Source organism: Anastrepha obliqua, chromosome 2, assembly GCF_027943255.1.
Source record: "Anastrepha obliqua isolate idAnaObli1 chromosome 2, idAnaObli1_1.0, whole genome shotgun sequence".
NCBI lineage: Eukaryota > Metazoa > Arthropoda > Insecta > Diptera > Tephritidae > Anastrepha > Anastrepha obliqua.
In genome coordinates, this window is record NC_072893.1 from 11646066 (window position 1) to 11718154 (window position 72089).

Sequence of the window (72089 nt, forward strand, 5' to 3'; positions counted from 1 at the left end):
AAAGATTCTTTCTATGAGCGCCTGGAACGTTCCTATGAGCGCTGCCCCCGCCACGACATAAAAATCGTACTTGGCGACTTCAACGCCAGGGTGGGCAAGGAGGGAATTTTTGGTCCCACAGTCGGAAAATTCAGCCTGCACAACGAAACATCCGGTAACGGACAGAGGCTGATCGACTTCGCCGGGGCCCGAAACATGGTAGTCTGCAGCACCAGATTCCAGCATAAGAAAATACACCAAGCTACCTGGCTGTCTCCTGATCGAAAAACGTGAAACCAGATCGATCATGTTGTGATAGATGGAAGACACGCTTCTAGTGTATTAGATGTACGTACGATCCGAGGAATCAACATCGACTCGGATCATTACCTTGTTGCAGCCAAACTGCGCACCCGCCTCTGTGCAGCAAAAAACGTGCATCTACCTACGCAAAGAATGTTCGACATCGAAAAGCTGCAATCACAACAGACAGCCAGAAGATTCGCCACTCGACTCTCACTCCTGCTCTCCGAAAGCACTGCCCAACAAATCGGCATACGCGAGCAATGGAGCAACATTTCTCGTTCCCTACGTACCGCCGCCGAAGAAGAAATCGGATTCCGGCGAGCCCGAAAAAACAATTGGTACGACGAGGAGTGTCATGCTGCCGCAGAAAGAAAAGATGCCGCCTATAGAGCCACGCTGCGATCGGGCGCAACGCGAGCCATGTGGGATCGCTACAGAGAGCTGAAAAAGGAAGACAGACGTATTAGCCGACAGAAGAAACGAGAGGCCGAAATACGTGAGTGCGAGGAGCTTGAGATGCTGGCCAATAGGAACAACGCCCGAAAATTCTACCAGAAAGTTCGGCGGCTTACAGAAGGTTTTAAGACCGGGGCGTTTTCCTGTAAGAACAAAGACGGCGATCTGGTGACTGACGTACAGAGCAATCTTAAATTATGGAGGGAACACTTCTCGAACCTGTTAAACAGTGACAGCTGCGCATGTCATAGAGAATGTGAAGATCCCGATACCCCAATCGATGACGACGGAATTGTAGTTCCGTTGCCCGATCATGACGAGGTGAGAATAGCGATAACGCGCCTAAAGAACAACAAAGCCGCGGGCGCCGACGGACTCCCGGCTGAGCTATTCAAACATGGCGGCGAGGAGCTGGTAAGGTGCATGCATCAGCTCCTATGCAAAATATGGTCGGATGAAAGCATGCCTGCCGATTGGAATTTAAGTGTGCTCTGCCCAATCCATAAGAAGGGCGATCCTGCAATTTGTGCCAATTACCGCGGGATTAGTCTTCTAAATATCGCCTATAAGGTTCTAGCGAGCGTATTGTGTGAAAGGCTGAAGCCCACCGTCAACCAACTGATTGGACCTTATCAGTGTGGCTTCAGACCTGGAAAGTCTACCATCGACCAAATATTCACAATACGCCAAATCTTGGAAAAGACCCACGAAAGGAGAATCGACACACACCATCTTTTCGTCGACTTCAAAGCTGCATTCGACAGTACGGAAAGGAGTTACCTGTATGCCGCTATGTCTGAATTTGGTATCCCCGCAAAACTAATACGGCTATGTAAGATGACGTTGCTCAACACCAGCAGCGCCGTCAGAATTGGGAAGGACCTCTCCGAGCCGTTTGATACCAAACGAGGTTTCAGACAGGGTGACTCGCTGTCGTGTGACTTCTTTAACCTGATGTTGGAGAGCATCGTACGAGCCGCAGAACTTAATCGCTCAGGCACAATATTTTATAAGAGCGTACAATTGTTGGCGTATGCCGATGATATCGATATCGTCGGCCTTAACAACCGCGCTATTAGTTCTGCCTTCTCCAAACTGGATAAAGAGGCAAAGCGAATGGGTCTGGTGGTGAACGAGGACAAAACGAAGTACCTCCTATCTTCAAACAAACAGTCAGCGCACTCGCATATCGGCACCCACGTCACTGTAGACAGTTATAATTTTGAGGTTGTAAAAGACTTCGTGTATTTGGGAACCAGCATTAACACCTATAACAATGTCAGCCTTGAAATCCAACGTAGAATCTCTCTTGCCAACAAGTGCTACTTTGGACTAAGTAGGCAACTCAGCAGTAAAGTCCTCTCTCGACGAACAAAACTAACATTCTACAAGACTCTCATCATGCCCGTCCTGACGTATGGCGCAGAAGCTTGGACGATGACAACATCCGATGAAGCGACGCTTGGAGTGTTTGAGAGAAAGATTCTGCGTAAGAGTTTTGGACCTTTGCACGTTGGCAACGGCGAATTTCGAAGACGATGGAACGATGAGCTGTATGAGCTTTACGACGACATAGACATAGCGCAGCGAATAAAGATCCAGCGGCTTCGTTGGCTGGGTCATGTCGTCCGAATGGATACAAACGCTCCGGCTTTGAAAGTATTCGATGCGGTACCAGCTGGTGGTAGCAGAGGAAGAGGAAGGCCTCCTCTGCGTTGGAAAGATCAGGTGGAGAAGGACTTGGCTTCACTTGGTGTGTCCAATTGGCGCCGGTTAGCACGAGAAAGAAACGACTGGCGCGCTTTATTAAGCTCGGCCAAAATCGGGTAAGCGGTTATCGCGCCAATTAAGAAGAAGAAGAAGTATCCACGGTTCTTAGATGAGAGCTATGTCAAGTCCACCGGCAGCCAAGCGGACGGAAAGGTGCGCGGACGCAAGTTTAGAGTGGTGGAGATTAATTTGGATCAGCTTCATGGGAATCCGTTTTATCTCTACCATCGTGACCTCGACATCCTCCTCCGATATCTCCCCACCTTCAATGTCAGCCTCTCCGAGTCGGTTGAGCATTGGCTGCTGGGCAACCCCTCTGCAGTATCGCTGCGCAAGCTGGCCTTGTCACTCTCCTCACCTGATTCGAATGATTGCGTCAACAAACCCGAACCTCACAACGTTGTTTTTCTGCGCCAGTGAGGCGAGCGATTCTTCATTGAGAATGAGCCTGCCTTCTACTGGCTCTTCTATTCTACCTACCTTCCAATTATGAATGGGAGGTAGCAAGATTTGAACATCTCCTCAATTTTATTTGGCTCTGCCGGCTTGGCTCTGCAGACCGTTGTCTTGTAAGAGTAGCACCCGCCGGTTTTCCCAAGTCGGATATTACACTCCTTGCCCACTCTAACGATTTAGCCTGGTCTTCGGTTAGCTGTTCTGTTGCCACCTCTCCTAGTCTAAATAAGACCCTAATCGCCGCCTTCTTCTCGTAATAGTTTTGCTTGGCGGGACGGACATGTTTAGTCGGTCCCCCCGTCCTACGCCTGTTAACTGCCTAGAGGTACTAGGCCCTTCTATGGCAACCTGCCGGTTGAACCTAGAAGCACGTGCCGACCCCCGCCCTCTATAAGAGATTGAGGTGAGGTGGGGATTGCCCGTCTTATGCAGAGTTGACCCTGCAGCTCCTGCTATCGACCCACTTGAGGCCGGTTTACCCAAGCCTCCTCGCCCCCGCTACCTTCTGCAGTACTCGTACTGGGACCAGCCCTTTCGTTTAAGCCCCCTTTAGCTCCTAAAAGCGGCAGTCTGACAGCTCCTTGCTCTCAGCTGTGTGAGTGGCAGTGGTCAGTGATCAGAGTCACCTTTTTGATTTTTTGGGAGAACCGACCTCCTTGTAAGAAATGTTTTTCGGGTTCAAATTCATTTTTGGTCCCATGAGTGTCGTACAAGAGAAGCCCGCCTGTGCAGAGGTCCGTGTGCACAGGTAAGGCTAGATAGAGCAGGAGGTCGCCAGGTATCCGGAGCACTCCGTTCGCGACTGGGCTATTTTTGGTCTGGGTCCCCAGCCAGGCTGAACCTCGGCACGGGTTGTATAACACCTTGTTCCGACCCAGAGCAGAGCTTGGTCATCGTTCAAAAGGCAGCCCGAACCGAGGGAGTGGAGTGCATTCGCTCAATACTGGAATGTATTCAAGCGACCACGCCACCATCCATTGATAAGGTCTGATTAGTGATTCGACTAAGCCTTGGCACCACGGCAGGGTGTCTGCCTTCGCGGAGGCTATGTAACTAATTCATTAAAAAAGTTATACAAAAACAAAAAAAAATTGGATGATTAATTTTGCGCCACCTTGTATGTAACTAATTAATTTGAAAAAGTTATACCAAAAAGCAAAATTGGATGATTAGTTTTGCGCCACCTTGTATATAACTAATTAATTTGAAAGTTGTACAAAAAAAATGGATTATTAATTTTGCGCCACCTTGTATGCAACTAATTAATAAGAAAAGTTGTATGAAACAAATTAATTAAAAAAGTTATACAAATAAAATGGATGATTAATTTTGCGCCACCTTTTATGTAACTAATTAAATTGAAAAAGTTGTACAACAAAAAATGGATGATTAATTTTGCGCCACCTTGTATGTATGTAACTAATTAATTTGAAAAAGTTGTCCAAAAAAAAATGGATGATTAATTTTGCGCCAATTTTTCGCCACCTTGTATGTAACTAATTAATAAGAAAAAGTTATACAAAAAAAATGGATGATTAAATTTGCGCCACCTTGTATGTAACTAATTCAAAAAATGTATACAAAAAACAAATGGATGATTAATTTTGCGCCACTTTGTACTGTACATACTGCGTCTGCAAAAACCCGCCATTTTCAAAAATTTCTCGTGTTATAAAGCAGAAAAATATTTTTTGTATTTACATCGAAGTTAAAAGCTAATTTCTAAAATACAATAAACTCAATAATAAAGCTTATAAAACATTTCAAAATGCGTTAAATAAAATCAAAAACATATATTTATAAAAAGAAAATATGCAAATAATTATCTGGCTAGAGCCTCGTACGTCCGTACTTTTGTCCAAAGCATTGGCATATTTCAAATTTATTACATTTTTCACTTTAACTTCAACGAACAAAATTTCGTAATACCGGCACTTCATCGAATAACTGTAAGGAACGACGAAAAGAAAGACTATCACGGACAGCTTCCGCTAACTCCATACCCATTTGCCTAAAAAAATCAAGGACGCACAAGGCGATTTCTTTGAAATTTACCATCATGCAACGGTTTTCCTTTTCTAGTTAGGAAGTAGATTATAAAAAATAGAAGAAATAGAAAAAAAAACTAAATTCACAACACCCAGTTCAGCTTCTCCGCATACGAGTACATCAACCGATTATTCCAGTTTTAGTCTTTGTAAATAAGCAATCTTAAGGTCGAAATAAAGTAACATCCGTTCATCAGAACTTAATCGAGTAACTTCCTTATGAAACAATACAAAATGTATTTGCAGATGGATTCTAGAAGAAGGAATTACAATATTTGTGCAAAGTAAACACTCCGACTTATTTTCGCTATTCAAAGTAAAAAACAATTCAATCTCCCACTCTGCATTGAACATCATACACAAGCCATATACTTTTCGTTCTGCACATACAAAAACATGCGGCACCAAACTACTCGCATGACTGCCAACATCAAACTGAATAGTTTTCTTATGAGCGGTTCCTTGAGCGGTTGCTCGTTCGCAGTCCATGCCTGGTCAGAAAAATGCATAGAAAATTTGCATTCTTACAATGCTTGAGCTCAAGATTTTAGAGCACACTTTTAGGCGCAGTAGTGAAATTAGTTGATACGCGCTGAATTTAGGCATTGATGTGCGAGTCTACATCTATGAGAGCAGAAATTGCTTTTGCACCAAATCACATTGTTCCACTAAAAAAACGTTTTACCTCCCTCTTCCCGCACCAATTACAAAACTCATCGTATTTCAAAAGATTGAACTATGACAAAATTAATAATTTTTTTTTTGTCGGGACAACAAGCAAGTGCAGCACTCAGACATGAATTAAGTCCATTGTACTGAACTCGTTTTAATTTTCTTTAAATCTACTCGTCTTCCGAAGAAATCTGAGTAGATCTTGTGGTGCCAAGGAGTCCCAAGGTGGTCGCTTCTTAACACATCAGTGCCAAAGGCCTCAAGCCTGATTCGAGCGAAGGCGGGGCAGACGCACAGGAAGTGGAGGGGGGCTGTCTAAGGCCATGAGTGCAGCTTGGCTGTCGCTGCAGGCACATATAGATCTGCCTCTCCATCGGTTTTCCATTGTTCATTGACACATTGCACTCTCCAAGCTGTTGTTGGGGAAGTGAGTGTATAGTATACGAAGTACATTTTATCTTTAATATAAGTTATTTCAAAGTAAAAGTGCACCTAAAGGTATGTAATACCTATATTCAGTGCCCTTATGTGAAAGGCACAATATGGCATCTTAAAACGGGCATACTCTCTAATAGACTCTCTCACAGCCTTCTCACAGGCGCACTACTTTCTGAGACGTTTCTTGGCGCGTTTCTTATTTCTTTACTGAAATGCTAGAGTGTTCATCACAGGGCAATGCAGAGCTGCCCTACAGCTGCGATGCGGGTGATGCTTGTGCAATCAGTTAAGCTCGCCCTGTTGAATATTACCACGGAAATCTTCGGGAGAGGAAAACTGATGTAATCTAGAAACATGGAATTGCTAATGCTGCAGCCTCCACTTAACCAGCTACCCTGAGATGATATCAGTAAAGTCATCAAATTCGAAGAGAAGTTCAGAATTGAACAGGATGACAAGTTTAACTAGAATAGAGCTGCATTTGAAAGGAAACTCCTGAAGTGTGCCCTGCACTAGTACACAGATAGCTCGAAGACGACAGAATGCATAGGCGTTTGGTTTTGGGGCCAAGGCTTGGGTATTTTCCAAGCAAAGATGTATGCCAAAAGCTAGACTGAAATTTCCGGGTTGAGCAAATTGATATTCTGAGTGACAGTCAGGTGGCATTCAAGGCTCTATCCTCTAGTGAGATTGAGTCCTCACTGGTTCTTGTGTGTGTCTGAGTTTACTAGGAACGCACAATCGTATCCGACTTATTTGGGGCTACGCCAAGCGAATTCCTTAATGGGAGGGTATAATCAAAAGAGGTTTAAAAACTCATAACCCTCCCCAAAGGATAAACTGAGACTACGTAGCCATCTGCACATAAACGGGTTATATTCCACTGATTCTTGTCCTTTCTGCGACCAATCCCAGAAAACGCCAATATAACTTCTTGCCCAATTATAGCCAGAAGAAAGAGAGATACGCTTAATCCAACGCAGCTCTATCCTCAGTTTATTAAGGTAACTGGGTCTGGATGAGGTACTGTGATACGTAGAACGCACAAAAGACCACGAGGTCGAAGTGCAAGCCTCATAAATAATCTAATCTAATTTTATCTACTGTAATGCTCGACGATGTTTCTCCACAACACGAAATTTTGTGTTTGGAATATAAATAAAAAAATGTATACTTATAATAATATTGAACTCGCTTGTTATTTGCCGTGAATTCCTAAATTCCTTACGATTTCCTTGCAGATTTCAGCATATCCCTTATTGCGGAGGCCTTATAAAGTATAAGCAGCGAAAAACCACTAAAAATTACTTTTGCCGGAGACGGCAACCTTCTCATTTGAAAAAAAAATAATTATGACGCAATAGGTTCTTAAAAGCAAATAAAAATAAATTAACTTTCTAACCTATGCGATATCATTGCCTCACTTCGTCCAACGCTCAACACATTGAAAAGAGTACTGTACTTTCAGACCCTCACAAAGCTAAAGCTGCCCATAAACAGGGCACAATTCCCAGCGATTTGTCGCAGTTCGGAGAAAATCCCTCGTGTATGGCGAAGTGCGAAAATTTTCATTTACCTGCGATTTGTTGCTAGTGTGTGGAGCAGTTTTTAGAGTTTCTTATTTTTTTACTGACCCTCATCGAGGTAAGAGTAATATAATGCTGGGCACAGACGGAAAACAAATCCAAACAAATCTTTGATTGTCAAAGCAAAGTACTGGGAAACCAGAAGACAAATAATGAATTCGCCATGTTTCATTCTGATCTGAAAGCCACATGGACACGGCGAGGGGGAAAAAAACTCAGCTGATATACCACCACCACCTGTAATAGATTCGCCTTGGCGATGACTATAAAGACAGAAATATAAAATTAAAATCGTGGCAAATTTGATTAGAAAAATATAAAGAAGTAGACAAATACGCTAATATAGAAAGTGTGAAAAAAATCTTCCTCTCCCTCTTCTTTTCAAGCACAAATAAATGCCATACATGACAATCACTTTTCTCCGCGTTCGATGTTCACGCCGCAACAAGCAGCGAGAAACTAAAATCTTCAACAAATTTTTGAAGAATTTATAGTGTTTTTGTTTTTTTATCCGAACTGGGAATCTTACATAGATACCGTCAAAATAGACGGTATGCACGATTCATACTGAGCGCTAAAGGTGCACCTCATTCGGGACCTCGCATAGTCAATATTACTACTAAACTGGACTTGCGAAACAGTACACCTATGGTACCGCCGTTTAAGCATTGTATCGCAGGGCCAAGGTGGCCAGTAAGGCTCTTCATATAAAGGGTGTTTTTTTTAGAGGTTAGGTTTTCAAGATGAAATAAAACGTATATAATTTAATGTTATGGCCAAGAATTTAGCTTTATTATAAAGATAAGGGTTTGCCATCATGTTTTAAAAATGAAGTGGCCGCCGCGGCTGGCTCGAATAAATTCCAGCCGAGAGGCCCAATTTTCGACCACTTTTTGCAGCAATTGGGGCCGTATGTCAGCAATAACGCGCCGAATATTCTCTTCCAAGACGTCAATCGTCTCGGGCTTATCTGCGTAGACAAGCAACTTCACATAGCCCCACAAGAAATAGTCCAGCGGTGTTATATCGCACGATCTTGGAGGCCACGCCACAGGTCCACGGCGCGAGATAATGCGCTCACCAAAAGTTTCCTTCAATAAATCGATTGTTGCGTTGGCTGTATGGCATGTACCGCCGTCTTGTTGGAACCCAAGGTCGTCCACATCAACATCGTCCAATTCAGGCACGAAAAAGTCATTAATCATGGCTCTCCATTGACTGTAACATTATGGTCGGCTTCATTTTTAAAGAAATATGGACCAATGATTCCCTCTGCCCATAGAGCACACCAAACAGTGACTTTTTGAGGATGTAACGGCGTCTCAGCAATGGCTTGTGGATTATGTTCACTCCAAATGCGACAATTTTGCTTATTGACATACCCATTCAACCAAAAGTGAGCTTCATCGCTGAACAAAATTTTTTTCGATGCGTCGCGCGAACCGAACCATTATTTTCGTAATAAATTTGCACGATTTGCAAACGTTGTTCAGGTGTAAGTCTATTCATTATGAAATGGCAAACCAAACTGAGCATAAATCAAGTGACAGCTGTCAAAAAGACCATCTACGAAAAAAGTAGTGCCAACTTAAAAACCTAACCTCTAAAAAAACACCCTTTACATATGTTTCCTCCGTTTACCCTTCATTACTTGTTTGACTTCTTTGTTTAACGCGTTCCCATTCCTTTTTTCGCAGTTCTTATAGCGCATTTGCAGACCATTCTCTCATCTTGGCCCACACCAACTTTGATTGCGGCGTGTGATTTACAATATTGCCCGGGATTATTCTTTCTTTTACCATTTCTTGAATGGACGTTATTTCAGATGCGTATTTCGGGCAGGAGAAGAAGATATGCTCCGCGTTCTCACTACCGTTGCCGCAGTACGAGCAGTCTACTGCGTCCCCGTGGCCGAGTCTTTGAAAATACTCTATGTAGCATCCATGCCTCGTCAGGAACTGTGACAGGTAGTAATCTGTGTCATCATGTTTATGGATTCACCTCCCTTTTGTTCTTTCTTACGCTCTTCCGCCGTTAGTCGCATGTTTAGGGAATTTATAGTGTGAGGGTTTTTGGATTTGTGTACAGTTTGGGTGCTACGCACTAGGCACAAATTTCTGGGAATCGTGCGCTGTTTTTTGTCAGATTAAGTGAAAAAGTGATAATAAAACGCCTGTGCAATCAGGAGGTGACAGAATGCAAACAAAAAAAATAATAACAAATATAAAGGATGGAAAAATAACAAACACACGCATATTTTTTCATTAAATCAATATGAGCTGCCTAAAGAAGCAAATATTGTTTGGTGAAAAAAGGAAGTTAAGCCCCGTATCCCGTCACTCACTAGAGAGAACGACATCAGTCAAAAAGCTAGAGAGAGTCCAGAGGTCTGCACTCATTGGAATCAGTGGGGCGCTTCGAACTGCTCCTACTCTGGCGCTTAACGTAATGTTAAACGTGGTACCTATAGACATCGCAGGCAGAACTGCCGCTGCTCGTACCGCAATCAGACTGAGGGGCTTGGGATATAAGCTCAACCTCACATATGGGCACTCAAGCATCCTCAGAAACTTTGAGTTCATCCCCTCGTCGACGGACCAGTGTGTGCCTTCGCTAAGTCCAAGTGGAAGTTTCTCCACCCATATTCCACCAAGGGAGGAGTGGACCGGGGGCAACACCTGGGGACAGGGCCTCGTTAACCTGTTCACGGATGGCTCGAAGTTGGACGGTAGGGTTGGAGGAGGAGTATTCTGCAAAGAGCTCCCCATCAAACTCAAATTCAGGCTACCGGATCACTGCAGTGTGTTCCAAGCAGAGGTGGCCGCAATTAAAGAAGCAGCTGACTGGCTACTTACTTGCGTAACAACTGTTAAGAGGGTAAATATTTACTCCGATAGCCAAGCGGCCATCAGGGCCCTAGGCTCTATTATGGTGCATTCGAAGCTAGTCAGGGAATGCCTGGTCTCACTCTCGATTGCATCAGAATTCTTCGACATAAAGATAATTTGGGTACCTGGTCACAGTGACATTGCAGGAAACTGCGAAGCCGACGAGCTGGCCTGACAGGGGACCTGTGAGGCAATATGCCCGCGAAAGGAGAGGATCGGGATCCCCTTGACAACCTGCGCTCTACTCCTGGAAGGCTGGGCTATGCACCAACTCAGCGAACGCTGGGCAAGTACACGAACGTGTAGGGTCGCGAAGTCCTTCTGGCCACGTTTGGATAGGAGGCGTTCGAGGGATATCCTGGGAATGACAAAATGTCATCTCTCAAATTTCGTGGGCATCATCACGGGGCACTGTCCGCGAGGTACACATGCCGTGAGACTCGGAATCACTTCGAGTCCTTTTTGCGACAGCTGCATGGAGGATGAGGTGGAATCATCTCAGCATATGCTCCTTAGCTGCCCTGCCTTCGCGGGACTAAGATTCAAGTATCTTGGTTCTCATTTCTTTTCTGCGCCTGCTGATATAGCAGGTGTTGATAACAAAAATCTGATGAACTACATCAGCAGCATAATGAGGTTAACACAACCGCGGACTAGTCACCGTTCGTAGTCCACAATCACTCACCGCTCCCCCATCCCTTCCCTTCCTCCCCCTTCTCTGTCCTTAAATGGTATCACAAAGGACGAAACCAAACTATTTCGTCCAAGTGGGCCCTACTCTCTGGGCAACCATTATAACCTAACCTAACCTAACCGTATCCCGTCACCTATGCCTTGTAAAAAATGTCATGGATCGCGCCATGCCCAAAAACACTGTCTATCGTGGGAAAAAATGTAGTTACTATATGCTCATCCTCTATTCGTGACCTCATACTTTGCAACAAAGTGGAATGAATCTATTCGAAATTGCAGCGCTGCTCAAACAACAAAATCTGCTCTTACAAAAAATGACAAGAGAAAATAAAACACAAGATAATCTGCAATCGAGAAGCTACCGAAGTTGTGCCCAAATCCTCCAACGAGAAATTTACACAACATATTTACGTCGACAGAAACTTTGAAAGAAGCAGCAGAAGTAGTTAATATACAACGATTTATCAACCACAACCTGCGACAACAAAGAGAAAGAGAGAGAAGAAAAGATTTTAAAGGTAAACTCTTTAAAATACCGTTATTTGACCGCAGCATCAGCTGTGGCTCATGTCACTTGGCGTGTATTTACAAAAGAACTGAAATTGTGTTGGTGATATGTGTATGAAAAAAATCAACCAATGTCACTTCGTTGCCGACTTTACAATGACTGATTGGGCGATTGTGTGAAATTATCGTGCAGATTTCGCCGCGAAATAAGATTATGTTAGTAGGTAGTACATATATGAAAAAAGACCAACACAGTCTCGCCCATGTTGTTTCGTTGCTATCTGAGAAACGAATGATTGGCATGATGGAAAGAATAATGAGATGGCGCCTATCGTGATACCGTTACTTTGCGCTCAGCGAATTTGACAATGAGTTCCGTCGTTTTAGCACCAGTATGGCCAGATTACCATTTTCGTTACTTAATTTCGCATTTTTTTTTGTTATTTAGACCCGGAGTTTTAGTTCTTTCTTCATGGCATTTTTCTAGCCTATTCTAATTAAAATGTAATGTTTATAATTTTGTAAAATATAAATTTTTTAAAAATTAGTTCAATAATTCCCTCAGTTTTATTTCGCTATACTTATTCTACCATCTGGTCGCATTGCCCACGATTGCAGTTGTTGTTGGTTTTCTTCTCCTTTCAGCAGTCAAATCTTTCTCTCGCTACTGCGGTGTTGTCTAGCTTTGGATATAAAAGCGGACTTAAATTCCCATTTAAAGAAAATGAAATACCAAATTTTTATTGAATTATTCAAAGAACTTTGTGTGCGTGACAAATTGTCTTTAAAATGTGCGTTTTTTTTTTAATTATATAATAATAATTTGTTATGGTTATGTACAATTTAATTTATGAGTTTCTTTGTTAAGGGAATGACTTTTTTACTATATTTCAGGTTATGTAACAAGATAAGTTTTCTTTTGGTAAAAACTTCGTTACGGTTTCTTCAGTATTTTCTGGTATTTTGTTGCTCATTTTTACTATGAACACCTCTTTATGCCCTATGACCTACTACGGATTGAGGAAGAGAAGAAACGATTACACCTCTATGGTTTTAATTCGTATTCAGTAAATTCAAACTCTTTTTAAAATGTAAAGGTTTTCATTATTAAGAAGATTTGAAAGAAAGATTTAATATTCAACATAACCTTAAAGGAAAAAAAATTAAATTTTCACTTTCGAAACATCAAATATTATAAGAACCAAAAAATTCTCATTAACACTAAAATCTTCTCAACACTCTCTTCTCGCAGTCTTGTTTCTATCATTCTTAGGACTACGATACGTTGGTGAATGTGAGCACTATTTTGCTGGAAACAGTCACCGACGTACGTAGTCTCTTATCGCAGCCCCTAGAGAGCACAAAACTGAGCAAAACTCATCCTGTAGAGAACAAATGCGTTCATTTAGTTACATATTTACACAATACATCGGTTTGTGTGCGTATGTGTTTGGTTGTATCTACACAATGTTGCCATTGATATTTTTGCTTACCGACTTTTTCACACATCCGCGTTATCAGTTACAATTTTTCATTGTTTAATAAACCAAAGTCAAAAACGACCAAATGCAAATAGTTCATTTATCTATAATAAACATTATTCAACATTGTTTTGAAGTTATTTTAACAAAAATTCAAATTTTTCCAAATTTATTTTGTAAATGATTTCAAAATGTACTGTTTGGCAACACTGTGTGGTGAGAGAGCAATCCTGAGAGGAATTTTCCTGTATAAATCCTGCCATAAAATCTACGATACTACGATACGGAAGTGAATTAGTTTTTCATTTACATGGGGTTCTCATTAGTTTGATGGTAACAGCTGACAAGGGACTGCGTTTACGTCGGTGACTGTTTGCAGCATAAATCTATCATCCTGGACAACAAATAACGTAAGCAGTAACTCAACATAGCAGCTACCCATTCAAACCAACAACAATTTTGAAAGTCCAGTCTCTCCCAAAAAGGCACTCTCATTTTCTCCTTCTTCCAATTTTTTTCACCACAGATCAATACCCCAACTCACTTCGATCACTCAATCAACAGCAACCACAACCAGCAGCAGAAAAATATATTTTACAAGCTGCTTTCTGAACAAATAATTTTAATACTAATAGTTCAGTAAGGCGATACGCTAGCAAATTTTAACGATGCTCGCATTGTTATGTTCCCTTAACCCTTTCGAACCGGAAAACAACCAGCGGGAACATTTCCAGTTTAGTGATATATCTAGCTTCAGTACAGGCCCTGAAATTAGAAAATCTGAAAAGCAAGTCCAACACCCACTCCAGGGGCTCTAGAGGGGGTGGGATATATGTATCCCATTAGGTGTTTTCAGTGGGACCATTAAGTCCCATTAGGTCTCTATATCATACTAATAAATAAATACCAAATAATAAGTTGGATGTTTCGTATCAACTAAAATAATGTATTTCATTTATTTTGAAAAAAAAAATTAAGTGAAATTATATTTCATTCAGATATTATAGCAATCAACTTATAATAAGGACCGAAACAATTCTTGCGTATATGAACTTCACATTCTTTACATATGATTTTAGTACGCCTTTCAACATTTTTGAGGCGACAGCCAGCGCATCGTCGTCTTGTGCTTCCTTCGATTGGTAGATGAGTAGCGGACTTTCCATAAGTCTTTTTCTTTTTGGAAATGTAACCAGACTTTCCACTGCGAATATTGCCGGCCGTTTTCTGACCTTCGGCAATCAGCTCTTCTGCCAAAATTACTATAAAATCATAGCTCTGAATATAAAATCCATGAACTCACAACGGACATCATCAAAAGTCGATAAACAATTTTCTTTGACCACTTATTGGATTTCCGGTTGAAATCATATAAGCCGGCCATTTTATCTGCTCCATCGACTCCTCCCATAATTTCGCAATAAAACTGTATCATCTTAGGACCTGGTGTAGGTATTATTTGGCCATCCCTCTGCTTTTTGCCTATGGTTGTCATTTCATCACCGTGGCATTTGCTTAGGAGGATAACTCCTTTGTGTCCAGCCATTTCGTGTACATTAGTCCAGAGCTACTTGTATTACTGAGTCAGATCGTGCGATATGTGAAGAAATGATGGCGAATAAATGAACCTAACGGGACACATAGATCCCATAAATAAAAATAATCGAAATAAGACCTGGAAACTGAAATAATGCTACATTAATTAACTTACCCAAGTACGGTGATCCAATTTGAGCTTAGTTTTAGTAAAATCTACTATTTCTTACACTTATTTCCAGTGAAAAAATCGAATATTCACAAGAAAATAGAACTTGATTCAAGCACAGCCACGTTTAGAAACAAACTGAGCGGCGTCTGTTTACTATTTTAGCATAAAAAAACACAGAACCGTTACCTGAACCTCACTATACCAGACGGGATAGTTTTCAATGAGTTTTAATGGAAAATTTAGACTATAGTTATAAGAAAACTTATGCTGGGACGTATGTGTCCCAATAGCTCCGAAAGGGTTAACCCAAATTTTAACGATTTCCTAATCGGCAACCCATTTCATAACAAAAATCGATAAGAATATGGTATAAATCAGTTGTTTTGCTTAACAAGTCGATTATCGCAATCTATAAGTAAACGACAACAATTCTTTTGTGGTTCAATTAAATGAGATTACAAGAATTAGCGGTTTTAATTAGAACGTCGAAATTAGAGTAACAAAAACTTATTAAAAAAACGCGAATTTGTCCTTTGCGTATTTCACTTAAGACTTATCGCGTGAAGAGGAGGTAGTAAGGCCTCAAACAGTTGATTGACGTTTGCTCCGTCTGGTGGACAATCCTATCTAATTGGCTGCAGGAGAGTTCCAAAAATCGTTCCAGTTAACTACAGACTAGACTGAGAATCTAAATTCTCAGCTTGACAGTCATCTTCGAGAATCCAGAGTAACAGCGATTTTGACAGAAAAACAAATAAATCTTGTAACCTTCAAGTTGATTCAATTCTAAATTTTGCTATATTACTAGTTCCTTACTGAACTGCCCGCAGTTGAGCAATGGGCAATATCCATGAGCCTATCGTCCGAAGTATAGATTGTTTAATAGCTGCAATCAACCGCTCCATATTTTGATTGCATTATCAGAAGTCCTTGTGTTACTAGATCAAATGCTTTAATAAACATTTTATTCCATAAAAATTATTACCTCTAATCAAATGAACCGGACTGTATACATGTGCAAGATTTCCAAAAACAAAACCCACGCATTCATGGTATTGATACTTCTTTAAACAACAAAAAAAAGCATAAAAAAGTAGTGGAAGTAAAATACTCAACTCATCCATTCGCCACATCCACTTCAATATTCAAGGCATTCCACAATGAAATTCTACGCATTTTTTCATTATTCGGCGATGACTTTATTCTGCCTATAAAAAGCAAATCAAATCTAAATGGATTTGCATACCAAACTGTTGGCTGCCTGCACACATTCTCGCGCCTATACGACCGCAGTTATGTAAATGAAAGGCAACAGTGAACCCTCACACCGCAACGGCGAGTTAGCGCTTGCGGCGCCGTGAATTGAGCACTGCACCGCAACGAGCCTATGATATGCCGCTGACACTCATGCTGACAGCCGAACTGAATTGACATTTCAATTGGAGACCGACCCTTTTGAAATAACAATCCAAAAATAAAAATCGAAATTGCCGGCTCGTGTCGCGAGTGTTTATTTATTTCCATTGGCTGTTGAAGAGTGTCATCAAATTAACTAATCATGAAGAAGAATTTGGATGTCAGTTGTTGAATTTTGATATTCAGTTGCTAAGGGATGGGAATGGACTTTATTATTCTAGTATGCAAAAATGGCGCTAAGTGAATGTGTTGCTACGAACGCTTGCTATTTTCACAAGGACCGGCATTTGCATATTTGGCGTCAACGCTTTACAAGGCACCATCAACCCTTCACATATAAGTGGAAAGTGCAAAAGTAAGTGCTCTCTATTGCTTCAAAAATAATAATATTTGAATACTTATTCAGTTATACGTATATACATACATACAAGTGGTTACTTATAGAGCCCTTTCAGCAATAAATTGGTTCACCATCGGAATCTCTTACTCTCTGCTAATTTCTTAGAAGTTTCCACTAAAGTCAGCTTTTGATTTTCTGCAACAGTTTAAATACAGTCCAAGCTTCTTTTGATGCTGTTCATAAAGACACTAACAATAAAAAGTAAATTTGCTGGTTAAAATAACTTCTAAGGATATACCTGTGACAGGTACATAGAGCAAAAAGGTAGGTAGGTTTAGTGGTTGTCGGTTGACACACCTAGGCCTGCCGTAGGCCCATTCTGATACCACCAGGGCTGTCCCCTCTCCTCACTCTACATTTTCCTCATTAAACCAACCTGTGGCTTTAATATATCTAACAAGACTTATTATTTTTATATTGGCTACCTCTGCCAAGTTATTTAGGGATCCTTTTCCTAAAATATTGAATATTCTTCTATGGAGAGCCATGCACCCGCATAGAAAGTATTCTATAGTATCTTCTTCTTCAATGTCGTTACAGCTTCTGCAATAATCGTGGCATGCCTGCCAATCACATAATGCCCTTTTCGAAGAATATTTCTCATGTCCTTCCTGTTCACTTTCAACAGTTGGTTTGTGCGGCTCATGTTCCATTCTGGCCACGTCATTTTACTTGTTGCACAGGTCAGGGACTGAATCCATAGCCCGTTGGCAGTTCTGATAGTGTGTTCGTCCATAAGCATCTTACAAGTTGCTAAAGGTATAGGTATGTTCGCTTTGTCTAGTTGGATCGGTATTGCGGTACCCAATCCCGCTAGTTCATCTCTGTAGTTGTCTGCTATGTCGCTGGGACCCGGCATTCATATCAGATTTATTGTAAAGTACTGTGATATTTCTGTGAAACCTTCGCTACAATTTTTTAATGTCTTCGAGTTAATATTAGGTGATTCTAATGCTTTCAGGGCCGATTGGCTATCTGAGTATAGAAAAAAATATTCTCTTGTGGTAAGAACACTTTTCTTTAGAGCTAAAAAGCCTTCTCTGATAGCCAGAACTTCAGATTGAAATACACTACAGATGCTTTCCATTTAAATTCAACCGGGCTATTCGGGTCATGTTCTTCGATTTCGATGTAACTTAAATATGTTGCTCTCTGGTCAAAATAATGAGACACGTATTTTTTTGTTCGCCCGAAAAAATTTTTTTTCAAGAGTTATCGGCAATTTTGTTTTTCGCCTCAAACTCGATTTTTTTTAATTATATAAGAAAATTTTTTTTTAAATGCCCATAACTTAGTCAAAAATGAACCGATTTTAATAATTTTGGGTTCAAAATGATCGTAATTACATACACAAGCGATTTCATGTAGAAACAATTTCAAAAAAGTAGTTGAAATTTTTTTATTTAGCAAAAAAGTAAAAAAATTGAAATTTTTTCGAAATTCAATATTTCAAAAAGTGTATTTTTTTTTTTTTTATAACTTTTTCTAAATCAAAAGGACATCTCAAACTTTAATTGAGCTGCATGCCTAGTAGCTAAAATGAGTTGTTTTTGAGTAATGAATTTTTGAGTAAACACCCTGTTTCGCACTCTTTGTTTTTTGCAAAATAAAACATTTTCAACTACATTTTTGCAATTGTTTCTGCATGAAGTCGCTCGTGTAAGTAATTACAATTATTTTGAACCCAGAATCATTCAAATCGGCTTATTTTTGACTAAGCTATGAGCAATTAAAAAAAAATTTCTTATATAGATTCTTTCCATTTCAATTCAAAAGGGCTTTTCGGGACATGTTCTTCGATTTCGATGCAACTCAAATATGTTGCTCTCTGGTCAAAATAATGAGACGCGTATTTTTTTTTCGCCCAAAAAAAATTTTTTTCTAGCTTTATCGGCAATTTTGTTTTTCGGCTCAAAATCGATTTTTTTTAATAATATAAGATTTTTTTTTTTAAATGCTCATAACTTAGTCAAAAATGAACCGATTTTAAATAATTTTAGGTTCAAAATGATCGTCATTACTTACACGAGCGATTTCATATAGAAATAGTTCCAAAAAAGTAGTTGAAAAGTGCGAAACAGGGTGTTTACTCAAAAATTCATTACTCAAAAACAACTCATTTTAGCTACTAGGCATGCAGCTCAATTAAAGTTTGAGATGTCCTTTTGATTTGGAAAAAGTTATAAAAAAAAAAAAATACACTTTTTGAAATATTGAATTTCGAAAAAATTTCAATTTTTTTTCTTTTTTACTAAATAAAAAAATTTCAACTACTTTTTTGCAATTGTTTCTACATGAAGTCGCTTGTGTATGTAATTACGATCATTTTGAACCCAAAATTATTAAAATCGGTTCATTTTTGACTAAGTTATGGGCATTTAAAAAAAAATTTTCTTATATAATTAAAAAAAATCGAGTTTGAGGCGAAAAACAAAATTGCCGATAACTCTTGAAAAAAAAATTTTTCGGGCGAACAAAAAAATACGTGTCTCATTATTTTGACCAGAGAGCAACATATTTAAGTTACATCGAAATCGAAGAACATGACCCGAATAGCCCGGTTGAATTTAAATGGAAAGCATCTACAGTGATCCGGTAGCACGGTAACCGGAATGAAATGCTGGCATTCATCTCCTCAGAGTGAAGGCTACTTGTTCATTTAGTTTGGACCCATCAGTATAGATAGTGATTCGACTTGTATTGTCCATTACCCCATTGCCCCAATCTTCTCTCGTTAGGAAAGTTGTGGTAAAAGATGTGTTTACATGCAGCTCTACTGAGTCACAAAAGTCTGTCGTTAGATGTGAGAGGTATCATCATCTAATATCCTTGCGTGACCTCTCCTGTTAGTGGCTAGGTTAGAAGATTCTCCTTACCCAAGTGCAGATTTCGCCACCAGCTGTTTGCTGTAGGCCTCAATCGGTAATAAATGCAGCATGACATTCTTCGCTGCCGTGGGCGTAGTCTTTAATACCCCGCTTATGCAGAGACTAGCACCTCTTTGAATACTTTCTAGACATTTTACTGTTGTTCTTTTCTCAAGAGTTGGCCACCAAACTAAGGCACCATATGTAATGATAGGCTTTACCGCTGCTGTATACTATTTTTGGGGTTAGGCCCCATTTTGCTCTCATATTTCTTTTCCATGTATGGAGTGCTGTAGCTGCTTTTTTTACTCTATCATCAATCGTTTGTTTCCACGAAGGCTTCCTACTTATTCTAGCGAATAACATCTAGGTAATAAAATACGGCACAAAAAATTTAGTTTCGAGAAAATCGGCAGGTGTCCGATACCCAATTGTAGTAAATCTGCATATCAGAATTTTTTTCAAAGGTCTTTAAAATTTGACTGAACCTTCAGGATTCAAAAATTTGTTATAAATCTGTAACACTAAAACAACAACAACTAGGTTACACATGTTTACGAAAAGCTAGAAGTAATCGAGTTTATCAGGCCCATTTCATCTGCCAAAATATTTTTATCGCAAAAAATTCCAACATTTTGCATTCTCCAATTACAGTTGGACATTTGTGCTTGCCTCTCATATACACTCCGCTGCAAACCTATATTATTAACACAGCACTATATTTGTTTTTTTTTATAAAAATTTATTTCATAATAAATACAAGAGAAACCATATGGCGAAATTTTTTTATATTTCGTCAATTTTGTTGAAGAATGAAAATTTGAAATGGTCGAGCCAAGGAGCACCAAGAGATTTGGTGGCTCCTAAAACACTTAGGCTAAAATTCGCATTATATTTAGAGCTCTGGAAAGAGGGTAGATGGTCAAGGAGGAAAGGAGAAAAGTTTCGGAGAAAGAGATATGATAGGAAAGAATAGAGACAGAGACAAAAATAGTTAGTCCGGTGAGAATTTTCCATATTCTCTGGCAAATCTGTAAATATCCTCCAGTTTTAGAGAACGAATATTACTCATTCTCATGACATCGGAACCCAATACTCGTAGCCGTGCTCTAGCAAAGGCAGGACACTCACAGAGAAAGTGCTCAGTGCTATCCACCTCCTCCAAGCACGACAATTATTGCAAGTATGCTGACCCCATGGGTTGAGTTATGTCCTGTAATAATACCGACCATCAACCAAACGTCTTTCCTTCCAAGTTTTAGTAGAAAGTTTGACAGTTTTCTGTTCGGACTTGTCACTAAACACTTAGCAGTTCGGCAACGTTCTAAACCGGACAATGGTTTGGGAATGGTTTGCAACGTACTCAAGCAGTTGGTTGATCTTTGATACTTTATAGTACGATCATGCCTTCCTGGGCATTTCATTTTTCCTGTTCTTTTGTTCCGTCATAGTCCGTCTGAAGGGCATTTCTACTACTTTCAATTCTGTCGAGTTTAAGGAGGATCGCAGCCAAGCAAACTCATCCGCCTTCTCGTTACCCTCGATGACGTGTCATTGACTGAATGAATTGAGGACTTCTATAAACTTGAAAAATCGAAAATTATGCTGATTGAGTTTACCGCCTTTATAGCAGTCTGACTAACCAAATCTTATCTCTAACATAGATTTCGTTTCTCTCCTCCACTACATCAATAGCCCTGGATGACTGTAGATGGTTTTTCTTCCTTTAAGGGGGGGGGGGTAAGGGATAAAAATCGATTTTTTTGCATGTTATTGTAGTAAAACATTTCAAAAATACCGTGTTAAAATTTTAAGTCAATCCGAGCAAAACTTTTTAAGTTATAGAGCATAAAGCCGAGCCGCCTCAAACATCTGCCGAGACGCAGCAGTTGCGCGCGTAGTCCGTTACAAACTTTAAACGCGGTTTTCTCGAACCTTTTTTTTTTAAAGTGCGTAGTCATTGGCATTTGAAAACTACTCAACCGATCCTTTTCAAATTTTGCACACATATTTTACATATAAAAAACCTCCCCCCAACGTTTTTTTTTTGCCATTTTTTTTTATATTAAGGTGGTTTTACACCTACAAAATGGCGGCATTTTTTCGTCAAAAATCACTTTTTACTTCAAACGACTACCAAATAGCTGAAAATGAAAATAAATCGTCAAAATAAACGTTGGGGGGAAGTTTAACTCATACTTTAACTAAATTATTCGATTTTTTTGATTTCAGATGATTCTACGCTGAGATATGCTGACTACTGCAAAATGTATTTTTGAAAAGACGTCTACGTAAATGTGCTCTCATTCGCTCATTTTGCAATATTTTTACATGAAAATTTTATCAAATATTTTTGAAATGTTACTTTATAATATGCAACAACTTTTAATAAACTGACTTGAACCGTTTCGCTACAATAAATTCATGAAAAAATTGTTTTTATTTAGCGTTCTAGTTGCTCAGATTGCAAAGTTTCTTCGAAAGGCCCTTAGCAAGAGATGCATATACACCTAATTATATTTCGTGGATCTATGCAAACCACGTCTAGTAAAAGTTGGTTCGACAATCTGACTCTAAAGTAAGGCAGCATTTTCGGCACCAATCTCACTAAATTAAAACAATGTCTATGGCTACGAAATTTCACCAAAAATTTAGGTGGGGTATAAAATTTTACACCCATACTTTTCTTTACATGACTTTACTTGTTTACTTTCTTTATTTAGCCATTTGGGAGTTTCAATATTTTCGTTTTCTCATTTCAGTTATTATTTTCTCCGGAAGTGCACCGAAATTTATCACTTCAATATCTTTCCTTTACGTCAACTACGGTACAATTTGTGTGCCCTTGCGAAATATTTTTCTTCAATATTCGATAACCTTTTTAATGATTTATCTAATTTATGAAAGTTTACACATTCCCTATTAGTTTTTTTGTTGCTTTTACCCTTAAAGTTTGTTTGCGTTATTGGCAATGAATAATGCAGAGAATTTATTTTAAATTGGCTGTCGAGTGCCCAAAAGTTTTCAGCTCACGATATGTAGGCGTGTGGGTGATTTTTATTGGATTATTGGCAAAACTTGGCAAAGATAACTTAAAAACTAAGAACTCTAGTGAGTTTTTTTCGCTGAACACATTTCCATTTATTTACAGTAGAATCGAAAATCAGCAAATAAGGAGAAGTTTTTAGCGCGTATTTGGACTTCAACCAATTTACACAAGTCAATTCGGTAACACCAGTACGCTTGTATTTCGAGAAAAAAAACTGACTTATAAAGCCTGGAGAAAGTAATCTTAATTTTCGAAAGGTTACTTGATTATACTTTCGTGTGAAAAGGAAATTATCTGTTGAAGAAAATTTTCATTTGTATGAGACAAGAAAGATTGATTAGAAGATTGCGACATACGTAAGAATATTGCTGGGCACGACGTATCAATTTGACAAGCAAGAAAAAATGGCGTAGTACGTGCATTAATAACAATAAAAATAAGAAGCAATACAACAAAAAATATACAAAAATTTTTTTTAGTGAAAAATAATATAAATACAAATTAAACAATTAAAAAAAAATTTACAATAAAAGGTTTCAATAATTTTTTTTTTCTGAAGAAAACAACTAAAATACATTTTTTTTAATAAAAATAAAAATTAAATAAAAAGCCTTTTTTTAAGCAAAATGAAAATAATATATAAAAAAGCATTTTAAGTAAAAATAAATATGAAAAATAAAAATATAAATATTATAAAATTTTTGTTTTAAATGAGAGCAAAAATAAAAAATAACATTTTTTTAATGAAAATAAATAATGCAAAAAAAAATTTAAAAAAAATAAAAAATTTGTTAATTAAAAAAAAAAAAAAAACAATAATATAATAAGATTTATTTTCGACTTGGGGCTGTCAAATAAAAGAGATATATCAATATAAATAAAATAAATATAATTTTTTTTTAATAATAATACAATTTAAACAAAAAGCCTTTTTTAAGTGAAATGAAAATGATATATAAAAAAAATTTTGATAAACATATAAATAAAAAATAAAAAAAAGTTTAAATAACAATAAGTATGAAAACTAAAAATACATCAAAAAACCTTTTTTTAATAAGAACAAAAAAATATTAAAAATAACAATTTTTTAATTGCAATAAAAACAACTAATGAATGATTAAAAAATTAAAAAAAAATTTAATTACAAATAAAAAAGTATGACTCAGATTTATTTTCGGCTGCGGACTGTCAAATAAAAAAGATATGTCAATATAAATAAAAATAAAATACAAATTTTTTTTTTAATAAAAATAAAAAATAAAACAATTTTATGGTACTGGTTATATTTTTTTGAAATAAAAATAAAAAATATATTTTTTTCAATAAAACCCAAAAATAAAAATTAAACAAAAAGAGCCCTTTTTACGCAAAATAAAAAAAATACTTAAAAAAAATTTGTTCAATAAAAATATAAATAAAAAATAAATGTATAAATGTAATAAAAATATATGCAAATTTTGATTTTTAAATAAAAAATAAAAAAACAATTTTTAAATAAGAGTAAATAATGAACGAAAAAATTTGAAAAAAAAATATTTAATTAAAAATAAAAAATAATGGCCCAGATTTATTTTCGGCTTCGGACCGTCAAATAAAAAAGATATGTCAATATTAATAAAAATAAAAAAATAAAATACAAAATTTTTTTTTAATAAAAATAAAAAATAAAACAATTTTATTGTACTGTTTATATTTTTTTGAAATAAAAATGAAAAATACATTTTTTTTTCAATTAAACCCAAAAATAAAAATTAAAAAAATGTGTAATCAAAAATAGGAATAAAAAATAATAACCCAGATTTATTTTCGGCTTAGAACTGCCAATCCAGCAATTTATGCTGCTACAACAACAACAATGCTGTGCCCTGTTTTATCATTCCTGCCAAATATTGTTATCTTCCAGTCCCAGCAAATACAGACACTGTTTTCCGTGACTTTGCTTTTGAAGAACCTAAGATCACTTCGCCCACGATTTTTCTGATACATTACTATCCTGGGTGAACAATCTTTTGTGAAAAGTAGCCACTTGTTTGAAGATATTGCAGTTCCTTTTCTTCCGATTCTAATAAGGTTATGGCACCCAACCATTGAGCTTCTCTTTGCATCCAACTTTAGTCAAGCAGTTCAAACCTATTTAATGATGCATCACCACTCTTTTAGCAATATCGGGACTATTTATATGCCAATCCCTTAGGTTTTCTCAATGATTTTATAACTTTTTCAATGACCATATTGAGTTAGTAGGCATTGGAAATATGGTTTGAGATTATACTCTGATTTATACTAAAGATTTTGTGTATGTCGTTTTATAGCCTTATGAGTTTCAATACAATAAGGTGCAATGTCGAAGTTGCCGAAAAATCTTGTTAATTTTTTATAATTTTTGTTTTAGCTGTGAAGCGCATTTTCTCATATGTAAATCAATCATTGCAAAGCAAAAATTAAAAAAAAAATCAAGTAAATATTTGAGCGACTTCAAACACGCACTTTATTATACTAAAATTTAATAGGCTATAAAACTGCTTACCTACAATTTTTCTGGAATTTCAAAATCAAAATCGCGGAATTTTTCCGAACAATTTTCTGAAATTTTTCTTATTTTTATTTAAAGTTTGAAACGCGGATTTGTATGACTTTTATCAAACAGTGAGCTATAATTTTATAAAAAAGAAAGCTTGAGTGGGACATTATAAAAACGCGATCATCTGTTTTCTCTAAGGATGATAGATTTACAAGGTTGGCTTGATAGCTTTGGTGAAAAACAAAATTGTGAAGGGACCTTTGGCTACCACGCCATGAGGGATTCTCAAACCGAATTCTGGACGATAATTTTAAACACATTCATACCCCCGTCCATCCAATCGATGTTCAAAAGGCAAGGACTTTTTTATATATATCACTAGTTTGTTCGCTTCGAGACCAGAGCTATATCAGCCCCTCAGATTTTTCTATCAAATTCGCTGAGAACCGGATAGCGGTATGTTATTGGCCACACCTTCTCAATTCTATTCACCATGGCTTTCACCTACACTAAAAGCTACGCTAAAAGCACGAGCGATTTTTTAAGTTTATCCAAGTGCATATATGGTTACCACACTTTTTAAGTTTTTAAGAATAAAATGAGTCGCCCACTTTAATAAAAAAGTATTCTTTACAGCTAAAATTCCCAAATATTTGTATAGGGTTGCCAGCTAATTTTTAATATATATTTTTGCTGATCTTTAAAATAAACGTATTTACTAAATTAATGCATTTCTCGTTTCTTTTCGTTACAGTCACAGAAAAAGAAATCAGACAATGGTAAGTATAAAACTGTTGTGCATATATTCAGATATAGCACGCAAAAGAATTAAATAAGTAAATCAATGTAAGAAGAGAAATAAACTTCAAAAGAAAAATAGAAATGCATATAAAAACTCTAAAATCCAATTATAGCTTTTCAATTTTAAAGGATTATATACAGTTAGAAGGCCGAAAAAACGCGAATTTTCCAGAATTTTTTCTGAGAAAACTTTTAAAATTTTTGATCTGAAATGTGTACACATATTATGTTATCTGTTAAATGTATTTTAAGACTTAGTATTAGTAAAAATATTATATTTATTTGGAAAGGAGCTACAGCTGATCTGCGGGAGTTTCTCTCAAAAAAGACGTTTTGCGGTGTTCACTATAGTATATCTCTGAACTGAATCCTCTTAAATTAAAAAACCTAACATATTTCATTAAAGTAATGTAAAATTTAGTAATCAGTCGACGGAATAAGCAAAACAAATTTTTTTGACAAAATGGCGGTTTCTTAAAGAAAAAAAAACGATTTTTGACCAAAATTTCGGCTTTAAATTGTTTATAAAAAAAAATATTTATCGGTGAGAAAAAATCTTCGATTAATTACTAAAAAATATATTTAAGAAACTCGTGTTAAAATTTGAGACTAATCGGCTTGGCTGTTTTCGAGTAATGTTGGTCACCGACTTTGAAACCACCATTTTGAGAAAAACGCGCTGCCGCTTCGACCTTGCACTTTCAAGCACTTTAAAACGCCTTTTCACATTTGCATATAACTTCGAAAATATTCACCAGAACGATGTTAAATTTTCTGTGTGCATTCTTAATATATGTACAGTAAGAAAAATATTTAGAAAATTCTAACTGTATATGTATAACCCCTTAATTCACTGCCATTTAATTCAATTGAATCTGACAGAATGGCTTGGTAAGATTTTGTCACAGTGCACCTACGACGAATAAAAGCCACTCACAACGCCTGCCACGCCTATTATACGGCGCATAGACATGGGCGTGGCCCATGACGTACAGAATACAAAGGGCGCGCTCAACTCGAACCGCTATTCCGCTCTCAGTGAACTGGAAAGAACTGTTAGGTGCCTTCGATTCGTAAGCGTTAGCGAGGTTTACTAATTACCTATGGTGAAAAACAAAATTGTGAGGGGAACCCGGGCTGCCACGCTACTTGGGCGATTCGGCAGCCGGGTTCTGCATGATTATTTCACACATATTCACACACTCGTCCAATCAGTCGTCGTTCAGACAGCAATGGGGTGTCATTAGTTGATTCTTTTCGTATATCACTAACAGGAGCTAAATTTTGTTAAATAAATCCCAAGTAACGTCAACCCTTCGGTCGATTCTGTCAAATTTGTTCAGAACCGAATAACGGTCTGCTACACAGACCACCCATAAAAATCGTGAGTGTAACGGCACGCCAAAAATACCTCTCAAACATCCTCTTTGATGGACGCACTTCTATCATTCTAGAACCGGTCTCTACTTTTCCGAAAATCTTTTCCATGTTCAATCTAAATCTGAACTCAGAATAGTCCCAGCATGTCACACTTTTCCAATATTTTGGTTTAAGGGGTTAGGGGTAGTCAGAGGCCAAACGAAATGATGACTTTCAATAAGTTTTTTTGCAATTAAATTTCTTTTATTTAAGAAAATAAAAATGTAGCATTAATATATCATGTTTCAACTTAACTTAAGCAAAATTTCAACGAAAAAATTAATGATTGTGAAAGTTATCGCTGTTTGTGTGGAACCCGTTTTTCTTGAAGTCCCTTGTGGTGATCTTCACAAGTCCTTGGAGATTCATCTAAAATCAATCGGACAAGAGAAATTAGTTCTTTTAATAGATAATCTTGTGCCTGATCCAAGCTTTTTTTTCAATTATTATTAAGAATATGAATAAGTTAAAAAAAAAACCGAAATTTTTGGAAAAAAATCCTTCGCTCAGGCACGAGTTTTTTATGTTTTTGAAAAGTAGTATAAATTTTAATGAAATCTACCAAAAAAAATGTAATTTTCATATATCGACAAATTCGCAATATCGATGATGCGCAAAGGAAAGTGGAAGATGCTAAGAAACGGGAAGTTAGAAGTAAATGAAACTGTCAAATTACATCCAATAAATATTCACAAATGGGAATCATATTTTAAAGAGCTATACAAAAACAAAAACGACACCACGACAACATCTGATTCTTGCTATGAATATGAAACTGAAAGCGAAGTGGTAACGCTTAGCGAAATTGAATATGCGATAAAAACTTTGAAGAACAGAAAAGTACCCGGCCATGACAATATCACAAATGAAATGCTGAAATATTGCGGAGTACAGCTTCAACAAGAGCTTATAAAACTTTTCAATATCATCTTGAATCACGAAGAAGCTCCATCAGAATGGAAAACAATATAACAATCCCGATCTTTAAGAAGGGGAAAAAAAGACGATCCACATTATTACCGCGGAGTAACGCTTCTGCATTCCACCCAAAGGCTTTTCACAAAACTCCTATCATCAAAATAACAGCCATACCTACACGGATAAGAAGAACAGCAAGGATTTCATAAAAACCGATAAACAACAGATTGCATTTTTATCCTACAACAAATAATGGAAAAATCAATTGAGTTCGATTGTCCAGCCTTTATATGTTTTGTAGACCTTAAAAAAGCTTTCGACCGAGTCAGGCTGAAGGACGTCTTGGAAATTTTAAAGGAGAAAAAAGTTACTCGATAAATTGTTGAAGTCATTAGGAATCTCAGTACCAATTGCACAACTAAAGTTATGGTAAATGAGAAATTTACCAACAGTATAGAGTGCACCACAGGAATACGACAAGGGGATTCATTAAGTCCGCAACTTTTTAATCTAATCATAGATACAATTATTTCTGAAATTAACCAACTTCAAGGCTACAAACCAAACAATCAAAACATAACAATTATTTTCTATGCAGATGATGCAGTTTTAATTGCTGATAGTGAAGATAATCTTCAAAGGCTCTTGCACCGTTTCGTTACCACTGGTTTGAAATTTAATATGGAAGTTTCAACTGCAAAAACAAAATCAATAGTAATATCTTAGGAACCAATAAGGTGTAAGCTAGAAATTAACCAGAACATTATAGAACAAGTACTGCAATTCAAATATTTGGGAATAGATGTATCGAACGATCGGAACATCGTCACAGAAGTGAGAGAAAGATGTACAAATGGTGCGAAAATATCAGGCTTTCTGCGAGATATTATATGGAAGAACAAATATATGAATGTAGAAAGGAAAACGCGTGTATATAAAACAATCGTAAGACCGATATTAACATACGGTGCAGAAGCACGTGCGGAGAACACAAAAACGAAACAATTATTGCGCTCTACAGAAATGCACACATTAAGGACGATAGCAGGAAAAACGAGGTGGGTTTGCTGTAGAAACCATGATATTAGAATCCAGACGAATACCGAAGACATTGTCAAATTTATAAGATCAAGAAGACGCGCATGGAACGAGCATGTTTCAAGAGCCTCCAACAACAGATTAATTAAGATTGCAAGTGACGAAATTCCAGTGGGAAGGCGACGTCCTGGAAGACCACCGAAAAGATGGGCGCAAAGCTGGATATCATCTTCAATAGAAAATTCATATCAGTTATGTATTTAAATATTACATACATACTTCTGCTCAAATATGAACGAGACGTTATCAATAAAACGGTCCGCGGATGACATATGGCAAAAATAATTTTTTTATTTTTTGGTACGACTGTTATAAGCTTACGTGGCAAATTTCAGCGTGATATGTCACATAGTTTGTTTTCTGTGCTATTGTAAACAAGTCAAGCTCGAGTGTGTTCTTCGAATTTAACGATGGAAATTCAAGTTGAACAAAGAATTTGTTTGAAATTTTGTTATTCCAACAAAATTTCGGCTTCAGACGTCTTAAAAATGTTGCACACAACCTATAGGGACTCTGCTCTATCGCGCGCACGTGTTTTCCAGTGGTACAAATCGTTCAAAGAGGGCCGTACATCAACCCAAAAAACCACGCCAAAGTCGCTCAAAAATTAAGGTTATGCTGACTGTTTTTCTCGATTACGAAGGTTTGGTGCACTCGGAGTTCCTTCCGCAAGGCCGATCGGTTAACGCTGGATATTATTTAGACGTTTTAAAGCGTTTGCGCGAGAACATTCGTCTTAAAAGGAAAGAATTGTGGGACAACAAGTCATGGTTCTTGCATCACGATAATGCACCAGCTCACACATCACGTCTTGTTCGCGATTATTTGAACAAAAATAATGTTAATATCATTCCGCAAGCACCGTATGCGCCTGATATGGCTCCATGTGACTTTTTCCTGTTTCCCAAGCTCAAGTTGCCGCTATGTCATCCGCGGACCGTTTTATTGATAACGTCTCGTTCATATTTGAGCAGAAGGTAGTTCAGTATTATTAATATGATAAATTATAAAATTTTGTATCTAAGAAATTGTGTAAAGAAAAACAGGCATGTCCTAAAAAAAGAAGAAGAAGAGACAAATTCACCGATTCCTGCATATTCAACAGCTGATATCTCAGCGATAAATAGAGTTGTTTCCCAGCATTATAATGCGTTTAAAATAGAAGTACCACTTAGGGTACTGTTACGGTTTTATACAATAAATTTGTATGATCCCTGAAGAACCATAACTTGAACAATGGAATTTTATTGTAAACATGAAACGGTTATATAAATGCCCAGTCCATTCCATATTCCCTTCAGCGAACTCAGAATCGTCTTTCTTGTTTTACACTTTCAGTCGCCTTACAAACTTTTTCAACAATATGAATAAACAACAACAATATGAATAAACGAGTACTGAGTACTGTGCAATACTTGCCTACTTCTTCCCTATTTACCGCATTTTATTTAGATAATCTCTAAATCCGCATGAAACTCGCTTTACTTTTCTTGTCTTGAAAATTTCTTTTGCCAAACACCACAGCTGCTGGTGCCGTTAGCGAGCCTGGCAATTAAACTTCATTCCATCTACACAAAATGCCTTTTTGAAACTAATTAAAATTCCATTTAGCATAATTTGGTGCACAAATTTTGTGGCAGCATTATTGCGTACCTACACATACACACGCACGCGCATACGTATTCGACGTTGGAGTAGTAAGAGGAGGATTAGCTGAGCTAATGTGAGCAGAAAGCCACATAATCTGCTACTTATGACCAAGCAACCTGTTCGCTTTCGTTAAAGCAGCGACTACTTCCCTTTTCGAGTGCGAGAATATTTTTGCAGCCTAATAAAATTACTGTCAGCTTTTATTAAACGAAAAATGTATTTTACTGGGAGCCATATTTTGTAATTTTTTACAATGCTTTTGAATTGAATTTGAGTGCCTGCGTTGGCACTAATTCAATTTTGGTGCGAAGCTGAATAAGGAGCTTGAATATGTGTGGGGCTTGGCGTTATTTTTTCTCGGTGAATAAGTTCTTCTAGCGTGAATTGCCAGCCACATAGCTTAAACCCGCCGGCGTGTAATTGTACCGCAGACCCACAGCCTCCACTTGTAGATATGTGGCAGTGTGATAAGCAATAGGATAATGTGATTTCGAATATTTGACTGAGTTATTTGTGACTACTTTGACGCCGATTTACTGAGTTATAAATAAAGGGTGATGAGATTCGAGGCACTTTTTTTAATAGTGGTTTTTGACAGATTACGCATGACTACTGTCGAACTAAATACATAATTTTTTCAGTATTCATTGACATTTCATCATGGAAAGACTCACGCCTCAACAACGTTTACGCATCGTAAAATTGTATTACGAAAATCAGCACTCTGTGAAAAGTGTTCATCGCGCGCTCAGGCCAACTATTCGGCAAACCACCGACAAAATTTAGTATAATTTTACATTATGGGATGATACTCGACCGATTAGACGACGTACAGCCCAAAGTGAAAAGAATATTCCGGCTGTAAATGAGAGTTTCCCGAACACCCGGAAGAATCGATTCGGCGCCAATCTCAACAACTTGGCCTATCTAATGACACTACTTTGGCGATTTTACGCAAAGATCTTGATTTGAAAGCGTATAAAATACAGATAGTCTAAAATTTGAAGCCAGTTGATCTTGCAAAGTGTCAGAATTCCAGTCGTTTGGCTCTTGAAAAACTTGCCGAAGATCCGCATTTTGGGACCCGAAGTTTGTTCAGCGATGAGGCCCATTTTTGGCTCAATGTCTTTAATGGCTATGTCAATAAGCAAAATTTCCGTATTTTGGCTGAAGATCAACCCGAAGCCATTCAGGAATAGCTATTATATCCATTGAAAACAACCGTTTGGGGCGGCCTATGAGCTGAAGGAATCATCGGCCCTTATTTCTTCAAAACCAAGGCTAGCGCCAAGGTAACAGGAGTGGCAAATGTTATCGCGTCATGATAAATAACTTTTAAATGCCGAAAATTGAAGCTTGTGATGTCCACAACATTTGGTTCCATCAAAAAGGCGCTACTTGTCATGCAGCCCGTGAAATAATGGGTTTACTGTCGTCGTTTCAGTGAGCAATTTAGCTTACGTCTCGGACCAGTGGATTGGCCACCAGCTACCAAGAACGTGAAATATCACACATTTGGACTTTTATTTGTCAAAGTCAAAATGCTTTGTGGACAAACCAGCTTCGATTGAGGCATTGGGAACCAACATTACGGAAGTGGTTCACAAGACACCGGCCGAAGTCCTCCATCGAGTAATTCAAAATTGGTGTTTACGTGTTTACGAATAACCGAATCACGGCGCAGTTGCGGCGAACATTTAAAAGGGACTATCTTGAAGAAATAAATGTCATGAATGGTTCTACATAAAAATAATAAGGATTTCCCCATCAATTTTAGTTTTCGTCATTTAAAATCCGATAGCTGCAAATTGATCACCCTTTAATAGCGAAAGAAGATGAAAATATGTTGTTCGTGCTAAAAATATCCTTCCGAATGTTAGATGCTGCCCCGCCACCGTTTGAATGATTGAATTTTTTATTATCATCTGACTAAGTCATTTGTGACTACGACTGTGGAAGAATATCAATCAAGGAATAAAATGCATAGCCATATTTATTCTTGCAATCGGGATTTAGATCCAATAGAAGTTGCACCACGGCACTCTTAACAGTGTCGGATGATATAAGGCTAAGCATTGACAAAAAGCGCATGACTTTTCTTGCTTTACTTGACCATTCCAAGGCATTTGACTCTGTAGACCACGAAGCTTGAAGTTTAAGAATTGAATTAATTTTTCAACTTAGTCTTTAACTCATACCCTCTAAAAGAAGAAGTAATCTTTAAAAAATCCCTCCATAAGCTGCAATTTTCTAACCAAAAAGGGAAATCAACAGTCACAGCACTGCACACACTCGTTGTTAATATAGAAAAGGCTCTAAATCAAAAAGAGATAGCCCTCTGTTCCTTTATGGACATAGAGGGAGCCTTCGACAGCGCAAACTACAAGTCCATGGAAACAGCACTCGAGAAAAGAGGTGCAAACCCAATATTAACACATTGGATAAGCCATATGCTTAACCAGAGGATCATTAAAGTCTCGTTAGGCCAAGCTGAACCTTATGTCACAATAGTAAAGGGATGACCGCAAGGAGGATTTCTTTCTCCACTGCTATGGTCCCTACTAGTTGATGACTTGATGCAGCACCTAAACAATAAGGGATTTATAACCATTGGTTATGCAGATGACATATCTGTTATAATAAAAGGCAATCATGAAAGGACACTAACAGACTCAATGCAAAATGCCTTGAACGCAACATGGAAATGGTGTGAAAAGGTAGAGCTGTCGATCAACCCTAAAAAAACCACAATAATCCCCTTCACAGGAAAAAGAAAGTTAGAGTTTCCTACATTGAAAATAAATGAAACAGTGATAGAACTAAAGGAAGAGGTCAAGTATCTAGGTTTAACCTTAGATAAAAAAACTCAGTTGGGAATCACATATAAATAATATAACAAAAAAAGCCACGATATCCTTGTGGACAACCAAACTATTACTAGGGAAATCCTGGGGCCTCAGCCCTCGTATGGTCCTCTGGATATAACCAAACTGGGAAAAGTACAAAGGCTTGCTTGCCTAGGCATCACAGAGGCTATGAAAACTACCCCAACAGCTGGCATGGAAGCACTCCTTAATCTCCCACCACTTCATATAGCAATCCAAGAGGAAGCAGCTACGCAAGCACTCATGCTACACATGAAAGAAAATTTCAAATTAGGCAACCTCACCGGTCCCCTAAGTATCCTAAATAAAATCAAAAACACCATAAGCATGGCTCAAGTCTCAGACCACATTGACCCAACCCTCTGTTTAACAAAAGGATACACAGTTACCTTTCCTGAGAGGATCGAGTGGAAAACAAACCCAAAAAGAGATGAATGATGATTCACAAAAATGGTACACTGATGGATCAAAAACACCTTATGTTGTAGGAGCAGGGGTAGTGGGGCTCAGAATCCACAACTCATTCCCTCTCACCATCTTCCAGGCGCAACTATACGCAATAATGGAAGCAGCAAACATCATGCAACGTAGAAACCACAAGAGAGTAAAGATTAAAATACTCTCGGACAGCTAATCAGTTCTAAAAGCTTTAGATAGCTATACCTACAACTCAAAAACTCTCTTAGAATGCCACAAAGCACTCAATAACCTGGCATCCAAAAACAATATCTCATTAATTTGGGTACCAGGACATGAGGGATATGACGGCAACGAAAAAGCAGACTTTCAAGCCAAAAAAGGGACAGACGTAAACTTCATCGGACCTAGTCCCATGCTCGGATTAAACAAAGGAGGAGTCTATAGAACATCTCATCATCGAATGTCCGGGGTTGACGCATAGAAGGGAAAGGTTTTTAAACAAGTTCATGCTTACAGATGAAGACCTCCAATCACTCCCTCAGAAGAAGCTGGTACAATTCATAAGCATACTTAACAGTCAATAGACAGCATAGAGTGCACAATAGACCAATATGGTCGCAGTGCTAAAGGGCCATACCTTAACGCTTTATTACCATTAACCATTAACCATTAGCCTTTAACTCCTGTAGAAACATATCTCCATGACCGATTACAGGCAGTACGCGCCGGTAACAGCACATCCAACTCGTTACCTATAACCAGAGGGCCTCTTTTGTTTCTCTTGCATATTGATGATTTTTATACAGTATATATGTATAGGGTTATTCAATAGGTGCGCTTCAACTTTTTTCCGATAGGGAGGCAATATTTTTTATTTTTCGCTTGTCATTTGTAAACTTCATTAGTATACATTTCATCATGGAACGCTACACACTTGAGCAACGATTGCAAATCGTGCAAATTTTTTATGAAAATAATCGTTCTGTTGCTGCTACTTTAAGAGCATTACGGCCGTTTTATGGTCCATTTTACAAGCCGTCTCGTTTTGGGGTTATGTGAAGTCATTGGTCTACAGTAACAAGCCGGCGACGTTTTGTGAGCTCAGAGCCAATATTGAACGCGAAATTGCTGGAATTTCGGCCGATTTATGCAAAAGAGTGGTCGAAAATTGGGTTCAACGATTGGACTTCGTAAAACGTGCACGCGGTGGTCATGCAAAAGAAATCGAATTTCATACTTAAATGTATATGTTCAAACTCGATAATAAAAAAAAATTATTCAAAAAAGTTCAAAAGTTGAAGCGCTCTTACTGAAAAACCCTATATATAGGATTTTTTAATAAGAAGTGTTATTTTGATATTCAAAGAAAGATGCTATTTTTTAATATAAATGATCGGATGTTTATTTCTTTATAAATAGGAAGGTATGCGTTAATAGTGGAAAATAACATCAGGCAAATGACCACCACGACCACGCTTACAGGACAATATCCTTTTCATGAAATTTTCTTTAACCGAACTGCAAAGTGGCTGTCCTATGTCCTCGATAGCCTCACGAATTCCATCTTTGAGGCCTTGAATCGACCCTGGGTTGTTGGCGTAGACCTTCTCTTTCACGTGGCCTCAAAGAAAAAGTCACAAGGTGTGAAATCACAAGATCTCGGTGGCCAATTGTGATCACCTCTTCGAGAGATAACACGGTCCGGAAACTTTTCCCGTAAAATATCAATGGTTTCGTTGCTTGTGTGGCACGTAGCGCCGTCTTGTTGAAAATAAACGTTGTCCAGATCAATAGCATCGAATTCCGGCCATAAAAAATCGTTAATCATCTCTCGATAGCGATAGATAACACCTGTTATTGGAAAGCCCTATATTATATATTATATAATTGGCGGCTACACTACTTCTCCGTGTACTCCGAAGGGCAGATAATTTTTATGAGGAGCTTTTTCATGGCAGAAACAGACTCAAAGGTTTGCTATAGATGCTACGGCACTTTCTGGTTTTCTAATGCCGACGGTATTTTTGCGGGTAAAATAGCATCTTAAGTTACCACTTCACAGTAATTCAACAAAATGTGAATTCAACAGTGGGTTTATAAGAGCTTTCGATATACCGAAAGTGAATTTGAGGGTACTTTTCGTACGTTATCATATTCCATTGGCAGAACCTTATTTTGCAAAACAATAAACAAAAAAAGTGTATTTGGCTATACAGTGTAGCTGCAAGGAGTCACAGTTATATTATATATTTATCATATAAGTCCCACTACAACCCTTTTTATCGATCGCTGTATTTTCAACTTACTTTTTCCATTTTTTTTTTCTTTCTCCTAGGCACAAAGGTTTTCTTAAAGACTGTCCGAATGGCCTGCTGACGGAACAAGTAAGTAAACATATAACTAGCACACAAACATATACACGCTGGCGCTAAAAGGAAGCTCTCCTTTCAAATTCATGAAATAAATTTGAAGTGAATTCTGTTTATTTTGGCTTTTTGAAGAAAAGAGTTTCCGCTTATGCAAGCATTTGTCTCATCTGCTCATCTAACCCATATATATATATTATTTTAAGCCGCATCGGACTATAAGCTGAACCGACTTCCATTTTTCAGGCGGAGCTGCACCGCCTTAATTTTTATTGTTATTCACGACTCAATTTCCCCCAAGGATGATAGATTACTAGATTTGGCCAATAACTATGGTGAGAAACAAAATTGTGAGGGGAACTTCGGCTTCCATGTCGCGGGAGTATTCGCCAGCTGAAATATGCGCGATAGCAATAACGCTCAGACAACAACAACGCAACATGAGCGAGCATTGTGTTACGGGGTTAGGGGCAGTCAGATGACCAAAAAAATGATGATATTCAATAATTTTTGTTTTTGCGAGTCAGTTGCTTTATTTTACAAAAATAAAAACAAAGCATTAATACATCATGTTTCGACTTGACTTTAACAAAATTTCAGAATAAAAAAATTAGTTATTGTACAAATTATCGCTGTTTGGATGGAGCCCGTTTCTCCAGAAGTCCTTTGCAGTGATCATCACAAGTCCTTGGAGATTCATCTAAAATCAATCGGACAAGAGAAATTAGTTATTTTAATAGATAATCTTGTGCCTGATAGAAGCTTCGTTTTTTTTTTTTCAAAATTAGCAATATGGCGGCCTCAGGAAATAGTTTTCAGATTATCGAGAAAAATATCGACAATTATTAAAAAAAAAATCGAAATTAAAAAAAAAAAATCCTTCGATCAGGCACGTATTTTTATGCTTTTCAAAAGCAGTAAAAATTTTAATAAAATCTACTAAACGGTTTTTAAGTTACAGTGATCACCAGTTCAAAAATCATAGTTTTGAGAAAAACGCCTTTAAAGTTTTCCTATTGAGCTCCGGAGCGCCCGAGCGCCCTTTGTTAATTGTTGAATAACTCGAAAAGTATTTGTCGGATTCACTTAAATTTTCACACAATATTTTTAAGATATTATATTTTAAGAAAATGCAAACAAAATTTTTTGAAATTCTGACTGCCCCTAACACCTTTTTTTTCTATTATACAGGGTGGGCCAAATAAGACCTACTAAGGACTAAAGACTACTGCCTAGCAGTATGCGCAGTTGCTCAATCTTGTTGAAACCACAAATTAGGATACTGCTCCGCCGTTGGCCGCAAAAAGTTTTCAATCAATGTTCTGTAAGAGGCTCCTGAAATCGATTCCGGCGTTTCATTCTCATTTTCAAAGAAATATGGACCAATAAGTCTAGTGGCCATAACACCGCACCAAACAGTACATTTAGACGGGTGCAACTGATGTTGGTGTATTGCCCTTGGATTTTCAGAGCTCCGCAATCTACAGTTTAGTTTATTCGTATAACCATTGAAATGGAAATGCGCTTCATCCGACATCGAAACATTATTTAAAAAATAAATTTGTGTGGCTAATTGTGCAAGAATAGAAAAACACGATAATTTCAACGCCTTGTGTTGTACTGTAGGGTTCCATAATAAATTTCCAACAATTCAATTATAACCCACGAAAAGAGATAAATAAATATGTCAAAAAATAAAAAAGTTATTTGTGCTTAACATTAGTAGATCTTATTTGGCCCACCCTGTATATAACCAACACAGTCTCATTTTTTTCGAAAACACACCGCTCTCATGACTCTTGTTACGCCAGCTCTAAAAATCTTTTCTCGTACAACTTCGTTTCTTCCGTGTCTATTAATTTCTTTCTTGATGTTTTTTCACAAAATGGAGGGACCTACAATTTTATGGCATCTCCGAACGGCAGATGTTTTTCTGTGAGTAGCTTTTTCATAACAGAAGTACACCCGGAAGTTTGCCATTGCCTGCCGAGGAGCGATTGCTTTTAGAAAAAATTGTTTCTATCATTTTTGAACCTGTGCGCTTCCGAGTGCTAGTCTCGCACCAATCCATATGGCTGCGGCGGTCACTCAAGGCAATATCACACGCATATTACGGTCTGTCCTGGTTAAGGTCAGTTTAGCTTCATGCGGCTGACCTGCAGTGGGACACATTTAGGCTCTCCGCTTGTTGTGAAACCGCGTGCTCAAGCTCCCGTGAAACTAATTAATAAAAAATATTACTCAACTTCTCCAAGTTATTGAAGAATTGCACCCCCTGGATTTGCTTGCGTAGAAAGTCTTCATCTGGCTACAGCAGAGCACTTTCTTCCGCCTTGGTTTGCCATTCCTTATGTGATTTCATTCACATCTAATGATTGATGTGCCAGTTGTAGTATTCTATGAATATTTCAAAGCAAATTTGTTGCAAACTTAAACACTTGAATTACAGTTTTAAAGAGTTTTCTTGTCCGCTAAGCACCAACAACAAAATACTCGCAACAAAATACTCTTTTGCGGCCAATTTTTGCCAGGCTCTTGAAAATGAGCAGACTAAAAGAGATAAAACTTGAGAAATATGTGAATAGTGGCGGTCAAAACCAGCCAAAAACCATAAGAAAGCAAAAACACAAAAAAAGAAAAAAAATGAAAATAAAACTAAAAATAAGAATAAGAATAAAATATAAACCCAAGCAAACACAAAGTTGTTGTGGTTAACACTAAACCATAACGAAAGATTTAAATATTCCGCTCCTGCCACTTTACTTAACCGGGATTTACAAATTTTACGAGTAGCAGTAAAAGAAAAGTACTTACATAACGGCTTGCCAAACAGCAGCAGCAAATAGCGTCTGTGTTTTTGTGAAAATATTTCTGTTTACCATTCTTGTTATATTATTATTCTACGTTATTTAGCCTTACGTACCCACACATGCATACATACAGACACACATACATACTTACAGACACACATACATGCATACTTGTAACACACAGTGTGCATATGTAAATTTTGTTGTGGCACATGTTCTTCTGTGCAGCGGCACACATACATAGAAATAGTATAACGCTCATTTCTTGTTTTCTTATTTCTTTGCTTCGTTCAATCCTTACTCTTTCTTGTTTGTGTGAGCGCACCCCGCACATTTGGTTTGTTTGTTGCTGCGGCTGCTGCTGCTTGCCGTATTAAACCAATTTTCTGCCGTCAGCTGTTCGCTTCATGGTTATGCAAAGGATACGTAGGTGGATGCCTACGTCACACTTTAGCTGCAACAGCAATAACAACAATGGCATTTTCTTCGCTTCATCGACTTTGCGCCCGAAAGTATGCCTGGCAAATAAAATTTATGATTGAAATGTAGCCTGAGTTGAAGGCTAAGTACAGTGAAATGAGTTTGGGGAAATTTTTTATTTTTCTTAATAGCGAAATCGAACTAATTTTGGTAAATTGTGGATTTTTTACCGCTTGAAATAAAGTGCATAAATAAACTTGTAGTTGAAAAACGTTTTATAATTATTTTCCAAATTTGTGACGGTCATCGCATTACACTGGAAAGCATTTAACTCATTTTGTAGCAAACTTACTTGGTATTTTTTCTCTAATATACAGACTTCCGAGATTGAACGTAATATATGTACATTGTGCGAAAAATATTTTTGGTCAAAAGCAAGTCATCCAAAGAATTTGCAATGGATATAAGAAGGACTATCTTTCAGGAACACGTGGAGGTAATTCGTGAATTTGCCGCAACTACAAGATGAAGCCCAAAATAAACAAGACTGGCGTCATAAAAATGCTTTTGATGGCGCCATTTTTTTTAATGAGTTAGGGAGTTGGAACCTACAGTCCTAGCTGACTTCCGGTGATAGATTGGTGACATTCGGTTCAGTGTAGTTCAGCGAAGTTTTTGCGTCTAAAGTGTCAGTATGTTTGCGTCATCGGTAAAAAAATGAGTTTCGAACAAAGAGCTAATATCAAATTTCGGTTTAAAATCAGTAAAACGTTTAGCCATGAAATGCCGTGCATCTCTTAACGAGATGGCTGAGTCATTTCATCTAATGATAGCATGGGTTTCTGGCCATTGTGACATTGAGGGTAGCTGCAGAGCCGATGAACTACGAATATCGCTACCAAATTGACGGATGAGTACATAGACGGTAGGCACGCCCAGAGAAAGGCTGCGCAAGCACATGACTTCTGCAGAAGTTGTCTAGACGAGGAAGAGACGATCCCGCACCTTCTGTGTCACTGTCCTGCTCTATCCAGACGTAGACTAGCAATTTTGGGCCGACATTTCTTTAATGAATTGGAAGATTTCGCCTCTGTCGAAGTCAAGGATCTTGCGAAATTTTTGAATAGTACACATTGGTTTCAGGATATGGGCTAGTTCCTCACGCGCCATCACAATGGGCCATTAGCCTGAGTGTGTCCTACAATGGACAACCGCTTCAATCTTACCTAACCTAACCTACTCTTAATTCTTTGCAGTACTTTGCCTAATAAGGAGTTTTGATATCTAACTCCTTTTTCTACTCAGTTACTCAGTTTTTGAGAGTAAAATTTCCTTTTCTCATTGTTAAGTTTTTTCAAATTTGTTTTATTAAATATAAACGTTTAGTTATCATATTCCAGCGTTTCTTAACACAAAACAATTTTGATTTTTTTTTGTTATCTTAAACCATAAATTTTATATATTTTTTGACTCCAAGATCCTTCCAGTTCTTGGCCGGAGACCAACAAAATAGCCATTTAAAATTTGAGACCAGAAGAAAAATGGGTTTTAAAGAATAATTTCCTTTTTAATTCTAAATTTTTTTTTTTAATTTTTTTATGAAATTAATATTTTTATTCATTTCCTATTTAAGAATGTTTTAAAAGAAAATTTTTTTTTTTTTGTTTGATGTGAGTTTTTTTTTTGCCGCAAAATCTTAGTCTAGATGTTTAAAAATTCTTTACTTTCACTAAACAATTCTGAAGTTTTATATATATAAATTTACTATATTTTTACTCAAAAGTCCTCGTACTAATTGGCCATAAACAACAAAATGGCCATAAAAATCAGAGATCAGCAGAAAAACATGTTTTTGAGAAACATTTTCCGTTTTGATTTTTAAAAATGAACTAGAAAAATGATTTTCTATAATTTTCCCGTTTTAATTAAAATTTTTTCTCAAAGTCTTTTTTTTTTTCATAAAATAAATTTTACATATTAGATTCGCAACTAAGTTCACGCTGTTTATTTTTTTTTTTTAAGTACAACTTTATCCTGAAAAAATGGTTACAAGTGAATCATTGAAAGTATTACCTATTGCTGGCTACTACTTTTTCCTATCTTTCTGGTAGATCTCGTAGACTGTCGCGGTAAAACTGTTCATCTTTGAGGCTATCCACGGATCAAGAGATTTTTTGATGTCTTCATATGAATGGAACTGCTGGTCAGCTAGACCCTGTGCCATCGATCGGAACAGGAATCACTTTTTCATGCCTCTCCGCGTATTGCGGCCGCTTCTCGCAGTGCTCGGCTCAATAGTATCAATTGAAGTCGACACCGATCACCATTGATGGTTTCGCTTGGTTTTAACAGACGCTGGAGCAGTTGTTCACAGGCGAAAAAACGACGTTCAACATCCCTTGGTTTTAACTCATAAGGAACCGAATTCCCCATTCCCAAAGCATGCAATCGCTTGGAAATGGATTGGCTGGTAAGTTCTAATACTGAAGCAAGCTCTTCTTGCGTTTGACTTGGATCCTCATTGAGTAATGCCTCCAATTCAGCGTCTTCGAAGACTTTGGCCTTCGGACGCGGACGGTCGTTAACATTAAAATCATCGTATTTGAAGCGGCGGAACCAATCTCGGCACGTTGTTTCACTTAAAGCAGCATCTCCATAAACTTTTTGTAGCTCTCGATGCGCTTCAGCGCCCATTTTTTCGAATGAAAGAGGAAAATCAAGACTTTCCGCAAATGACGATTATTCGGCATAAAATCAGACATTTTCACAAAACCAAAAGTATATGATACCAAAACAAAATCACTAATGTGTCGAAGCAGTTTGATTGCCATATGTCTAAGTTTGGTTTATGACGTTTAGATTATGTTGGAATCGACTAGCACACACTACTGGCGGCATCTATTGACAAACAGCGGGAACTTAGTTGCGCACCTCATATTAAAATTTTTTTTAACAGAAAATAATTTTTTTTTAGTTTGGTTTGGGAGTTTTTTGCCACATATCTTAATCTATAAATTGATAAATTTTTTACTCATTTTCACTCAGAATTTCTCTTAGTAATTCGATAAACAACCACAAACTTACCGTAAAAATCAGATATCGGGAGAAAAATGAGTTTTAAAAATAGTTTTCCGTGTTAATTTTTACATTTTTAAAATTTTTGTTATTGAGTGTAAAATTTAATTTGTTTTTTTGTTTTAATGTTTCTGTTTTGTTTTGCTTTTAGTTTGATTTGGCGGCTGTTTCAGCGTGTAAATTTATAAATTTTATGTTTTCAATCATAAAAAAATACAAAATTCAATTAATAAAAAAACATTCCAGTATTTGGCCGCAAAGCATTAACTAAGGATTGCTAGAAAATGGAATTTCGAGAATAACCAAGGCGCATTCAGTAAAGGTGGTGGCACTAAACCGACAACAATGTTTTGTGCGTTTGATTGTCAAAGCTAAATATTGGCGAAGTAGAAAACAAAGAATGAATTCGCCTTGTTTCATTCTGATCTGACAGCCACATGGACACGGCGAAAGAAACAAAAACAATCAGCTGATTTACCGATACCACTTTTAATAGATTCGCCTTGACAATAACTTTTCTTTTTTAACTTTAATTTTTTTCAAGATTTTTTTTATGAATACAAAATTTTAAGTTTTTTTATGAATACAAAATTTTAAGTTGTTTCATACAGTAATAATACATTGTGTAATAATACAGTTTTTTTTTTTTTTGGCTTGGCGGTCATTTTAATTTATGAATTTATAAATTTTGTATTTACTATATTTAGTACTATAAACTATCACTAAATCAAAACAACAAAATTTTTTTATGACTACAAAATTTTTAATTTTGTAATAATACAGTAATTTTTTTTTAGTTTGATTTTGTTTCGCGGTCATCTTAATTTTTGAATTTAAAATTTTCTATTTATTAAAATTTATAAAATACAAACCTTAAAATTTTTCATGTTTGAGGGTTTTTTGATAATATATTATACAACTTTCTTGCTTTATTTTTTTCATCTTTAAATTTTTTCCAATTTTTTTATGATTACAAAATTTGAAACTTTTCATGTTTTATGTTTTTTTATGAGTAATAAACTCAAGAAATTAAATTAAAAAAAATGGTTTACTCTTTTTTTATTTCTGTTTCGTGTGGTGGCCATCTTAATTTATAAAGTTATAATTTTTCTATTTATTTAATACCCTGAAATCTATGAAATACCAAATTAATTTTTTTTTCGTGTTTGTAAGGTTAGTAACAATAAATTAAACTTACAAAAAAAATTTTGTTCTGTTTTTACTTTAGTTTTTTTTATGCGGCGGTAATCTTAGCTTATGAATTTATACATTTTCTCTTTATTTACTACAACGAAATTTTCCCACAAAGGCGCAAAATATTTCAGATTCTTAATTCTATTTTTTGGACGAATTTCTTTTTTCCTCACTTTTTTAACATCACCCCACTGTGCGCTGACGTCGTCGTACCACAGACGTCAGCCATGGCCACTATACTAGTGAATTACTTGATTTACAAAACAAATAGGAGGTAACAACAGCAATGGTACATAAATGCTACCCAACAACAATAGAATGGGAAACTTGAGCAGCGGAATTTGCAGGCAAAAAAATAATATTTAATAATAAAGCAAACAACATGGCGCCATACTTCTCCAACTTTGCCATGTTTTCCTGCTGGTCATAACACAATTTCCACATATGTATTGTATGTATGTATGTATGTGCATACATTTACACAAACACCCTCATGCTTGCTGCCCACGCTCTCTTCCCCTATGCCATTTGATAGCTGTACTACTTAACACTTCTTGCGTCCCACTAACATGTCAAGTTTGTTGTTTTTATTACTTTCTGTTGTAATTTTACGAATTTCGTATTTATGTTTTCATGTCTGTCATTTTTTTCTGCTATACTTTACAGGGTTTTATTAAAATTTACAAACAATTCTTCCCGCAAGGAGATCCCAGTAAATTCGCTTCACTGGTGTTTCGTGTCTTCGACGAGAACGAGGTGAGTAAATGCATGGATGAGTTTGTGAGGCATAAGCCAGTACTGTCACATTTCTCGCCGTCACTGCGAGCTGAGAGAATGGACACGAAAAAAAAACAAAAAAGTAAATAAAAAGAAAAAATGGCTAGTGTAGGAACAACAACAGCAGCTATTGTTTCGCTTTTACTGCTATTCATGTCCATTCTCTTATTCTCCGAACCGGTTGTGGCTGATAGTATTGGCTTACTGCAGCTTTTATGTGAATTGACAGCTCATTTATTAATCCAATACAATTCGAGTCAATACATTGCAATCCAATTTCATTCAATTCAATCAATTTCCTAATATTTTTTCTCAATGCTCCTTCATACACGCACACACTAACACATAGCCATACCTTAACTCGATTGCTCAGATAAAATTTTTTCTTTTGAATTAAATATAAGCGAATTTGTACTACAACTTTTTATTATTCTCTTTACCCATTTTCCTATTCTATATATCCCTAACTGTTCTTTGTTTGCCTTCTGGTATATTCGCTTTTGGCTTTTTCTGGCTTTTTCTCCAACTTTTTTTCTTCCTTCTTCTCTTTTGCTCTACTTTTTTATTTCAGGATGGTGCGATTGAGTTTGAGGAGTTCATTCGAGCGTTATCGATTACATCGCGCGGTAACCTGGACGAAAAGCTGCAATGTAAGTATAAACATTTATTTATACATACAAACATATGGTATGAATTTACTATGCAAGTGCTTGGTCTGAAAGCAGAGGGGAGATTTGTAAGCTATTCAATTTTTATACACAAAATCTTTAAATTCGTACAGTACGAGGTGTGTTCCAAAAGTATCGCGAATTTTGTGTTTTTTCAAAAAATATTTATTTATTCATTAATATCTATTTTGCCCCCTTCAAAGTAGTACCCATGAGATATTATGCACTTGTGCCAAGGTTTTGTCCAATCTTCGGAGCACTTCAAAATATCATTTTTTTTTATCTTGTTTAACTCCTCCTTCGATGTCGTAGGAGGAGTAAAGTCACAGAGGAATACGATGGCTGTGGCATCATTAATGTGTTCTTTTTGCCCAAAAAGTCGCGCACAAGCAACGATGTGTGAGCAGCGGCAGGGGCGTCATCGTGATGCAAGAGCCAATTTTTGTTCTTCCGCAAATCCGGGCGTTTCTGGCGAATTGCTTCGCGCAAAACTTGCAGGTAATATTTCTTATTAACCGTTTTACCCTGTAGCAAGAACTCATAATGCACAACGCCCCTGCAATCGAAGAAAACGATAAGCGAAACTTTTGCATTCCACCGAACTTGGCGCGCATTTTTCGGTCTTAGTTCGTGCGGCAGCTTCCAATGAGATGTTTGAGCTTTGGTTTTCACGTCATAACCATAAACCACGATTGGTCACCAGTTATGACCCGCTGGAGCAAATTTGGGCCGTCGCGGACAGAGTCCAACATCTCATTAGCAAGTCGAATGGCACGAGGCAATCGATATGTCTAGGTCCTCAGCAACTTCTCTAACGGTGATTTTACATTTGGTCAATACCATTTTCTTCACTTCATTAATTTTTTCGTCTGTTGTTGAAGTGCTCGAGCGTCCGGCGCGCTTTTCGTCGTTCACATCTTCTCGGCCTTCTGAGAACATTTTGAATAGGTAAAAATCGAAGACTAGCCGAAACACGTGGAAATAAAGCTGCTGTCAACAATCAACTGAACATTCAAAATGACGAACTCGTTGACATGAGTGAGAGACATGAGTTCCATCATATCGCCACAAAAAAATCGAAATTCGAATATACCTAACTTGCGAAAATTCAAGATTCGCGATACTTTTCGAACACACGTCGTACAAAATTCTTGGTGCGATAGAAAATTTAACTTTTATAGATCTTAGCTAAGACTTAAAGCTCGATTTAGGTTAATAAGTCTACCTTCTACGAATTTGTCCATAGGTATTATAATAGCAACATCTCGGCCAGTATAAGCCGTTCTCATATGTTAATGCCAAGCCTTCCCCTTCATAGCATAGGTAAAACCCTCCTTCGCATTAGATTAATTTTGTTTTGCGGGTATCTTTAGGTCGAACTTTAGATGGTAGGTACTCGTGGGTGGTTAGAAATCTCTGGCAGAGAATTTCTTCCAAGAGACACAACTTCGAAGCGCATCTATACCTATTTACATCGTCAGGCAGTTTTACCTGTACTGCAGTCGCGCGTAATAACAGCTAAATACATTGAGCTGTGCTAAACTGTTCTCAATACCTTGAGTGTACCGTTTTGTTGAACTTAGTACCCAGTTACGATGGCAACGAAGAAACGGACTGCCTAGCGAAGTTATGTGCCAGCCTAGGCCTAGTGCACAAATCGTTGACAGTGAGTACAGATACCACAATTTTCTATATGGAGCTTTTTACCATAATGTAGGATTTGTATCCAAAAGGGATTCAAAAAAGTGAAAATTAAAATACTTTCGGACAATCAATCAGTCCTCAAAGCTTTAAATAACTTTACGTTCAATTGACGAAAGTCCTTATAAAGAGTAACTATTCACTCAACAAACTGGCGACTCTTAATAAGGTGTCACTAATTTGGGTACCAGGACATGAGGGGCCCGAAACAGATTTGTATGCCAAAAAAGGTGTTCAAGGGTCATTTATTGAATCAACTCCATTTTTCGCCCATATCAAAAGTAATATAAGACAGGAAACTAAAAAATGGATCCTAACAAAGATCACGGAGCACTGCAATGGGACAAGCGGCCTTAATCACTCCAAACCTTTCCTGAACTTTAATAGCAATAGAGCAAAATCTGCTCTAACCCTACATTAAAAATGTCTCACATTACTCTGTGCAGCACTTACAGGCCACTTTACTTTCAATAAACATTTCAATACAATAGGATTATCTAGTACAAGATTATGCAGGCTCTGCTGTGATGACGAGGAGTCCGTGGAACACTTAATCACCAATTGTGCAGCATATTAGGTCACAGGAGACTCAGAATCCTGGGTTCTTACCTACAGGGTTGCCCATATTCGACGGATTCATCTGGCAACCCTGAATCTTTTGACAGAGACGTCAGATCGCTTAATGGCATACCACATTGGAAGTGTCAGTCCAAGCAGATTTTTACCATGGAACAGTACACACGTCACGCAAGCGCTCCCAAATTGTTGAAATTTACATTCAAGACAAGAAGTCAATTGTGAAAACTCAACGTGCGTATACAAAATTAAATAATATGAAAAGTGCACCTTCTAAGAACACCATTAAACATTTGTACGAAAGGTTTTCGACTGGTGATGCTCTTTCTAATCCAAAGAGACCAAATCAAAACCGTCCAAGGCGATCAGATGAGAATATTGCTCTTGCCAGTGTTGAGACGTCACCAAGGACATCCCAAAATTGCCGTTCTCAGCAGTTGGGCATTGCTCGGACGACTTTACAACGAATCATCCGCATGGATTTGCATTAATTCCCGTATAAGATTCAATTGACGCAAAGATTGTTGCTCTTTGATTAAAAACAAAAACACATGGGTCCGTCGAATATGGGCAACCCTGTACTAGAGGATGAAGACTTACGAATGCTCCCTTCTAAGGAGCTGGCTTGAGTCCTCGCAATACTAAATAATTCAAATTAAGCACTTTGGGGCGCACAATAGATCAATCTGTTCGCAATGCATAAAGGCCTTAGTTTAACCCGTACGACCATTGCCATAGCCCTTACGTGCAATTTCAAAATTCAGTGAACCACAACTCTTTTGTGAACAGCAAATTCACACGAAAGTAGATGGAGAGTCCAGCGCACAGAAAGGCTAAACACTTAATTCTTGGCTCCAGAACACCATCAAATAGAGCACCATTATTAACCTGAATGTAGAAGGCTTACGAACTGGATGGCTATGACAACTGATTGTCAAAATGCTATAAATAGAGTTTATAGCAGCAATAACAACTAAGCACATATGTATGTCAATCATTGGTCATGCGTAAACTCGTTGTTCTTGGTTTTTAACCTCGTCTTCGCTTGATGCGGCGCGCTGATACTTGCGGCATGCCTTATTTGAGCTGCGCCTTGAGATAATGTTGGAATTTATTTAGGGGGACTCTAAAATGCTTCTTGATGGTACTAAATCCCATAATATGCGACCCTGCATACAGCCGCGTCTACTACAGCACGACGTGAATGTATTAGCACCGGTTTTGTCAAATATTTTCAGGATAAGCCTGGAATTAGGCATAGTGCCTAAAAATTTGAGTAAAGTCCGTGTAGGTTTCATTCAGAAAGCAGGCAAAAAAGCGGACCACACACCAAAAGCCTTTTGACCCATAAGCTTAACTTCTTTCCTGCTCAAAGCTGGAATTGATCAATAAGTTAGAGACGCTTATCTAAGACATGCGCCTCTCCATGTTGAACAATACGCTTATCTGTCAGGCAAGTCGACAGAAACTGCCATACATAACCTTACGACCAAGACCAAAAAGGCGTTGGCTGGTAAAGAGATTGCTCTCTGAACATCGGTTGACATTACTGGGTCATTCGACAATGGTTCTTTCAATTGTATGTGAGGAAGGTATGGTTAGAAAGGAAATAGATAGACTAATCATAACGTGGGTTCTCAATTGCTAACGAATAGAACAAAATCTTTGAAACTGGGCCAAAAAGATCATGTGTCAAGCCAACCAAAGGATGGCTCCAAGGAGGCGTTTTCTCACCGCTCCTTTGGCTACTTATCATTGACGAGCTCCCACAGACTCTCGATGATCTCGGATACGAAATTCAGAGCTTTGCTGACGATGGTCAGTATGTCAACATGGTTAGAGGCAAATTTGACTCTAATATAACTGATCGCATGCAACTAATATAGCTTTCGTTAAATCCGAATAAAGCATGTGTGGTATCCTTCACCCGAAGAAGGAAAGTAAGTCTAGGGACCTTTAAGTTAGGGGCGCCGATTTAACTCTATCTGGGGCATGAAATACCTGGGAGTAATCCTTGATAAATCTTTGACCTGGAAAAATCACTTATCGTACATCACAAATAAAGTTTTGAGAGCAATATACATATGCCAAGGCTTTACGGTAAAACATGGGGTCTGCGGCCGAAGATGATAGCATGGTTTTATAAGACAATAATAGTGCCATGATAACCCATGCTTCTCTAGTATGGTGGCCAAAAGTAGACCAAACTAAGACTCAGTTAACACTTAACAAAGTACAAGGAATAGCCTATCTGAGCGTTACGGGAGCAATGCGAACATACCCCACAGCGGCTTTAAGAACAGTCACTGGATTCATGCCACTATATCTTGTAGCCAAAGAGATGGCAATCGGTGCTGCTCCAAGGCTTCCTAATCTACTCCCTAATCTCAACAAAGGCAATCTTACAGGATATGTAAGGATTCTGCGATTCAATCCTGAGCTATCCGTGCCTGACAGTTCACGACAAGATGGAAAGGAAACTAGAATTCTCCAAAAAATTCAATGTAGTCATTAGTGACCGCTCAGCATGGAGAAACAATGAAATATCCTTAAAACAGGGCTCACAGGTGTGGTTTACTGATGGGTCCAAAATAGAAGTTGGTAGTGCCGGGACTAGAATTGTCGGGGGCACGAAGGGAATGAAATTGCGTACAATTTACCTTCATAGCTCCTGCACTTTTCAGCGGTACAAGGCTGCACAATAGAACTGTTCAAGTCGCAGTGCACAAGCCGCCAATCAATACTAATATTATAATAATATGCGTGCTACAAGAATATCTATGGTAGAGGAAAAGTATGAGTCCCATTGGACGAGACAGTCTCACTGTTAGCTTTCTTCAGAAGATGTGCCTTTTTCGCTTTAACTGAGTTCAATACATTGATAATCACCTTGGAATCCACTGGACAGAACGAACGCTCGCCGGCCCTTTCGAGAGCTCCGATTATAGAGGTAAATTGTTCTCTGGTTGGATCTGTACAGACAACATTGTTTTGAGAGAATCGAAAATTAGTTCATGTAATTTTTTCTCTTTTTAAACCATCTAATACTTATTTTTCTTAAATAATCCAATTCTATTCAAACATTTCAGGGGCATTCCGGTTGTACGATGTGGACAATGACGGCTACATAACGAGAGAGGAAATGTATAACATAGTGGATGCAATATACCAAATGGTGGTATGTAAACTGATACGTTAAGGCACAACAACAATTTTTCTTTACCAATTCTTATAGCATGTTTCCACCAAGCATTAAACTGCAGTTAAGAGCTCTGTTAAACTTGAGAAAGAGAGTTCACTTGAAGAGCTAGTTTTTGTATGCCATAGAGGTTAAATAAGCTAGTAAGTTAAGGCAGCTGACTATCAGAGTTTTCTGCATTGTTATGTCTAGAGGATTCTCTGTAAGTTTGAACCTTTTGATTTAATTTTTAATACAAAGTAGTTCTTTCCAAATATTGTGAGTGTTTGTTTCTTTTCTACAGGAAATGGGCATGTATGCTAAAGATAGAGGAGAAGACAATTTTTATTTGAAAATTTTATAATAAGAATATTTCTATTGCTTGCAGAAGTATAGTTCAGGCTCTTGCTGCATCTGAAAGTTTCTTGCAAAGAAGTGTTTGCATTTATGTTAGGATTAAAATTTCTGTAAGATCTGCAAAGTTGAGTGAACTCTGTTTTGAAAAGAGTAGCGAATGCTCGTATAGGAATTTAAGCTTTCGTAGGCGATGTTTGGCGGTAGCTAAGCGCAAGTTGTAGTTAAGTTAGCTTGGTGGGAAAAGGCTATTATACTTTAACAGTTAAATATTCTTATAATGCACTAAGTGTATACACCAAAATGATCAAATGGGCTGGCCCTCTAGAAAAGGGACTGAGGGAGCTCAAAGCAACAACCAATACACTTGAAGTAAAAATACTATTTATTAGCTCTTCTACCTACTAAAAAGGTTAGGTAAATTTCAGTGGTAAGCCGGGTTTATAATTTAATTGTTTCATTTTCACTGCAAGCATCGTTGATTGCAGCCATTAATGAGTTTAACTTTAAAAATTATAATTCTGATTTTAATTATAAAAATAAAAAAAAAATTTAATTTTAATTTTTTTATAATTTTAATTTTACTTTAGTTTTAATTTAAAATTTAATTATAAATTTAACGAATTACTTTATAAAATTTGTATAAGTTAAAAAAATTGCTGCAACTAGTTCCATGACGGCAAGCTAATGCCGTAACAAGGCCCTCATTTAAGTCTACAAAAATTTGACTCATCCTCGTTTTCAGTCTTCCACGGTCTTCCCACCGCTATAAACGCAGCTGACCATCATTATTATATTTTCATATGTGTCCAAAATTATGTAAAAAAATTTACTTTTTAATTTATTTTACAAGTTCGCTTGTTCAGCTGACGTCTTTTCCCCCCTCATGGCGCAGCTGACTATTTTTTTCCACTGGATTGAAAGTTCAAAAACTTTACTGAAAAATGTGTTTACACAGTTTTATTTGAAAGCTTTTTCTAATCATTATAAACATAAAAAATCCATACACTAACATAAAATAGCAAAGCTATGGCAAAAAAACCTAAAACCAACGTTGACAAAAGTATGCATACAGTACACAAATATCCTACTCCAGTGTGAAACGCTTCACTTAACTCTAAGTAATATTGCTTCTTAGTATTTAGTTGGGCCACCATTGGCATCAATTACAGCTTGAAGCCGTCGTGGCATCGAGGTGACTAAATTTGTTAACTCTACAGAAGTTATATTGTTCCAAGTGTCTATTCGGCGTTCTTTGAGTACTGAAGCGCTTGAAATCGGATTTTTACAATTTTTCGATCTAAACTTTCCCAGACATATTCAATAATATTCAAATCTGGACTCTGCGGTGATGTATTTAATTGCCTTGGAGCATGGTAAAGCAGCCAATCCTTCACAATGTGTGTTGTGTGCTTGGGAGACGCAACCTGGACCAAACTCCAAATCATTCACCGAAGATTTCAGATTGACTTCCAATAGAGATTTGTATTTATAACGATCCATATTACCTTCAATAAATACTAATCTTCCAACTCCAGATGCAGCAACAACTCCCCAAAGCATTACATTGCCGCCATCATGCTTCACTGTTGATACCAAATTTTTGGGACTTGGACTGCAGTCTTTTTTTTCTCTCCACACTTTTGCTCTTCCATCGCTACCGAATATATTAAACTTGGACTCATCCGTAAACAAAACTCGTTGCTAAAAATTCATCCCCTTTTCCCTGTGTGCTTTGGCGAACTCTTGGCGAAGTTTAGGGTTTTTTCAGAAGCCTCTTAGGCTTTTTTCGTGGTATTCTACTATGAAAGCCGTTTTTGTTCAGAGCTCTTTGAATTGTTCTTGGATGAACCCACTTGTTGGACGAGCTTGTTATATCCTCGGCCAATTTCGGAGCAGAAACTTTTGGATTTTTGTCCACTTCTTTTAGAATCAAACGGACGTCTCTGCGAGATAGTTTGCTCGGGCGGCCACTGCGCGGCTTATTTTCGGTGGAAACAATATTTTTAATGTTTTTTACAATGGTCTGGACTGTTGCGCAACTTAAGTTTAAGATTTTTGAAATTTCGCCATATGATTTTTTTTCTTTCCTGTGCTGAATAACAAAATTTCTAACGTCAACTGATATTTCTTTTCGAGGAGCCATTGCAGATGCTTAAGTTTTCAAATTGCAACTAAAATCAATACCAGCAAAGCAATAAACATAAGAAAAGGAAAGAAATAGTCAAACGGTATTTTATATATATATGGGTTGGGGAAAAAGAAATGTCGTATTTGTGATCGAAATTTGACGCTTTATTTAACGTACTTTGAATTATCCGATTAAAGTTAAATATGCCCCGTTTGGTTCGCAAACTTGTTGCCATTTAGAAGGCAACTTCATTATCCCCCCTTTATAAACCCCCTCCTTATTTGCCAAAAACTCAGACAACCAGATTTCGCAAGCCTCTTTTGAGGCCAACTTGGTATCACCAAGGACGTTTTGCATGGACCGAAAGAAATGATAGTCACTTGGTGCCAGGTTCGAACTATATCGTGGGTGCGATAGGACATCCCATCCGAGCTCTCGTAGCTTCTGGCGGGTCATCAAATATGTGTCAGGACGAGCATTGTACTGGTAGAACACAACATCATTCCTATTGACCAATTCTGGCCGCTTCTGGTGAATCGCCTGCTTCAAACGGTCAAGTTGCTCACAATAGAGGACCGAATTAAGGGTCTGGCCATAGTTGAGCAGCTCATAGTGGATAATTCCCTTCCAATCCCATCAAACACACAGCAAAACCTTCCTGGCGGTCAATCCGGGCTTGGCGTTGGTTTGGGCCGGCTCGCCGCTTCTCGTTCACGATCTTTTTCGCTTGGCGTTGTCGTACGTGATCCACTTTTCATCGTCAGTCACCATCCGCTTCAAAAATGGGTCAAGTTCGTTCCGTGTTAGCAGAGAATCGCAAGCGTTGATTCGGTCCAAGAGACTTTTTTGCGTCATCGCGTGTGGCAGCCAAACATCCAGCTTTTTTTGGAATCCAATCTTCTGCAAATGGTTCCAAACGGTTTTGTGGTCTACACCTAGTTCCTGACTAATCGAGCGAATGCTTACATGCCGATCTCTTTGGATAATTCAACAATTTTATCAGTCTCTACGACGATTGGCCTACCAGTACGGGGTGCATCTTCGACATCTACTACACCAGAACGAAATCGATCGAACCAACGCTGTGCTGTGCGAATCGTTACAGTATCAGGCCCATAAACTTCACAAAATTTTGCCGCCGCCTTCGTTGCATTTTTACCTCTAAGGTAGTAAAAACGTAAAATATGACGAATTTCTTGCTTGGTGGATGCCATCTTTGACGCGCCATAACCTAAGACTGAAACGTACGATCACAACACTGTCAAAAAGACACTTGTAGTACAGATTGTCCTCTTCAAATCGCCGTTTAGTGTGACCCGATGCAATAAGTACAACGCAAGATATGTTTAAATGTCGCCCTCAATTGACAAAATACGACATTACTTTTTCCCCAACCGAATATTATATGTAGACTATTATATGTAGGCCACTGTATAAGTAAAAATGCAAACAGAACTTCGCTGATATCTTCACACTTAGTAATTTCACCACACTGGCGCTCACCAAAGGGGCGCTCTCTATACTAACTAACACTGAGCATTTCTGCGAGTTTGCCAGAGCATTTCTACGAGTTTGCCAGACTATTTGCTCAATTTGGTAATGTTGTTGTTAATATACCTACACTAAATTTTTCTAGTATTAAAGTGGTATTTTTAATAATATTTTTTATTTTAACACTTTAATGCCTCTCACCCCAAACAGGGTCAACAGCCGCAAACGGAGGAAGAGAATACACCGCAAAAACGCGTCGATAAAATATTCGATCAAATGGATAAAAATCACGATGATCGTTTAACGCTCGACGAATTTCGTGAGGGTAGTAAAGCTGATCCACGTATAGTACAGGCGTTAAGTTTAGGTAGTGATTAACCAAAAGAGACTTAGTTTAATTCTGCTACGGATTAAACGAGGAACCCAACAAACGATGAAAATTTACAAAAAGAGTAAATAGTAAAGCGAATAAAACCAAAAAACAAAAAAAAAAGGAAATAAATATAAACTATTAATAAAATACAACAAAATCAAGAAACACAGCAGAATACGTATGTATGTAGGTGGGTAGTAGTAGTAGAGAGAGTTTTTTGCAGTATTCATAACGTGTGAGAGAGAGCAGTAAAGTAATGTGTCATAATCAAAACGGGAAAACTAACAAATAAATTTCACACACATACAACCATTTGCTGTGAGCATGGGTTGCCATACACACATAAGCAAGTGCATATCGGCCGAAGAGCATCCGTGTGTTGCACTTGTGAGCATATGCGTATATGTACATACACATTCACACACACAAAGTTACTCGTTAGTGAGCTAGGCTAAATAAGAAATACTACTACAATAAAACAAACAAAGGAGATACACGTAAAAAGGGCAAGCGGTAGAAAAGCTTCGAATAACTAAAAACAAATAATGAGTTTTGAAAATGCAAAAACACACAAACAACAAATAGTGAATTACAGACATAATCTTCTGCATGTAGGTGAAGCGAGTTTAGTGTAGAAAAATCAGTAAGTGGAAACAGACAGCAAGTGGCTGTATGTACCGTTAGTGTGCGCTTGCAAGGCGCACACATACACATGCAAGACGCACACGTGCACATGCAAGACATTCGCAACACACACACAGACATAGTTTTAGTGTATTCAACGAAACGAAAATCAAAATCTGCCCCAAATTGGCGGATAAGCAGCCAAAGCAGCCCACAAAATTTATAGAAAAACTAAAATAAAGTAAAAAGTATTTAAGTAAAAACAAAAAAAAAAAATAATTGATCAACTTCTAGGCAGCAAACACGCAAAACGTGCAGGTTAATTTCAGCGCAGGAAATATATTGGAAATCATGGCAAACAAAAATTGCGTAATAAATTGGAAATTAAGCAAAGGCGTAAAAGGTCGAATACAAAGGTGCGTTTAAAAACAAAAAACAAAAACAACAATATAAAATTAAATACAAAATTAAACAATAAATTAAAAAAGTATTTCCACACAGCAAATTACACTTTCTATTTAAAATATGTACATATAGAAAATATTAAATTAAATTAACTTCTATAATATGATACACAAAAAAACAAAAATTATAACGAAATATTTTGCTTAAAATTTTAAAGGCGTGAATTGTTTGAGAAGCGCAAGTTAGGCCGCTAAAAGAAAAATATTAATAACGAAATGCATAAAATTGAACCAAAAAAATTAAAAAAAAAAATATAAATGAAACGAAATTGTTATGAACAATAACACCAATTTAAAATTTATAACTCATAAAAAGCTATTAGGATATTTAAAAATTCAAAAATATCTTAAAATTTCAACTGCTTACTTTTCGTTTAAATACACGTCACTTAGACGCTAAAAACTACACATACACACAAACTTAAAGTTAATAAAAAAAAATTTTAAATAAATTTAAAAAAATCTAATAAATATAAAATTAATAGTGAGTTCATAAAAATTTTTAAAATTAGAGCGTTTTATAAGGCGGCGCTTTCGGTTCTGCAGGGCAAATTAAGAAAAAAATTTATGATAACACCAGGCGGCAGTAAAAGTTATCTTATATATGGAGCAATGCTGCATACTCAGTTTTTTACTTTCTCAACAATTTTTCAATGTGAACAAATTTTTTAAAAAGACTCGAATTTCAAAGGCATACATTTTCAAAAAAAATTCTCTTTAAATAAAAGGAGAGACTCTTATATATATATAGCAATGATGCATACTCAGTTTTTTCTTTTCTCAACAATTTCTCAATGTGAACACATTTTTTAAAAAGACTCGAATTTCATTGGCATACATTTTCAAAATTTTGTTTTTTAATAAAGAAAGAGACTCTGTTATTAAAATTGGTATCAAATGAAAGCCAATACATTCAGCTATTCAAAAAAATTTTGGCTTATTTTCCCCCAGAACAAATATAGGACAAAAAAGCACTACAAAAAAAGGATTCTTAAATATTCTTAAAATTTCCAAATGAATTATTGACTGTACAACTAATTAAATTCGTACTTTTTTGTTAATAAAAAACCATTTATTTAAGTATAAAAGTGAAAAAATATTGTATTTTATTCAAAATATTGTCTATCGGAAGCGGCAACTTTTTCCCATATTTCAGGAAATTTATGGATTCCATCCCAAAAAAACTTCTCATCTTTTAGGCCGAGAAAGTCATCAAGCCATTTTTTAATACCTTCAATATTGGTGAACCGTATTCCAGAAAGGTGATTCTGCATCGACCGAAACAAGTGATAATCAAAAGGAGCTATGTCTGGGCTATAAGGCGGCTGAGGTAGAATTACCCATCCGGCATTTTCCAAATAATTTTTGACCGGTACTGCAACATGTGGCCGACCATTGTAATGAAGGAAAATCAATTTCTCGTGTCTGGTCGCCCATTTCGGCTATTGCTTGCTTCAAACGTATCAATTGTTTCCTGCTTAGCTCTCCCGTGATCGTCTGGCATGAGCAAATACAGAGCATTACCTTCAAACCATGAATATTCGGCTTTGGTGTCGATTTGGCTGGTTGGCCTGGCTTCACATATGATCTTTTACGCCGCTTTGTGTTGTCGTAATTAATCCACTTTTCATCGTCAGTGACAATACGATGCAAAAACGATTCCTTTTTGTGGCGATTAAGCAGCACTTCTGACATGCAAAATGGTCTCTCAACGTCTCTCGGCTTCAATTCGTGTGGCACCCAATTTCCTTGTTTGTGAATGTATCTGGCTGCTTTTAATCTTTTAGAAATGGCTTGTTGAGTGACTTCCAATGTTTTTCCAAGTTCTTCTTGAGTTTGACATGGATCTTGATCGAGTAATGCCTCCAATTCTTCGTCTTCAAACTTTTTTGATGGACCTGATCGCTCTTTGTCTTCTGTGTCAAAATCACCACTTTTAAATCACTAATATTCACTGTGACATATCAAATTTACTTGATATTTTGGCGTGTTTTAACATAGAATACCTGTCACTGTCAAAATATTGACCACATAAAGAGATATGAGGTTAGTAACAAATACGAAATGAATTAGTTGTATACCCGATATTTTGAAAAACTGTGTGCTGAAGGACTGGAACCCGCACAGGAGCCGAGGTTGTGGTTGGCCAAAAACCACTTGGAGTAGGTCGATGCTTCGTGAGCTAGCAAATGCCGCCATCATAACACGGCAGGGCGCAAAAACAACAACCCAGAACCGTAAACGATGGAGGAAGAGGCTTGTCGAGGCCCTATGCTTCCAAGCGGCGTGAAGAAAGAAAGAAAAACAAAAAGCAAACAAAAAAATACAGTATTTAATATGTATGTATATCCACCACAACTTCACTCTTCATGCAGTTTCACAAAAACGTAAAAAAAAAATATTTGATCTCTGCTTCCAACAAATAAAATTTTCGCAGTGAACTCCCTCCTCTGTCTACTTGCGCTTTTGAAACTCTCAAGCTTTTAAAAGAAAAAAATGAAAACCTGAGTATGCAGCATTATTATATAAGACCTATACAGAGTTCCACCTCCATAAGAAATTCTGCTTGGCTAACAAAAAGACAAGAGTTGATTTTTGTTACACGGTGTGATCAAATCCTGCTTATGTTTATTATGCATTAAAGTTTTAATACTTTTTTTGGATAAATTTTTTTCGTTGAATATTCTAAATTGTCGGAAAATCACATACATTGTCATAGAAATTAAAGGCACACATTTTGAGTGGCTTAAAAAGGTAGGCAGGTTCTTATTGTTAAAGGTTCTTCACTTTAAATAATCGTACATATAGTCCAAAAATAAATGGTTTTAAATTTATTTGTGCTCTGTAAGATCTGGAGTCGCCATTAACACTTAACAGGCATTTGAATTTTAACTCAATATCCGCCGACTGCGCTAGATTAGCCAGCAAAAAGGAGCACAGACCACTAAAACCTACTTTTTTTAAAGAGAAATTGACCAGGCAGTTACATAGCCGATAAGTAATAGTTTCTGCCTGCTTACAGTTTTGCACAGCCCCGACAATACGCGCGCCTAAATCTTCCGAACTTCCCTGTGGGAGTTCCGTGAGCAGTGGATATAGTCTCACTTCTCAGAGAGTGTACGCTTCGAGATCGCTTCCGATTTCATCTTGGCCAAGTTTCCATGAAAATCCCACAAATCAATAACTATAAATAAATTCCCTGTAAATCAATTTCAGGAGCCTTTGGTAAAATACTTCTTTTTTAGTAGTAAAATTTTTCTTTGGAGGGTGAGGTAGGGTTTAAAATGCCTCCAAACTTACAGCGACCGCCGTCTACTGCGTCGAGTGGTGGGGACACGAAAGCAATCCCTCCTCTCCGCCTGGGGGGACACACTTTCCGGAACTACTTTCTGCATTACTTCGGGAAGGCCCAGAACAGCATCCATTAAGCACCAATTCTATTCACCCACGTCTGAGTCTATCATATTTGTAGCCAGCTTTCATGTTATAGGCTCGTCTTCTTGTGTCTCTGTCTGTACGGCTTCGCTTTGTTGCACTGTGTCGCGGTCCATCTTTTTTTCCGCAGTACGTCCTCGATGTATATCTTTACCGCGTTCAAGCTATCCAGCTGTCCTCGTATTCGAGAATTTTGCTGATTATTTTACTCAGCACGATGTCATCAATCTGCTTCCACAGAGCATCTCTTTCGGCGTGCCCTCTGTCACAACTAAAAAATGTGTGTTCAGCGTCATCGCTCAGCGCTTCGCAGTGTATACATTTGGAATCGCTTACCTTTCCTATGCGGTATAGGTATCTCCGGAAGAGCAACTGAGTTAGGAAGTACTTCCCCGAAGTTCCTTTGGACCCATTTGTCAATTGATGGAATAAGTTTCGACGTCCATCTGCCACTCGGTTCATTGTCCCATCGGCTTTGTCATCGCAGCATGGTTTGGCACCTCCGTGATGACATGTTTCTTCTTGGAGTCTCACGCACCCATTTGTTCCTGAACCATAATGTCGACGAGTATCTCTCCGCTGATCACGAAGACTGCAGCGCCAGAAATTGTGCGATTCGCTGAGTCAGCTCTGAGTGTCGTTCGGTTTTGCAATTTACCACAATTCGCCATACCTAGCTTTCGTACAGGAGATACCGCACGCTGTTTTGCAAGTTTACATGGAATTAAAGCTCCCATGCAAATTTTTTCTTAGTAACTGCAACCTGCAATCCAAATATGGTAGAGTTTGTTTCATTTCGCTTAGTAACCTTCTGCAAGCATCGACGTGAGCCCAGAGAAAGTTTAGAATAGAACGTTAAAAAGATCAATAAAACTTTTTATAGAGGAGCTACCCCCTACTCAGCATCCATGGCGAAAAGATTTTTAGAGGTGTGCTCCGTTACCGTTATTTGGCTCTGAGCGAATTTTACGGAAACAGCTGATAGGCTGACATCACTTGGAATGTGTTTACAAAAACAAAACTCAGATGGTGTACATTCGGATGAAACCGTTGTATGAAGCCACTGGATCTTTTATTCGCCGCGCTATATCTGACGAGCCACGGATTGGTTTACAAGCTCTATAATTTGTAATGCCTCAGCCCGGAAGACTTTACTGTGGTCTGGCAACCACAAATTATGGTTCGAGGCTAAGCTTCGCGAAAAGACACCATGCCACACACCGTCTTTGTGTTAAAATTAGTTCCTGGAATCCACTTAGAGCCTAGCGATTCAAGCTGAAAGAAGAAAAAAACTCAAAATGTCTAGTAGGCAAAATTGCTCTTGAGTTTCAATCGCCTACTGGTATGCCTTCTTCAGATAGAGGGTAGTGAGAGCTGATGTCTTGCAAGATTTAGGTTCCAAAGATCTCAGTACACTGCATATTCAATCTAATGCTAAATCGAATCTTGGTTATGCAGTCTATTATTCAAGCACCACACTCAAAGTGACATCCACGTAACGCTAAGATATATTTTCCAAAGTATTTTGTTCTGCCTGCCATTCGTCTACTCGGCACAGAAGCCGGTTCTGCTTGTAATTTTATCGGTAACGAAGTAAGGATCTGAAACAATAGAATACAAGATTACTCAGATTGCAGTGGAAAAATGAGCGTAATTTTGGAGGGGCGTACTTTTGAGAGCACCAAAATGTGAGTGCCCAAGTGCGAGGTTAGAAAAATTGAACGGAAAGCAGAAGAGGACGTCTATAAGCAAGAAAATCTTCTCTATTCCTTCAACTACTTTTTCCGATCGAATTCTCAGTGCAGTTCGTACTTATAGAGGAGAACTTTGAGAGAACTAAGATGAGAGTACCTTAATGAGAGGTTGTGAATATTGAATAGAAAAACTTTGATTATGCTGAAGTACTGCTGTTCGCCGTGGGTTGTCGCACGCCGCTATTATGTGCAGGCAACGAGAATTAGTTACAAATTTCGCCGCGTTTGTCGTCAATGAATTTATGCCAAATTTAAGGAAAAGGTTGTATAAAAAACACTATTCGTTTAACTTTGAAATTTTTGGTAGTTAAAGGGACGAATTATTCAAAAAACATTTATTAAAAACACGCGATTTTTTTTAGTTCTATTTTGCAATTAAATTTTTTTACTAAGCTTATTTTTGTTGAGTATTTTACGTTAAAAAATTTGGCTGAAATATCTATCATTGTCATTTCTTTATTCTTAATGTATCAAATTTATAGTAAATTGAATGGATCTCATATTTGTAGCTACATTTTACAAAAGTGAGTATGAATTTGGTAATTTTTTGGAGTTTTTTTCTTCTTAATAATAATTTTTTTTAAATACACTATTCGACAAATTTTCAAGCATGATTTTTTCTGCAATATTTCCACGTATTTCAATTTATTATTTAAAAATATAAATTTTTTTATACACTTCGTAAAATTATGTGCATGTTTTCGAATTTATACTTCTTTAAAAATAAAATATTAAGCGCTTTACACTATTTTAAAGTTCTATTGGTGTACACATTCAATATTTTATGAAGAATTTTAAGAAAAAAAGTACGGCTACTTTACAGTATTTCATATTTCTTGTGTTATGGGACTAAAAGGGACACAAAGGGACTACTTTCTCCAATACTTCAACAATCTAAGGCAAATAGAGAATCAAACACATTCAGGTAAAAAGCAAACCAAGTGACCAATTGAAATGAGCCCAAGCTTGTTTTGCGCAGTACTTGAACGCCATTAAAAACAAAAATTAATATAAATTAATTTCAGATTTTAAAAAAGAATTTTTTTTCAATTTTTAAAGGGCTTCAATTTCACAAACGAGACCAAGCTAATTTTTCTTATACTTTATTACAAAAAAATCAAGATTTCATATTTTATAAAAAAATTTATATTTATAAAATTTAATAATGTACGCTCGACCCGCTGTTAAAGGGTGCATATATTTCAAAAATTTGAATCTTCCGACTTCTAAGAATTTCTCTTAGTTCACATAGAAGAAAAACAATTGCTTGGCCATTGTGTGCATACAAAATATAAAATTACAGACAGTTTTTTCCTAAAAAACATGTTTCCTACAAATTCCTTAAAAAAATTTTGCTAAAAATTCCTAAAAAATTTTTTCCTTAAAAATCCTTAAAAAAATTTTCTTAAAAACTCCTACACAACTTACCTGTAGATTCTTAACACAAATATTTCCTAATATTTCCGAAATTTTGTTCCTAAAAAAATTTTCCCAAAAATTCTTAAACTATTTTGTCCTAAAAATTACAAAAAAATTGTTTGTCTAAAAATTCCTGAAAAATTTTTTCCCACAAATTCCTGAAAAATTTTTCCCACAAATTCCTTAAAAAAATGATCCTAAAATTTTTTTCTTTTTCTTTGCCAAAATTTAGCAAACAATTTTTTTCCTAAAACTCCTAAAAAATATTTTCCTACAAATTCCTAAAAACAGCTTTCACTAGAATATCTAAAAACATGTTTCCTAACATCTTTTCCTAAAATTTTTGTCCTACAAATTTGATTCCTAAAAAATTTCTCAGTTCCTAAAAAAATTTTTTCCCAAAAGGAAATTTCCTAACAACGTTTAAACTACTTAATCCTAAAAATTAAAAAATAAAATTCTAAAAATAAAATTTCATAAAACGTTTTTTCCTAAAAATTACTAAATACAGATTTCACAAAAATTACTAAAAAAATGTTTCATAACACCTTTTCCTTAAATTTTTGTCGTAAATATTTGATACCTAAACAATTTCTAACTTCGTAAAAAACAAGTTTCCCAAACAAAAATTTCCTAAAAATTCTTAAACTATTTCATCCTAAAAATTAAAAAGAAAAACTTTTCCCGAAAAATTTTTCCTACAAATTCCTTAAAAAAATTTACCTACAGATTACTAAAACAAATATTTCCTGAAATTTCCTAAATTTTTTTTTGTAAATTTTTCTAACGATTTCCTAAAAATTAAGAAAAAAATGTTTGTCAAAAAATTCCTGAAAAATTTTTCCTACAAATTCCTTAAAAAGTATGCCTAAGACTGTTCTTAAATTTGTTTCCTAAAATTATTTTCTTTTTTGTTGCCTAAAAATTCAAACAAAAAAAAATTTCTAAAAATTCATAAAACATTTTGTCCTAAAAATTCCTAAAAACAGATTCCGCAAAAATTCCTAAAAAAATTTTCCTAAAACCAATTCCAAAAATTTTGACCTAAAAATTTGTAAATTCCTAAAAAATGTAGTTAGAAAAAAATTCCAAAAAAAATTTTTTCCAAAAAATTCTTAAACTATTTTATCCGAAAAGTTAAAAAAAAAAATTTTCCTACAAATTCTTAAAAAAAATGTGCCTAAAATTGTTTTCTTTTTTTGCCTTAATTTTGCAAACAATTTTTTTCCTAAAAATTCAGAAAAAAATGTCCTAAAAATTCGTAAAATATTTTTTCCTAAAAATTAAAAAAAAAATGACCTAAAAATTCATGAGATATTTTTTTCCAAAAATTCGTAAAAAAAAGTTTACCTAAAATCTTTTCCTAACATTTTTGTCCGAAAAACAGTTTTCCCAAGAATTCCTAAAACGAATTTTTCCTAAAATCTTTTCCCAACATTTTTGCCCTGAAAATTTGGTTCCTAAAAAAATTCTAAATTCCTAACAAATTTTTTTCTAAAGCAAGATCCAGCTTTCAGAATCTTAGTTACAACAAAACAAACCACACAAGCACATGTTTCAGAAAAATTAAAAGAAACACGTGGTTTTATAATTATGATACACGGTATAAAAAAAGTTCCATTGTTCGAAAAACAAACACCCTTTTTTGTGCGACGAAAAATTTGCTCAACTATTAAATCAATGAGAAGCGAACATGCCTACAATACTTTTTTTTTTTTGTTCTCTTTTCTTCAGCCTTTCGTCTACTGAAAAGCCAGTTAGTCTAAACTTAAATTAACTTCAATTGTCGCAATTTACATCAACCAAATTTTTTTTTTGAAAACCTAATATAAGAAAAGCTGTATAAGCGATTAGTAGAATCTCAACTTATCGTAAGAAATTTAAAAGTCAGTGTATATTAAATTTGTATGTAAATTGAGAGCGCTCTTCGGTAGCTCTTTTTTCTATACTCCAAAAGGCAAAAATGTGTAAGAGTAATTTTCCAGCGGCGTTTTTACTTCAAATGGTGTTCAATATAAACAATATTTTTTTGGTTCATAGACTTAAATAAATAAATAAATAGAAAAGAAAATATAATATAGTAAAAAATTTAAATTCTTTTCGCCAGCTGTTTGACGTGTTAAAATTTCGTATGGTAAGTTAAGTTAAGTATAGACTAACTGTGCTTTAAGCATCTACTCAGCGTGTACTCTTACGCACCCACACATACACACATACAATATTTTTTCATACCCTTGTCCTCAGCCGTCTGTCTACTACCTGTACTCCACTATCTTTTTCAGTGTATCACCTATCTAAAATAATTTCTGTTTTATATGTGGTTCAGCTTTATATAAACAAAAACAAAGCAAACAATGAAATATTGTTAAATAAATATCAAAAATGTTTGCATACCTAAACTACCCACAGAAATAATTACGTAAATGCAAATCACTTAGTTTACGAAAAAAATGTCTATCACCAATTTATATTAAAATTTAATCCACTTAAATGTAATATTTCAAATAAATGCAGTTAAACCAGATTTTACATGTAGTCAAATTCATGATGTAAAATTTAAATTAAATAAAGGGAAATTATAAATCAAAAAGTGTGAAAAAAACTTGGTTTGTATGGATTTAACCTTAATTAAAGCATTTTTATAAAAAAAAATCGCATTTTATTAACTAAAGCAATCAGAAAACTTAAATTCTGATGGAAAATTTAATGCAAATTTAAACGAAAAATAGATATTTTAACCCCACTAACACTTTTGCTTGGAGAATTCTTTCATATAAATATTAAATTCGAAATAAAAACATGAAATTACCTGAATTAAATCATTTTTATTATATAAAAAAAGTTCATTTGGTCAACTAAAGCAAAAACAATCAGAAAACTTAAAACCTGATTGAAAATTTAAGTAAATCTCACTAACAACTTCGCTTGGAAAATTCTTTTATAGTTATAAAAATTAGTTTTGCGAAAGCTTGAATTTATAATGAAAATTCAAGGAAATCCCACTAACAATTTTAATTAGAAATTAGATTTTACATAAAACTTTAATTTGAAATGTAATGAATCTCTGAATTTAATAAAATTTTCAATTTAATAAAATTTTTTAAAATTAAAAAAAATTATAAATTTACAAAATTTTATAAAATTAAAATGCATCAAATTATATCAATTAAATCATTAAAAAAAATCAAATGTTTCACTAAAGCAAAAGCAATTAGAAAACCTAAATTCTGATTGAAAATTAAAAAAAAATCCAACTTACCATTTGGCTTGGAAAATTCTTTCATATAAAAATTAAATTCGAAATTTAATAACATTTTGCATTAAATAAAATAAAGAAAAATAAATTTTATTTAAAAAGCATCAAACTAATAGGTCTATGAATAATATCTTAATTAAATAATTTTTATAAAAAAAACTCCAATTTTAATTTGAAAAAAGTTTCCAAAAAATTAATTTTATTTAAGAGCATCAAATTATATTAATTAAATCATTTCTATAAATAAAAATGGATTTTAATTTGAATAAAATTTCCAAAAAATTAATTTTGTTTAAAAGCATCAAATTATCTTAATTAAATGATTTTTATAAAAAAAATTCAATTTGAATTTGAACAAAATTTCAAAAAAATTAATTTTATTTAAAAGCATCAAATTATATTAATTAAATCATTTCTATATAAAAAAAAAATTGAATTTTAATTTGACTTAAATTTCCAAAAAATTAATTTTAATTAATAGCATCAAATTATATTAATTAATAATTTTTATAAAAAAAACACATTTTAACTTGAAAAAAATTTCCAAAAAAATAATTTTATTTAAAAAACATCAAACTATATTAATTAAATAATTTCTGTATAAAAAAAATTGAATATTTCACGAAAATTTAAGAAAATCCCACATACAACTTCACTTGGAAAATTCTTTCATATAAAAATTAAATTTGTCATTAAAATTTGAATCCGAATAAAACTAAAAAAAAATTCATTTTATTTAATATAAAAAATACCAAATTTAGCCAAAAATTTCAGAAATTTTTATTGACAAATTTTGATGTTATTAAAATTATAAAAATTCCTGAAATTTTTATTAACAACTTCGATGCAAAAATCACTTTATAATAAAATGTTAAAATTGAATCAAAATTTAACTAGAAACTTTGCATGAAAATTCAAGCAAATTGCATGAAAAATATTTTGGCATAAAAATTTAATTTATTATAAAAATATTTAAAATTTAAAAAAATTCTATTAAAAAAATTTATAAAACAATTCTTTCATACATAAATTCATGTTGCTGAAAAAAATTTTTATTTTCAATTTTATTTTATAAAAAATTTAACTAAACATTGTCTTTCAAAAAATACTTTGTTATAAAATTAGTTTTATTATAGAAGTTTTAAATTAAAATTCTAGCAAACTCCACTAACAATTCGCTGCAATATTTCACGTAATTTATGTAATTTCCTTTGATATAAAAGAAAATTTATATATAATTTTATAAAAATTTTATGAAAATTTAAATATAAATTTAATTTAAAAATTAGTTTACCAAAAAAAAATTTTAAATTAGTTGAAGTTCTTAAAATTCCACTCCATATTTTGCCTGAAAATTTTTCATAAATGAAAATGGGAAAATGGAAAAAAAAATGTCCATAAAGCAAAATTGAAGCAAATCGAACTAACATTTTTGCTGCAAAAATTTGTTCATAATAAATTCATTTTTCATTTTCTGAAAATTTTCTCTAAAAATTAGCTTGGAAAATGGATTAATTTTCATAAAAAAATTGGATTTAGTGAAAATTAAGAAATTGAAAAAATTCCTCTAAAAAATTTGCTTAAAAAAGTAATTCAAATAAAAATTAATTTTTCTTTAAATAATTTTAATTTAATGAAAATTAAAAAAATTGAGAAAAATCACCGAAAAAATTTGCTTGAAAAAGTGACTCAAATAAAACTTGATTTTCCTATATAAAATTTCAATTTAATTAAAATTAAAAAACTGAAAAAACTCACCTAAAAAATTTGCTTGAAAAAGTAACCCAAATAAAAATTAATTTTCCTTTAAAAAATTTTAATTTAATGAAAATTAAAAAAATAAAAAATTCACCTACAAAACTTGCTTGAAAAAGTGACGCAAATAATAGTCGATTTTCCTATAAAACTTTTCATTTAATTAAAATTAAAAAGTTTAAAAAATCCAGCTATAAAATTTGGTTGAAAAAGTGGCTCAAATAAATATTGATTTTCCTATAAAAAATTTTAATTTAATGAAAATTAAAAAAATACAGAAAAATCACCCAAAAAATTTGCTTGAAAAAGTGACTCAAATAAAACTTGATTTTCCTATAAAAAATTTCAATTTAATTAAAATTAAAAAAATTGAAAAAATTCACCTAAAAAAGTTGCTTGAAAAAGTAACTTAAATAAAAATTAATTTTCCTTTAAAAAATTTTAATATAATGAAAATTAAAAAAATTGAAAAAAAATCACCTAAAAGATTTGCTTGAAAAAGTGACTTAAATAAAAATTTATTTTCCTATATTATAAAAAATTTCAATTTAATTAAAATTGAAAAAATTCACCCAAAAAATTTGTTTGAAAAAGTGACTCAAGTAAAAATAAATTTTGCCATAAAAAATTTTCATTTAATTAAAATTTAAAAATTGAAAAAATTCACTTAGAATATTTGGTTGAAAAAGTGACTCAAATAAAAACTAATTTTCCTATAAAAAATTTTAATTTATTGAAAATTAAAAAAAAATGGAAAAAATCACCTAAAAAATTTGCTTGAAAAAGTGACTCAATTAAAAATTGATTTTCCTATAAACATTTTAAATTTAATGAAAATTTAAGAAATTCACCTAAAAAATTAGGTCGAAGAATGGACTTAACTAAAATTTAATTCCTACTAATTTCATGAAAAATGAAGAAGTCCACTAAAAAATTGCTTGAAAAAATTTTCCAAACAAAAACTAATTTTTTTTTACTCAATGCAAACAATTCAAGAATATATAACGAAGCATATTAACCACATATTACCTATATCTAATACTTAAAAATAAAAATAAAAATAAAAAAACTAACAATAATAAAATAAATACAAATCTCAAGCCTTATGCCAGTACCTACTACTCGTATGTAATCCCAACTACTTAAGTATTTAGCTATATGCCTACACATCTACACACCTACATATGTATATGTGTATGTAAAATTACAGCCTACTCTACTCTAAAATAGTCTATGCATTTGCTATCCTGCCTGTCGCTGTCGCTTTTATATATACACATCCACACACATATGACTAGTCGAAGTTAAGCTCTTTCGAAGCTAATGATTATTTTACTCTCTTATACTTATACACAATATACTATATGTACATGCATATACTAGTATACATATATACATACACACATACATATCCGCTTGCAATAAAATATCTGCTTATGCTGTATGGCTGGCTGTGTTATCTCAGCATTTTCTGCTGCTGCTACTTGCTTTTATCGAAATTCTAATCGGCTTCTCTGTATTTTCCCCTGAAAATTTCTAAATAAAAATTTTATGTGTTTCCTGTCTTTCATTTTATTTCGCTTGCTTTTGATTTGCTCTTTTATGATCGCCTCCTTTCGTTGTTTAACGCTAAAGCTTTTGCTGTTTTCCTTTGCCAAATGGTTTTTGTCTTATTTATCTCTATTTGAATACGCATTGTAGGTACATACATCGTTAAATTACGAATGATATGACGCATAAGAGCCATAAGTATTTGTAAACGATTTAATTGAGCGCAGTGGAGGCTTTAAGGATTCATTCGTACGTAAAAGATATTCGCAATTCATGAAGCACGAAAAGATACGAGTATAAGAAAAAAAGAAGAAGGCTTGCAGAAGAGGCGGCTTTTTCGAGAATTTGCGTGAAATGTGGTTTGCGACGATATCGCGGTTACATATCTCATACGAGGGTGACTGTTTATGTTGCAGGTTTTGGCAAGCTTAGGGGTTGTATTAACCCTTTGCGGTCGTATGTCTACTCTCAGCCGCCAACGCATAGCACCATACTATTTTTATACTTTACTTATTTATAGAATTAATAAATCTTGTTTATCCTTCACAAACTTACTTGTTTTGTATCACTGCTCTTTCAAAGGTCGTTAATTCCGACCAGTACGACACCCATGTCCAGAATACGACCGCAAGAGGCAAAGAGTTTTTATGCCCAACCTTTAAATAAAACTGTAAAAATCGTCCAACTTTAAATTTTCAAAAAAAAAAAAAAACAAATTGAAATTTTTTTACTTTTAATCAAAATAGTTTTTAACCAAAATTAAAAAAAAAATATTTACATTTGTTACACTCAACTTTACAACTCAACTTTTTTCTAATTTTTTTTTCATTTTTTTTTTATTTTTTTAATATTTAATTCAAACAACTTTTTTCAAATTTTTTTAATCAATTTTGTTTTTTTAATTTTTTTCTAATTTTTTCAATATTTAATTCAAACAACTTTTTTCAAATTTTTTTAATCAACTTTTTTTTTTAATTTTTTTAAATTTATAAATTAAAAAAAATTTAATTAGCATAAGCCTTTAAAATTTATTGAGCCTTCTCAAATTTCTTATGATTTTCTGAGATAAAACTGTAAAAATCGTCAAAATTCAAATTTTCAAAAAAAATTAATTGAAATCTTTTTTAACTTTTAATCAAAAGAGTTTTTACAATGTTTAACAAAAAAAAAAAATATTTAAATTTTTTATACTCAACCTTACAACTCAACTTTTTTTCTATTTTTCTTTAAATTTTTTTTAATATTTTTCTAATTTTTTCAATATTTAATTCAATAAAGTTTATCAAATTTTTTAATCAATATTTTTTTAAATATTTTAAACTTAAACAAAAATTAAAATTAGCATAAGCCTTTAAAAATTTATTGAGCCTTCTCAAATTTATTATGATTTTCTGAGATAAAACTATAAAAGTCGTCAAACTTCAAATTTTCAAAAAAAAAATAAATTGAAATTTTTTTTTAAATTTTTATCAAAACAGTTTTTAAAATTTTTAACCAAAATTAAAAAAAAAAAATTTTTTCTAATTTTTAGAAATATTTAATTCCAAAAACTTTTTCAAATTTTTTAATCAATATTTTTTTTTTAATTTTTCAAACTAAAAAAAAAATTCAAATTACCATAAGCTTTTAACAAATTTATTGAGCCTTCCCAAATTTCTTATGATTTTCTGAGCGGAAAAAGTCGCGAAACTCAAATTAAAAATTTTACTCTTAAATATTCTTTAAACGGTAAAAATTATATGATGAGTTTCCAGGAGGTAAGAGTACATGAAGCTCCTAAATCTTATCGTTAGTTCAATCGAAAAAAATAGAACTTTTCTTAAGTTTTTAATTAAATACGTTTTTGAAATTTTTATATTTTTTTTTTATCTTTTTTTTTTAATGTTTTGTTTTTAATTTTTTAAGCTTAAATATAATATTAAATTTTTTCTCATAAGCACTAACAAAATTTATTACACTTTCTCAAAATTCTTATGATTTTCTAAGTAGAAAAAAGTCTCGACTTAAATATACTTTAAACTGTAAAAAAGAAAAAATGAGCTTCCAGCAGGTAAGAGTACCCAGAGCTCCTAAATCTTCTCATTAATATAAGGCCGCAATCGAATGGCCTCAAGTCCAACTTATGTCGCTTTCCATTATAAATTTTCTAGACATTATCGATTTTTTTGAAGTGAACTAAAAGCTGATCAATTTTGAGATATCAGATTTTATATTGAAATAGAACAACAAAAATTTGTGTAGAACCATTCATGACATTTATTTTTTTAAGATAATCCCTTTCAAAT

At 35.4% G+C, this 72089-nt stretch overlaps 1 protein-coding gene across 1 annotated transcript; it reads left to right on the forward strand.

Moving 5' to 3' along the window:
* The first annotated feature begins 6337 nt into the window (after positions 1 to 6337).
* On the forward strand, positions 6338 to 56916 carry LOC129237080 (frequenin-1-like). The gene is made up of 7 exons (XM_054871490.1): positions 6338 to 6392; positions 25996 to 26020; positions 36768 to 36816; positions 44964 to 45053; positions 45646 to 45724; positions 51109 to 51197; positions 55384 to 56916. Exons 1-7 carry the CDS (start codon positions 6338 to 6340, stop codon positions 55549 to 55551), a joined length of 555 nt encoding a protein of 184 aa, XP_054727465.1. The 3' UTR covers positions 55552 to 56916.
* The last annotated feature ends 15173 nt before the right edge of the window (positions 56917 to 72089 follow it).

What these genes read in the sequence shown, in the direction of transcription:
- LOC129237080 (XM_054871490.1), top strand. Translation starts at nt 6,338, where the DNA reads ATGCTAGAGTGTTCATCACAGGGCAATGCAGAGCTGCCCTACAGCTGC. An exon ending in CCTGGACGAAAAGCTGCAAT is followed by an intron (nt 45,725 to 51,108) that starts GTAAGTATAAAC and finishes CAAACATTTCAG; the next exon opens with GGGCATTCCGGTTGTACGAT. An exon ending in ATGCAATATACCAAATGGTG is followed by an intron (nt 51,198 to 55,383) that starts GTATGTAAACTG and finishes CACCCCAAACAG; the next exon opens with GGTCAACAGCCGCAAACGGA.